The sequence below is a fragment of the Stomoxys calcitrans genome, chromosome 3 (genome assembly GCF_963082655.1).
Source record: "Stomoxys calcitrans chromosome 3, idStoCalc2.1, whole genome shotgun sequence".
In the NCBI taxonomy this organism is placed as follows: Eukaryota; Metazoa; Arthropoda; class Insecta; order Diptera; family Muscidae; genus Stomoxys; species Stomoxys calcitrans.
The window spans coordinates 109470067-109542155 of NC_081554.1; the positions used below are offsets into that span (position 1 = coordinate 109470067).

Sequence of the window (72089 nt, forward strand, 5' to 3'; positions counted from 1 at the left end):
TATGGAACATTAATTTATATTATTTTATTATCGTCCCAAAATATATTTCTATTACCAAGCAAATAAGATACATAATACCACGGCGCGTCACGGGATAGCTGTGTGGTGTTCATTGCTGTCACGAGAAGATTAGATGCGAGCAACCGGGCGCTTCCACAGGTTGTGGGTAGTGGAATGCTCCATACGAAGTAGCTGCAACAGCTGTCGCGACAATCAGCGGTATCGAGCGGAGTCTTAGTGAGAGGTCGGGCGACACAGGCTCTTATAAATATATTGAGTGCCTATGATGCTCGATATGACAAGGTGAGTTCCTTCAATGCTAAAGAATTCAGGCATTAGACTAAGCACAGAGCTATGCACTGTGAACAAATAATTTGTTTAAACAAACAGTAACTTCTTAACTCTAAAACCTTAAAAATACAACACAAGTGGATTTACTGTTTCGAACGCTATATTCAAATATTCACATTAATTACATTTTACAATTATGACTAAGTACACTTGAACTACGAAAAAGAGAAAACATGGATTCATCAATCGCTAATTGAGTAGGCTTTTCTAACAAATTTACTATGCCGCGTTATTCTACTTTCTTCCTGATCAGGGTCAGGGTCGAAATCAGCGTAATTTGTTGATTTCATAAGGGCAAAAGTTTTTAAAAAATCAATTCGAGTATAGCTCCCTGAAGTCCCAATTTTTGTATCAAAATTAGACCTTAGCTCGCTTAATGTCGCTTTCTTTGGCATAGTTGAAGATCCGCAGGACAAAGTTGATGTATTGGTAAGTGGTTCCTCTTCGTTTAATACTGCACTGGTATGTTGGTGTTCATTTAATGATTGGTCGCTTCCAAAAGTAGTCTTAGGCGAACATTGAGATGGGCTACGGGGCTGATCCAAATCTAAAACAATGTAGTTAACGACGTTTCCGCTTGAAAAAGAAATAATTCGTTGATTTGCAATATCGTGCTGTATGCTATCAGATACTTTAACATCAATATTAACATAAGCAGGATCTACAGAATCGTTAACAGAATTGGAAGACCGGTTAGCAGAATCAGGTATAGGTGAAACTAGATCAATATTTGAATATATCCTTTGTGATTCGCTTACAACCGGAGACAAAACTGGGGGACTTTCACAAGGTGGATTATCAAATGAAACTTTTTTCAACATTTTAGTTCCCGCTAATTCAACGCAATTAAAAATATGATGTACAACAGGACTAGAGCTATTGTTATTCCGTTCATTTGTCGCAGATATTGGATGATCCATATATATATTGTAGGCATTATCAGGGGAATTAACATCAGTGTATGAGGTATCTGAAGGGTTGGAGATTTCTGATGTTATAGATGGCCTCAGTAAAATATCGGGCGAACTAAAATTAGCTTCATTATGTCCAAATAACACCGGTCTCTGATCCACGCCAGCTCCAAATAGAGACGTCGATGGTTCCAAATATTGATTAGCATGCTGTTGTTGTTCATTTAAATTTAAACGATGGAATATATTTATGGGATGATTGGAGCTAATAGTACGTTCATTGTCAGTACCATGAGACATTGAATTTATATACAATTGAAATCTAGAATACAGCTGCTCCGCATTGCAGCATCGAAATGTATAAATTCCAGGGCCTGTAGCACAGCGTCTCCCAGCCTCAAAGCTAAATAAATCCTCAGTCAGTCCATACCGCCGTAAGTGTTGCAAACCCCATGCAAGTTGACCACGACTCGGTGCAATAAATATAATCTCATTAGGAGTTAATTCAAGTACGCCATCTCCGGATGGCATCACAGATTGCTCCGATTGCACACGAACGACACTCACATTAAAAACATTATCTCTTTTTAAAGAAAATATCTGTTTATTACTACTATTTATGCAGCCCATTTCAGACGACATATCAATTTTCATGTATAAGTGATCCAAAAGTCGATTTTCGACTAATCGAGAAAAAGTCGAAACCGACTCAGAGTTGACTAATGATGGTTAAGAATCTAAACCCAACGAAAGTGTCAGCGTCAAGTTGATTTATATAGAAATTTTTTAAATCTGGATTTAACTAAATCCAAAAACAAATCCTGTCCATTTACACTGCTTTTTTAAGGATTTAAGTGACTTATACAAGCGCACATGCGTACACAGAAAGAATTTTCCTTCATAAATGTAATGATCGGGTTTCATTAACTTTCGTTCATATATATTAGGAAGATTTTTTTTATTATATTAAGGCTGGTATTATATTCGTTCACTGTTGAAAACACATATTTTTCACGCTTACTTTTTTGAAACACAACAAAAATCTTAATGAAAGTATAATACTTTTAAGAAAATGTTTTCATAAGTAATGAAAAAATGTCCTACTGATTGAAATCAGCAAGTTTTTTGTTTCAAAATATAAAAAAATATATTAATGAATTAAAACGTATAAATACGATCGTTCATGAAAAAAATTCTTATATTTATGAAAATTTGTTTCGTACATGTGTTACGGATGCCTCCTATGCGACAGGAGAATAACTATCGGCTAGCACGGTATATCCCAGGAGTGGTCCCATCCCGTCATCTCCGTCCGAGGTACGTACCAATAAAAAAAAAGTAATTCCAGAACATCCATTAACGTTACTCTACTATCATTTACACGTTCCTATAGGTTGGAGACCAGATGGATTGTCCCAGTCGCCCTCCCTTCCATGGCCAACCAGTTCCCGGATCATCGATTTCGGTGGCCCCATAAACCCGCCTACATCACAACATCCATCCCGCACTTACCTGCCCCGAGGGGATCCTTTTAGCACATCATTACACTCATCGCCTTCAAATTCAAACATTAATCATATTTATTATAATTTTACTAATACTAACACCTACAACATTAATTTGTATTAAACATGCAATGATTCAAAATAACTGATCCTGCGTTAATCTTCAAATGTATAAATAAAAAAATGGTTTGTCTAATCTATAATCTCAAAACGAATGTTTCGGTGAAAAAAATGTAACACGATTGTTACAAAACAAATCAAAAGTCAGTGTATAACGAAGTAAGACCTACAAAGTTTTCCTGCCTATTATTCTGCAAGGCTTGCACAAAACAAGAAAAAAATAAATGTAAACCTAACTAAGGGAGCTCTCTTAGATTAGTTTTGGGGCAGTTTCTATTTTTCTACCTGGAACTTTTACTTTACTCTGATGGAAATTTCTTTGTAGACCCTATCACAAATTCGATATTTTGTCAAAAAAAAACTACTTTGTAAAAAAAAACGTTAGATTAAGCCTAGATAAAAAAAAACAAAAAAAATTAAATTAAATAAATAGTAATATAAATAATATAAAGTCAGATAAAAAAAAATAAAAAAAAATATCAAACGCTACTACATAAGACAAAAAAAAACAATATAAATAATATAAAACGACACAAAGGTTGATTGGTTTTGGGGCATAAATGGAATGTAGCAATCATGTGCACATCCGGCCTATGTATATTAATCTGTTCTCTTCGATATCCCACAAGGGGGCAATAGATGTATGTATGTGGGACCTGTTCGCTTCTGGTGTCCACTGCCCGTGGGCGATGTCGACTATATTGGACTGTATGCTTATTTGAACTGTATTATTTTGATGGTTACCGCACCGCCTTTTATTGTCAAAAATTCTTTGCTGGATCTACCGATCAAATAAAGAACAAAAATTTGTCCTACCTTAACCTCAGCATTTACTTTACTGGCAATCTCCGTTTATGTGTTGCTGTGATATTCGTGTCTTGCTGTGCTGCCTTTCTTTTGCAATCCCGCCTTCCTTCTGCAGGATTCTATTGTCGACGCACCAACCTGTGGACAAAATTTCTATTCCCACGAAGGTGTTGGAACCTAGTAATTATTAATACTCATATTACATCTGACATTTTTATGATTCTATACACTCTTTCTGCCACTTACTTTTCATAAAATCTTGTAGCATATATAAATACTGGGGAAGGTTAGGACACAAAAAAAAACATAGATCTTTTTCTGTTTCAAAACAAAAAAACGAATATTAAGTCATACTTTCTAAAAAAAACCAAATATAATCTATCCAACCTTTTTATTCACGTTAACTAGCACATTTGATACACTTGTTTCAAAATATATAACCGCCTTAATGAACCTTTGGTTATGCACAGCACAGCGAAATACAACACTTTGAAACGCCAAGCAGACTTCTCTCTCTTTTATAGTGACGCTATGCTCATGCATCCAATAAACTTCCAATAAACGCCATACTTTATTCGCGGAGCCATCTATGTTTCTTCATACGTCCTTTTCTCATACCTACTAGTCATCTTACTCATCCATTTCGCTTCAAAAAAAATTATTATTGTTATACAAATCTCTTTATGAATGAATTGCGCCACTATGCCTCTCCACTACTTCTACTACCGTCATCTATCCAGCCCTGAGGTAGTTGGCAACGCAAATCAGGCAATTCTGCCAACATGTCAAAAACAACAAAACATAAGTTCATTTCATTGTGGTGGACACACCACGTTCTCAAATTCCTTTCCGATTTTCCATTAAATTCCACGCTATTAATCTCTTTTCCCTTCTCTTTTCAGGCTTTTTGGGATGTTCTGACGGAATGGCTATCTGTAAGAAATAAGCATGGGGGCGACCTTACATTTTTAAATGGAAAGTTTTCTCCACAAAGAATCTCTCACAGACAGTCAATGCGCCAGAACATTTGGATCATTCATCTGGACATCACACAAAAACCTTCCTCCAAAGGAGGCTTCCCCGCCACACTGCAAGACAAAAATCAACACATGCAACCTCCCCTCCTCCAAACATCAACATACAAATGAAAGATAAACTAACAATGGGGAGGGGGGGTTAGCTTACCAATAAAAATTGCAATTCCCCCTCTTCTTCATACAAGCGGCAACATTATCAATTAAAGATGAGGGGGGTTGCTTTGCACAAAACGCATATAATTGACATGGTTGGTTCTTGTGGGCACTGACCAGCCATACGATATGTCCAAAGGTCCCTGCAGATCCTCCAGCATGCAAAGCAATCGAGAGCTGGAGAAATATCGTGGTTACGAGGCCGCCACGCAGGTGCGAAGGCCTCATCTAAAGGGCCTTCCACGCAAAATTCTTTTTTTTTTCTTTCTTTTTTTTTCTTGTCCACGGTCGGACTTAGGCGGGCGCCGCAACAAAACACCAGGGCTGTAGAGTCTACGATTACAGGGCGGGTGTGCGGTATAATCACCTAGCGATATAGTAGAAATCTCCTATCGTACGTGGGGAACACCCATGCCCTGAGATATAAAGCCGGGCCTTGGTACCTGAGTCCCGTACCGAGTATACGGATATTAGGGAAGTAAATGCCAATCTCATACAAAAAAAATGGTCACTCTGTGTGTCTCTCTCTCGTTCCAGATGCGCCTGACTCGGATACTCTCCAAAGTCCATCCAGGATCTATTCAGGTACGGCCGGCATGCATACATTTCCTAGTCGTAAACAAATCTGAACTAAAGTATACAAAATACCATAGGAGTAGTCAGTCTGAATGGGGTATAGTATCCGCAAGGTACACATTCACATACAGCGTGTCGGGGGGGGGCTGAGTACAATCAGAAAGGGTGTAAGAAGTACCAATAGTTTACATTCAAAAATAGCTCATAATGAAAAAAAATGCATAACCGGAAACGGTGTATTATTAAGAGGGGTGTATAATTAAAAAGGGTGTATAATCAAAAGGGGTGTATAATTAAAAAGCGTGTATAATCAAACAGGAATGTATAATGGAAACAAAAAAAAAACAACAAGTACTCGATATCACAGATACCAAAAAGTATTGCACCATAAATTCAGACTTAATATTAGAACGAACACAAACAAAAATGAAGTAAAATTGTATTCTTATCCTAATATTGCACTGGTATAAATCACAGACTCTAAATTTATACTGCACTAAACTTTGATATCTTTAACGTGATAAACGCCAATCTTCCTTCCCTGCATTGTCTCCAGTTCGTACATGTGGTTCCCTACAGGCTTGACTATACGGCATTTAAGAAATTTCCTACAAAATTTCGAATTTTTGTTCTTCGAAAAATCGGATAAGACCACATTCCGCCTATAAACCTCCTGCCCCGGTACAAATTTAACCACACGAGCTCTCTGATTATACCTTGCGGAACTTCTCTGATAAGCATTATGCATATTTATCTTAATCTTCTCCCTTATCGCCTCCATCTTCGCCGTTCCATCTATTCCTTGAATTTCGTGATCCGTCAATGACCGGAGCCTTCGAGCCAATCTGTAGTCCGCGCCATTCGTGTACATATGGAAACCAAATAGTGCGAAGAATGGTGTGAAGCCCGTCGCCGAATGAACTGAGGTTCTGAGGGCACATTCGATCTCCGAGAGATACATGTCCCAGTCACGGTGATCCTCGTCAAGATATGCCCTTATGGCCGAAATTACAGATTGGTTCACCCGCTCTGAGGCGTTCGACTGAGGTGAATATACCGCAGTCTTCATATGGGTTATCCCGTATGCCTGAACCATATCCTGAAAACTCCTCGAGGTAAATTGCGCACCGTTATCGCTGTGGATCACTTCAGGTACACCAAATTTATGAAATATCTCATTCGCCAAAAAGGTTACAACATTTGCGGTTGTGGCTTCTCGCATCGCCTTCAAAAATGTAAATTTGGTGAAGTGATCCACAACGATAAATATATATGCGTTGCCGTTCCTCGAGCGGGGATATTTCCCCAGAAAATCCATGTATATCTTCTGGAATGGCCTATCAGTCTGTACTTCCTGACCCATCTCAGGCATCATATGTCGATTGCTAGGCTTCGTCTCCTGGCATACTTGACAATTTTTTATGAATTGTCTGACTTGGGTAGACATCCTTGGCCAATAAAAGAATCGCTTGACCCTCTCCAAAGTCTTCGCTACGCCTCCATGAGCTGCGGTATGGGCGTTGTGTGCCTTTTCAATGATGACATGTGTCAACGCGGGCGGTATCCATAACTTCCAACATAAAACTTCATCCAACTCTTGCTCAAATACCGTCTTCTTAAATACCAGCCCATCTTTCACTTTTATATCAGGTAGTCTATCATTGTCCTTCATCACGTCCTCTATAAGTGCCAGGTACTCTTCCCCTTCAAATTCACATGTCTCAAAATCCAGGAAGTCTTCTCTAGTGAGCTCCTCTATGTTCACATCTATAGGAGACCTAGATAGCATATCAGCAACAATATTGTCAGATCCCTTACGGTGTACGATCTCAAAATCGAAGACCTGCAACTGAAGAGACCACCTAGCCAATCTACCACTCAAGTCCTTCAAACTCATAAGCCATTTTAAACTAGCGTGATCCGTAATTACCGTAAATGGCATCATCTCAACATAAGGCCGGAATTTCTTCACGGCCATCACGGCAGCCAAACATTCCTTTTCGGTCACGCTATAGTTTCGCTGACAAGAGTTAAGTTTTTGAGAGTAGAAAGCGATGGGGTGTTCTTCGTTGCTGTCATCCAATTGAAATAAAACCGCCCCGGTTCCATAATCAGATGCATCGCATTGGATGTAGAAACGCCTTGTGAAATCGGGGTGTCTCAATACCGGGGCCGACGTCAGGGCCTTTTTCAACTTTTCAAATGCCGCAATCGCCTTTTCTCCCATGGTGAACTTACAAGACTTCTTCAAGGTATCTGTAAGAGGAGCGGATATCGATGCGAAGTCCTTTATGAATCGGCGGTACCAGCCGGCCGTGCCTAAGAAGCTTCTCACCTCTCTTGGACTCTTCGGGATCCTTATCAATCTTATAGCTTGTACTTTATCAGGATCTGTCTTTAACATTCCATTTCCAATAATGAATCCTAAGTACTTTAGTTCCTTAAAACAAAAATGTGATTTCTTGAGTCCTATAGTCAGATTGGCCTGGCTGAGACACTTGGCTACTTCGCCTAATAATCGTAAGTGCTCTTGAAAATCGCTAGATATCACCAACAGGTCATCCAGATATATAAAAACATTCTCTTTTAGCCTTTGCGGAATTACACGGTCCATAAGCCTACAAAGACGTTGAGCGGCATTACATAACCCAAACGGCATTACCCTAAATTGATATAATGGCCGTCCGGGTACAGTAAACGCTGTGTAAGGCTTACTTTCCTCATCTAACTCGATCTGCCAAAAGGCATATTTAAGATCGACACTGCTAATGTAATGCGTCTCGTCTATCCGGCTTAAAATGCCATCTATATTCTGGAGCGGATATGCATCCTTAATGGTTAATTTATTTAACTTTCTTGCATCCAAACAGAACCTATTCTTGCCTGGCTTCCTGACGACAGTGGTTCTGTGGCTCCAGGGGCTCTCACTTTCTTCAATAACATTGAGCCTTAACATATTGTCTATTTCCTCATAAACTATGGACTGGACAGCTGGAGATAATGGATAATGGCGATCCTTTACAGGAACCGCACCTTCTATCAACTTTATTGAGTGTTTCTCCAAACTAGTTACACCTAAGCCCTTTTCCTCAAAGGTGTCAAAACTCTTTATTACAGCCTGCAGTTGCATTTTCTGTTCTTCGTCTAATTCATGGGGATTTAACTTATGCTCGACTTTCTCATTAGCAAATTCCTTTTGGAGTTGTTCCATATTAATTTCATTTATTTCTAACAATTCAGGGGCTATATTAAATAATTTCCAGAAATCCATTCCTAGATAAAGCGCCTGCTCCAAATCCGGGCATAAGTATAATTCTAATTCCTTAACTAGTTCCTTATATCTTATATTGACCCTAATACTTCCCAAAATACGGTGCTCATGTCCGCTGGCTGTTCTGACGTTCGAAAATATGGTTCTAATATCGCAGTTTAGGGACTCTACCAACTCTCGGCATCCTTTTCCTAGAACGCTCACCGAAGCCCCACTGTCAAGTAGCCCTCTAATTCTGACTCCTTGAAGTTCAACCTCGGCGAACATTCTAGGGTCCTCGTTTAGACCAGCTCTTCTAATCGATTCAATAACGTTTTTAATCTCCTTTCTCTTTCTAGCGAATTTCTGACGAACCTTTGGCACCTTTCTCGGATCGGGATTCTCATTAAAAATTCTGGAGCGACATTCATTATAATGGTCTTGCCTTATCTCCAATGGTAAGTAGTGACGAAGGTCAGGGTTGAAGTTATCAAAACCTCCCTCAGTCGTTAAGCATCCCCTATTCGGAATCGGCCGTTGGGCCAGTTGTGACCTTAACATTATTACTGTGCTTTGGGGTTCTCGCGCGGACGTGGCTCCCCTGCTAGATCCACGCCCTTGTTGGGGTTTCCCTGCTGACAGACGGGACATTTGGGAGTAGTAAAACCTGGTTTCCCACATTTATAACAAAATAAACTCCTCACAGTCGAATCACAATCTCTAAAGCCGTGGCCAGCTTGCCTGCAATTCCAGCAAGAAATTGCTGACTGCCTATTCGTCTGAAATGCTGCCACTTCATTATAGTCAATACTCTCATATTCTGTCTCAGATAAGTACTCTGGCGGTTCATGACATAACTCATTTATCTGTCTAATTGGGCGATTGGGTGGTGGCATGTTCCTAACATCCCTTCTAGGAAAATTCCTTTCTGCCTCATTGCACTCGATTCGCAATTGCTCCATTGATGACACTTGAATCGGATAAACTATACGACCAATACTTTCTTTGACATTCTTTTTCATTATCTTTATCATATCGTATTCAGAGACAGGCTGTATTAATTTGGCCCTCATTTGACCCATAATGTGGAAAAATACGTCGATGGACTCATTCAATTGTTGTTTTCTTTGGGCTAGATCGGTTAGAATTTCAAAATTAGACCGCGAAGACTGGTATTGGCTAAGGAGGCAATGTTTAAGTTCCTGCCAGTCGTGAAATCTATGGGTCTTCTGGAACAACCAGTACCAAGATTCGGCTGGACCTGTTACGACCAAGGGAAAGTCCCTAATAACCTCTTCCCATGGAATTGCGTACTGCCTCTGGTAATGTTCCAAACGATATACGAAATCTTCGACCCCTAAGCCTCTCGATGTACCATCGAATACTAACCCTAGTTTATCGATTCTAATCCTCATTCTATCTCTATCCAGACTTGCACCTAGATACCCATTACGTGGAACTGAACTCTCCTTTTGGACGCCACTGACATTGTCAGCCATTGGTATTTCTACTGCAGGTGGTGTCACTACTGGTCTAGCTACATCCATTTGATTCATATTCGAACTGGAATTCGGCATCATATTGCTGGTAGTATTGGCGGTTAGACTCTCAATCGCTCTGGCCAGATCCCCCAGGGTTCTTCTAATATCCCCTATTTCGTTCTGAACTACCTGAACTCTATTCTCGAGAGCCCTATGTAGTACCGTGGACCCACCTTCTGCATTCGCGGAGACGCCTGGCCCTCTTTGGACCTCCGACCTCACCTCCTCCCTAGCGTTCTGATTCAGGCCGGACGACGCGGTATTAATGGTCTGTGACATGTCCCTTACGGAATTGTTCTTCGGAGTATTCTGCTGTTCCATTTCCCTACTATCCTTTCGTTTCTTCTCGGCAATATATTGTCTGGACCTATCTAGATCAAATGTCTCAGGTCGACTACGTTTCTTAGACCGCGAGCGAGTCTCTATGCTCATAATATAATTAACACAAAACTTTAGCCTTTGTGTCAGTCTGGCCTTAATATGTCTATCAACTAAACAAGAGTTGTAATGAAAATTCGTTTTATAAAAAAAAATTATATATCGATGAATAAAAAAAATCGTTTCCTTATAGTATATCAATATTCACTTCTCTTTCAGATATATGTATGGGGCGGTATGCGAGGGATGTGATGTGTGCGGTATGTTTGTAATTCTGACTCTCATTCGAGCAACCTTCTGGAACGTGTATAATCAAATCTAAAAGCAAATCAACATGCAAAGTAAGTGCCTTATCTTGGGTCTTTCAACCGACCCCTTCAAATGTCATAATCTAACCCTTGATACTACAGTCCTCTAACATCATTATCTAGAGCGGTTATCAAATCGTTATTCCAACATTTGGTCACTTTAAATCCAAACTGAAACTATTTCCACTGCCTATCTGGCTAATGTGTGCTTGTTCCGCATCATTCATCTGATAGGTACGCCACAACATCATCCAGTTTGCATTAACCTTTTCCATTTTTCCTTTCAGTTTCGAATTTTCGAATTTTGGCACAACTACATCTGACGTCAACCAGATAGGTTGCCAAACTTCCGAAGTTCTAAACTTCAAATCCAAATTTCAAAGTCGGGCTATTTCAAAATATTAATGGTCTATTTCCTGTGTCTAGGTGTTCACACATGATGGTAATCGCCACGGCAATGAAATGCCGGGCCTCTTTCGATTGGGCGCCATATTGTTACGGATGCCTCCTATGCGACAGGAGAATAACTATCGGCTAGCACGGTATATCCCAGGAGTGGTCCCATCCCGTCATCTCCGTCCGAGGTACGTACCAATAAAAAAAAAGTAATTCCAGAACATCCATTAACGTTACTCTACTATCATTTACACGTTCCTATAGGTTGGAGACCAGATGGATTGTCCCAGTCGCCCTCCCTTCCATGGCCAACCAGTTCCCGGATCATCGATTTCGGTGGCCCCATAAACCCGCCTACATCACAACATCCATCCCGCACTTACCTGCCCCGAGGGGATCCTTTTAGCACATCATTACACTCATCGCCTTCAAATTCAAACATTAATCATATTTATTATAATTTTACTAATACTAACACCTACAACATTAATTTGTATTAAACATGCAATGATTCAAAATAACTGATCCTGCGTTAATCTTCAAATGTATAAATAAAAAAATGGTTTGTCTAATCTATAATCTCAAAACGAATGTTTCGGTGAAAAAAATGTAACACGATTGTTACAAAACAAATCAAAAGTCAGTGTATAACGAAGTAAGACCTACAAAGTTTTCCTGCCTATTATTCTGCAAGGCTTGCACAAAACAAGAAAAAAATAAATGTAAACCTAACTAAGGGAGCTCTCTTAGATTAGTTTTGGGGCAGTTTCTATTTTTCTACCTGGAACTTTTACTTTACTCTGATGGAAATTTCTTTGTAGACCCTATCACAAATTCGATATTTTGTCAAAAAAAAACTACTTTGTAAAAAAAAACGTTAGATTAAGCCTAGATAAAAAAAAACAAAAAAAATTAAATTAAATAAATAGTAATATAAATAATATAAAGTCAGATAAAAAAAAATAAAAAAAAATATCAAACGCTACTACATAAGACAAAAAAAAACAATATAAATAATATAAAACGACACAAAGGTTGATTGGTTTTGGGGCATAAATGGAATGTAGCAATCATGTGCACATCCGGCCTATGTATATTAATCTGTTCTCTTCGATATCCCACAAGGGGGCAATAGATGTATGTATGTGGGACCTGTTCGCTTCTGGTGTCCACTGCCCGTGGGCGATGTCGACTATATTGGACTGTATGCTTATTTGAACTGTATTATTTTGATGGTTACCGCACCGCCTTTTATTGTCAAAAATTCTTTGCTGGATCTACCGATCAAATAAAGAACAAAAATTTGTCCTACCTTAACCTCAGCATTTACTTTACTGGCAATCTCCGTTTATGTGTTGCTGTGATATTCGTGTCTTGCTGTGCTGCCTTTCTTTTGCAATCCCGCCTTCCTTCTGCAGGATTCTATTGTCGACGCACCAACCTGTGGACAAAATTTCTATTCCCACGAAGGTGTTGGAACCTAGTAATTATTAATACTCATATTACATCTGACATTTTTATGATTCTATACACTCTTTCTGCCACTTACTTTTCATAAAATCTTGTAGCATATATAAATACTGGGGAAGGTTAGGACACAAAAAAAAACATAGATCTTTTTCTGTTTCAAAACAAAAAAACGAATATTAAGTCATACTTTCTAAAAAAAACCAAATATAATCTATCCAACCTTTTTATTCACGTTAACTAGCACATTTGATACACTTGTTTCAAAATATATAACCGCCTTAATGAACCTTTGGTTATGCACAGCACAGCGAAATACAACACTTTGAAACGCCAAGCAGACTTCTCTCTCTTTTATAGTGACGCTATGCTCATGCATCCAATAAACTTCCAATAAACGCCATACTTTATTCGCGGAGCCATCTATGTTTCTTCATACGTCCTTTTCTCATACCTACTAGTCATCTTACTCATCCATTTCGCTTCAAAAAAAATTATTATTGTTATACAAATCTCTTTATGAATGAATTGCGCCACTATGCCTCTCCACTACTTCTACTACCGTCATCTATCCAGCCCTGAGGTAGTTGGCAACGCAAATCAGGCAATTCTGCCAACATGTCAAAAACAACAAAACATAAGTTCATTTCATTGTGGTGGACACACCACGTTCTCAAATTCCTTTCCGATTTTCCATTAAATTCCACGCTATTAATCTCTTTTCCCTTCTCTTTTCAGGCTTTTTGGGATGTTCTGACGGAATGGCTATCTGTAAGAAATAAGCATGGGGGCGACCTTACATTTTTAAATGGAAAGTTTTCTCCACAAAGAATCTCTCACAGACAGTCAATGCGCCAGAACATTTGGATCATTCATCTGGACATCACACAAAAACCTTCCTCCAAAGGAGGCTTCCCCGCCACACTGCAAGACAAAAATCAACACATGCAACCTCCCCTCCTCCAAACATCAACATACAAATGAAAGATAAACTAACAATGGGGAGGGGGGGTTAGCTTACCAATAAAAATTGCAATTCCCCCTCTTCTTCATACAAGCGGCAACATTATCAATTAAAGATGAGGGGGGTTGCTTTGCACAAAACGCATATAATTGACATGGTTGGTTCTTGTGGGCACTGACCAGCCATACGATATGTCCAAAGGTCCCTGCAGATCCTCCAGCATGCAAAGCAATCGAGAGCTGGAGAAATATCGTGGTTACGAGGCCGCCACGCAGGTGCGAAGGCCTCATCTAAAGGGCCTTCCACGCAAAATTCTTTTTTTTTTCTTTCTTTTTTTTTCTTGTCCACGGTCGGACTTAGGCGGGCGCCGCAACACATGTAAAGAATATTAATATTTTTTATCATAAATATAAAAATTATGTAATTGAAATATGTCCCCGTAGGTATACAATGAAAATTGTCTCATTTATGAAAATTTGATGGGAGAATTTTCCAATTCAATTCCAAGTAAACATCTTAATGTATACTTGGAAGAAGTTCAGCATTTTGTGATTATTTCTCCTTGTTTGTTTGTTTTCCATTATGAGTGAAAAAAAACACATGAATACCTACATGCATGTTTTAATTACAACAATGCATAACTTGCACAGTATATATTCATTTATAGGTAACGGCAGTTGCCCAACAACAAAATATTGCACTATCTGCCAAAATCAGTGATTAGTGCAACTCTGGTTTTGTGTATGTTACTAGTTCGCACTATTTTGGTTGTTTGTGTGTGTGTCACGTTCTTAACTAAAATATACACACAATCAAAACTCGTTGACAGATAGTGTAGTAATAGTGTTTTTTACTTTGCGGTGAAGCGAAAAGTGTAAAGCTGAGTATGCACTTCTAGCGAAATTTACGGTCGCAGCCAAAACATTTATGACGCCACTGAAAAACAGTTGTGTACAATACAAGATGACGAAAAATATCGATTTATAATTTTGGTCGTTTTTGGTAATAAAGTACATATGAGGTGTAATTAATAGTTTTTTTTTATTGCAATTAACTGTATCTCATGTTGTATGGAGCTATTAAAACATACATTTTCATTCGTAGTTGCAAGAAAAAATTCATGTATTGTCACCCAGTTACGCAAAGAAACTTTCATTTGAGCTTCGTACCTGCAAGCGAAATTTTCGGTAATGGTACCGGTGACGAAAATTTCGTTTAGGATATGTTACATGGTACAAAAACTTAAAGGTATGCTCATTCGAACAGCTGAGTACAATTTTTTTAATTTGACAAATTTCCTAATGTCAAACATTGATGTGTGTGCTTTCATGTGAATGTGTGTTGTTTACATATAAACAAAATACTTGAAAAACGAAATACTGAGCGTTGGTTGCATTTTTTTTATTCCGGTTTGGTTTTTGTATTCATGTTTTCATGTTTGAACCATTGAGTGGAGCGGGAGTATTGTTATTTCATTCCGCGAGAATTTTCCTGTAAAGGTTGGTACTATGTTTTTTTTGTGGACAAATTTCCAAAATCGTTCTTCCGGTGGTTTACAAGGTTACCACATTTTACTTTTTTGGTTTTTTTTGGCCAAAATGTTGCCATTTACATATAAAAATTAATATGGCATCTGTCTAAACTCAATGTTTAGACTTAACTATTTTGATTTTGAATATAACTGACTCTTAGTTCTATGGCTCACCTATCTAAACTCTAGTTTTAAAATCAATGGAAATAAAGAATTAATCTTTTGTAGCTTTGAACTAACCCTATTGTGAATTATTTGTATTTATGAATTTTATCTAAATATCTGTCATAGATTTCTTGGTGAGCCATAGAACCAAAACTACTTCACTTTTTACTTGTATCCCCAACGGTGAGCATCCAATTATTTCCCATAAAAGACATTTGAACTCCAACGAAATTCCCCACTTTGTTCTTTTCTTTGGCGCCAACTTCTACTTTCTCATATACTGAGGAATTATAATATCCACATACATTCCATACCTGCAACGTAAGTTGGGTGTTCTGTCATCTATACAAAACAACAAAATACAGTCCACAAATTCCCTCCGGGTATTGGTGACAATTGTGCACTCCACCATCTCTCTTGGACTCCACCAAATCCAGCTGCTGTCACCAACGACCCCCAGCCCCCTTTTTACATGGTCCATCGATCCTCCAACATGGTAAGCTCGAGAAGAGAGCATGCAGAACAGCGAAAATCATCACCAAACAAAAATGGAGAAAACAGAAGGTAATCGAAACAAGATCTAACTAACCTAAACCAGTTATTGTGTAATGCCGGTCATAAAAATACTAAAAGCGCATGTTTTTCGTTCGACAAAAAAGGAAACCCGAAAGCCGCATAAATTTAACATACAATTTTTCATTATCACAGTTTTATAAAAGTTCGGAAAAAACTTGTAGACTGGAAATTTCTCAAAGTCCACATTTTGTTTGTAAAATTCGTTCGCAAGTTCAAAGAAGGCCAAATTTTTAAACGTGAGAAGGAAAATTCTATTGTTAGCTTAACAAAAAAAAGGCCAAAAACTACAAAGTAAAGCCAGAAGACGTAAAAAAAAATATATGAACCAAATATTGTAAAAAATTCGTGTCTCTCTTGAAAAAGGGGTTAAAATAAATTAGAAATTGGCTAAAAATTTTCAACAAACCAAGCAAAAAAATTTTTTTAAATTGCACTAAAAAATCGCTTAAAAGAATAGCAACAACCCCATAAAAAAGGTGACAAATTGCATTAGAGAACGGCTTAGAAAATTGAAGCAAATTGTAAAAAAAAAAAAAGTTAAAAATTCAGTGGAAAAATTTTAAAATCGAAAAAAGTTGCAACAAAATCATAAAAACCGTAATATTTTCAACCAAAACGTGTATAAATTATGATTACATAAAAATCCGTTATAATATGTATATCTATATGTATATTAAAATGTACATTGTAAATCAAGGCCATGAGTTTGGTTACATATTTACATATATACATATAAATATATATGGATGAGTTTTGCGCCATCTTCAAAATTTCATATTCCATTCCCATTTCGTTTCACCTTTCGGCTTCTTTCATTACATTTTGCCATCTCACCATTTCCCATCTCATCAGTTGCCATCATATCATTTGCCATCTCAATATTTATTATCTCATCGTTTGTCATCACACCATTTCATTACGTCATATGCCATTACCCTATTTTCTATTCCAGTTGTCATTACATTATTCTTATGATCAATTTCTTTCTCTTCAAAGTCATATGTGATAAAATGAAACAATTAAGCAGAATACAAAACTAAAGGAGAAGGTAAAAAGCAAAGCAAATCCCATTGCAATTAATAAAGAAAGTGAAGCAGGTTTAAGGCGATTAAATCAAAACAAAAAATCAGATATTTCGGTTATATAAAAAAAAAAAAAAAAAAAAATCGTGATATTATTTCGAAAATTATCTCTATACAATTGTGGCAATATAATTTTTTTTTGAATCTAAAAAAAAAAAAAACAAAAAAAAAAAAAAAAAAACAAAACAAAACAAAATAGACAACCAGTTTGGTCTATAAACGGATAAGATCGGTTTTCGGTTTCAAAAATAAAAAAAGAAATAACTAAAAAATTACAAAAAAAAAAAAAACAAGCATTATATTTTTATCGGCTGGCATGCAAGTACAAAAGGTAAATTATGAATTAACCTCATAGAAATTTTTAACAAACCCTTACTACAAAATTTTAAATTTGTTCGCAACTGTGGTGAAAACAAAACAAACGAACAATCACAACGAAAGTGCCTCTCTCCCATATAAACGTCAAATGACGACTCTTATACTCGCACAGTGTTCCGACTACGGTATTGTAAAGGAAATAATAAATTCACTTGGATTATATGTTTGAGGTACTAACTATCAGAGAGGAAATATATTTAACTACCAAATAAAAAAGCAGCAGCCTTATTGAAAAACGAAATGGAAATTTGAAGAGGACAAAAATCTTAAACTGTGATACTTTATACACTCAAAATTTTTTGAAAATTTCACCACAGTACTAACTTCAAATCTTTATTACCAACATTTTGTCGAATTAAAAATCTAGAATCTTTTAAAACAGAAAACTTATAAATCTAATTACACTACCTAACCCAAAATTCTCTATACAAGACTTTTAGCAACTTTCTATAAGCATACTCGCATTTATTGAAACATTGTTTTTACACATATTATTTATTTAAATAAATTGAAATTTAAAATTACCACAAATTTTATTTGAGAAAATTGGTGCCCAAAATTTTCTTAGACTCATTTGACTGCAAAACAGATTGCAATGCTAAGAATCCTTTGATGATAGGGGAATCTATGAAATTTATGTTCTAACCTAACGTCTTCAAGACTTCTATTGTGGTATACTTTTTATTTATTGCTCACATCTTTTCGCTTCCGACGAAGGAAGCATAGACAACGCTACATTGAACGAACTATAGGGGTCTTTTCTAACCCCAAGCTATACTTTGCTAACTGAGGTATAGTAATTATAAGATTCTCCGGTTTACAAGTAACCGCAAGCTATTTCCTTTCAACTGAGGTATAGCACCGAAAGCGATAGATAACTAGCTATCGGTAAGGTCATATGGATCAAATCATAACCTAACTGTTGTGTCAATTGCCTGAGACTTTCAATTTCGTATATTTTGACACTGAAAATTGTCCGTGGCCTTCCAACTGAGGAAGTCCGACTCTGGGCATTTGGGGATTTAACGTCGAATTCAATTTCACTTAGGCTTGAGAAATTCTCTGTTTATTTTACTTCAGAACGAGATTTATTGTCTGAAATACAAGACAGAATTTCATTTGTAAGAGTTCACAAAGTTCTCTTAAATAAAGACTGGACTTAGTTTTTTAAGTCTTTTTCTCATAGGCCAAGATATGACAGAGCCAACAGATGCGCGCAGTTCTTCTGCCGCTGCTGGCAGCGGAATGGTAAAACCTTCCCCAATTCACGAGAAATTTCTTTTTGAATGCGATCATTTGGTCAGCTTTTGTCAGTCATTCGAGAAAACTGATATAACTGACCAAACAGACTCCCTTCTCGAAGTAAAATTAGACGATTTGGAGAATAGATGGAAAAAACTGCAAGTGGCCTACGAAACACTGATTCTGTCTCCCGAATCATCTAATACGAAGGATTTTAAGGCGAATGCCAAGATCAATTTTAACGTTTGTTCTGAGGCGTATTACGAAACTCGGTCCCAGATAATGGACATTCTCAGAATATCTGAGGGATCTAACCCTCGACATAGCGCAAGATATAGCCTTCCGGCTCAAAATCCGGTCAATACCCAGATTTCAGATAACTCGAATATTTACATAAAAGTACCTCCATGCGATACCGAGGTATTCAAGGGAAGCTATGAAGAATGGCCATCCTTCCGTGATATGTTCACGGCCGTTTATGTGAGTCACCCCAAACTCACCCTAGCTCAGAAGCTCTACCATTTGAGAAACAAAACAAAGGGTTGTGCAGGAGCTATTGTAAAAAGGTACTCATTGTGTGACGAGAACTTCAATCTCGCTTGGAATGCCCTAAAGTCACGTTATGAAAACAAAAGAGTACTAGTAGACAACCAACTTAAAATACTTTTTAGTATTCCTGTTGCACGTACAGAGAATAGCGAGTCCCTACAAGAAGTTCACTCTACAGTAAATGATTGTCTCTGTACTTTAAGGTCGTTAGATGTTAAAGTTGATAGCTGGGATCCCCTTTTGATATACCTAATATCTACCAAGCTACCAGAGGAAACAATCTCCCAATGGGAACAGTCCCTAAAATCCCACCGTGAACTCCCAAGTTGGTCCCAAATGGATGAGTTTCTAATAAATCGTTTTGAAGTGGTCGAGAGAATATCGAGCTTCAAGTCGGCAAAAGAACGCCATAGCTTCCCAGAATGGAAATCATCCCATGAGCCGAAAGAAATTCAGACTTATGCATCTCAAGAAAAACTCAATTCTTTTTGCCTGTTGTGCAAGAAGGATCATAGCATTCGAATCTGTCCCAAGTTCCGCGAATTCTCAGCCCAGGAACGAATAGATTTTGTGTTTAAAAACAAAATCTGCAACAATTGTCTCTCTAATAATCACATGAAGAATAAATGTAAGAGTAAGAATACTTGCCTTTCATGTAGAAAGTCTCATCATACCCTACTTCATTTAGATCAAACGACCAATCCTAAGCCCGAAGGAAAATTTTCCAACACGAGAACTTTTGGTGAGATCAGAAATACATCTGAAAGTATCCCAAAATTTACAACTGATAATTCAGCGCCTTCAACTTCGCCTAAGAACTTTTCACAAACCCAGGCTAATTTTTCTCACAACAATGAGACAATTCTTCTTCGTACCGCGTTGGTACAGATTGAGAATCAGGGCGAATTGTTTACAGTCAGAGCTCTGATTGACTCTGGTTCTCAAAGAACTTTCCTTTCCGAGAAAATCAGAAACCTTTTACGTATCCCTTATCGCAGATCTCTTTTCGAAATTGGCGGTATTGGTGCCTCTACTCAGAGGGCGGACAAAGAGTGCGATATTGTCATTTATTCAAAAAGGCATAATATAAGGTGCAATTTGACCGCTATTGTTTTGCCCAAAGTCACAAAGAAGCTACCATCTGTGTCGTTTGAGTTCCCTCTCACCCCAGAACTTCAAGAACTTGAACTAGCGGATCCGAACTTTAATAAGTCCTCAAATATTGATCTCATTCTTGGTAATGACTGCGAGCGTTTCATCAATCTAGATGGAATCAAGAAGAATATTTGTGGAATAGCTTCTGCGTATAACACTATTTTCGGATGGGTCCTAAGTGGTCCTGTGACCGTAGAAACTATTAGCTCATTCACTACTAAGGTAGTCCCCCGCGAAAGAGATGATCTTAGTGAGATCCTCAAGAAATTTTGGGAATTGGAGGAAGTTCCTTCTAGTGTCCGGGTACCACCATCAGCCAGATATTGTGAGGAATTTTACTCAAAAACAACAACTCGCGATGCAGATGGGCGATATGTTGTAAGGCTCCCCTTTAAGGAAGAATTTCCACAAGACATAAGCCTTGGCTCCTCAAGATTCCTTGCGCTTGGCCAATATACTAGAATGGATCGAAGTCTGTCTAAAGATCCCGAGTTACAGGAACAGTATAATACGGTTCTTAACGAATATGTCTCTATGAATCATATGGAAGAAACTGCTTCCGAAGAGATTTACTCTGAAGGTAAATATTACTCATTTTACCTCCCTCACCATGCAGTAGTGCGCCCTGACCACAAGACGACAAAGGTTAGGGTCGTATTCAATGCATCCCGCAAAACTAACTCTGGGTTTTCGCTTAATGATGTCCTCCACTCTGGACCCACTCTACAAACAGATCTAATAGCAACCGTTCTCAATTGGAGAAGATACAGATTCGTTTATAGTGGAGATATACAAAAAATGTATCGACAAATAAAGGTACATCCCGATGATAGACCCTACCAGAGAATTCTCTTTCAGATTGACCCTACAGGCCCAATAAAAGACTACCAATTAAACACAGTAACTTTTGGCATAAATTGTGCCCCCTTTCTGGCAATTCGCACCTTGCTGCAACTCGCCGCAGACTCCGAAAAGGAGTTCCCTCAAGTCGCTAACATTTTACGCAATGAAACGTATGTTGACGACATTCTTTTTGGTGGTTTTTCAATCGAAGAAGCTGTCGACTCAAGAAGAAAACTAATTTCAGTTCTAAAATCGGCTGGATTTCCACTAAAGAAAATCACAGCGAACGATCCCAAGCTACTCGAAGGACTCCCTCGTGATGACCTATATGATCTAGACTTGCTTAAGCTCTGCGAATCTAGTTCTACAAAAACTTTAGGTATCAAATGGAATGCTTTAACTGATAAATTTTCCTATTCCACTACTCAGACTGAAGTTCACGTGCAAATATCGAAACGCCAAGTGCTGTCTTGTATTGCGAGGTTGTTCGATCCCGCCGGTTGGATCACCCCAATTATTATCAGAGCAAAAATGCTTATGCAGCAGCTTTGGCTAGAGAATTCAGGCTGGGATGACCAAATATCCCCTGAGTCTCTTCATACTTGGAATAATTTACAATCTGATTTAATAGGCCTTAATGCAGTGGAGATACCACGATGGATTCAATACGCTCCCAATGACACACTCGAGATTCATGGCTTTTGTGACGCCTCTAAAGGTGCGTATTGTGCATGTGTTTATCTTCGGTGTCAGACAAACACATTTACTGTTTTTTCGAACTTATTCGTTGCCAAGAGTAAAGTAGCCCCACTCAAACATGTTTCCTTGCCCAGACTAGAACTTAACGGAGCTCTTCTGCTGGCATTGCTAATAAAGTTCGTATTGAACATTGTTAAAAGGGACATTGCCTCCGTTACACTTTGGACAGATGCAGCAATTGTTCTCGGGTGGTTGTCCAAACCTCCATGGTCATGGGAGCCCTATGTTGCAAATCGCACCTCCCAGATCCATGAACTCACCCATGGCGCGAAGTGGAGGTATGTGTCAACTCATGACAATCCAGCCGATCTTGGTACTCGAGGTTGCAAGCCCTCCGATCTCATGGGCAACAATCTCTGGTGGAAGGGTCCATCATGGTTGACTAATCCCGAATCAACTTGGCCTAGCAGAAACCCGATAATTCCCGACTTGTCGAAACAAGTCATTAAGGTCCATGTTACGTCAACTGAAGAAAACGACATCCTCTCCAGGTTTTCTTCGTATGCGCGAGCATTAAGGGTTATTTCCTATATTTTTCGATTTTTCTATAACACCAGTCCCAACTTAAGAAACTCTCACACGTTTAGTAAAATCGAACTTTCCCAAAGCGAAATAGAAATGACCAAAAGACGTTTAATCTTTCTCACTCAGAAACAGGCATACCCCAGTGAGTTTGATGCTCTTTTGAACTCACAACCTATATCTAGTAAGAGCACATTGTTTTCTTTAAACCCATTTTTGGACACAGACAAAATATTGCGAGTGAACGGTCGTCTTACTTATTCCTTTTTGCCATATAAAGAAAGATATCCAATCATACTGCCTGGAAACTCCGATTTTAGCCGTCTATATTTATCTCATTTGCATATCTTCCTAGCACATGCTGAATGTAACCAAATGTGCAGGTTTGTACAAACCGAATATTATATTTCACGTTTAAAACCTAGGATCAAAGGTATTATACACAAATGCAAAACCTGCACTATTTACAGGCACAGGCCAAGCTCCCAAATAATGTCACCCTTACCCCCAGATCGTTGCACACTATCGCCACCGTTTCATGTCATCGGGACTGATTTTGCCGGCCCTTTCGAACTCAAGAGTTCCACCCTAAGGAGAGCACCCATCATAAAAGGCTATGTATGTGTGTTTGTATGTTTCAGCACAAAGGCCATTCACCTCGAAGCCTGCTCTGATTTATCGGCTGCAGCCTTTGAAGCTGCATTTGCCAGATTTGTAGGGAGGCGAGGGCTCCCATGTAGAGTATATTCAGATAATGGTCGCAACTTCGTTGGGGCTAGCAGAGCTTTGCTAAGAGAGTTCTCACACTTTCTCAATTCGGCTTCCAGTAATATATCCCAAAAGTATGCAATCCATGGGTTTGAGTGGAAGTTTATCCCACCTCATGCTCCTCATATGGGTGGCCTTTGGGAGGCAGCCGTCAAGAGTTTTAAGACCCATTTTAGGAAATTAGCAGGCGCCCATAGATTCACCTTCGAGCAATTTACAACCCTTCTTGCTCGAATCGAAGGAGTTTTAAACTCTCGCCCCATCTCCGCAATAACAGAGGACCCATCGGATCTTACTGCCCTGACACCGGGTCACTTTCTTAAAGGCGCTCCTTTACTCGCATTTCCAGAGCCCACTTCTCCCAAATTATCTCTGGTGAATAAATGGTTGAAATTAAAGGCTCTTCACCATCAATTTGCTCTTAGATGGAAAGAAGATTATTTGAAGACAATGCACAAGCGCTATAAATGGCAAAGACAAAGCCCAAATTTGAATATTAACGATTTAGTTGTTGTAATCGACGATTTGCTTCCACCTCATGAATGGCGTTTAGGAAGAATTGTAAAAACGTATCCTGGACCTGATGCGAATGTCCGTATAGCCGATGTGCGTACAGAGGCTGGAATTATTAATAGACCCATATCCAAATTGTGCTACTTACCCCTTTCGGATACCTCCAACGAACCCCAATAACAAAATCTAACCCTTTGAATCACAGCGACAACATATCATACTAACAAACCCACAACATTCTATCATTAATTTCACATACACCATTTCAGATCATCCCTTACACGTCGGTCACGTTCCCCAAATGTCTACAGGTGCAAACTATGCGATAGATTCCATGCACTTAAAGTTTGCCCTACATTTTTAAGTATGAGCCCAAAACAAAGGAACATTTTCGTCCTACGTGAAACCTACTGTGCGAATTGCTTGGCACGAAGCCATAGATTTCGGGACTGCAGATCCAGAAACATGTGCCGTATTTGTGCCAGGCCCCACAATACTTTACTGCATCCTAACTACATCAATCGCAAACCGAATCAATCTAATGGGAAAACCACCAAGCACAAAACGACTGGCAGTCTTCGCAGAGCAGCCTACAATAACAGCAACACGGGTCAAACGACACCAGACAATAATGTAGCAGCGGCAAACCAGAAGATTCTGTCTGAGGCAATTCGGGCCTTGGCTTCCGTGCTTTGTTGACACCAAAATAACTTTTTGTTGCCCGGCAGCATGTCTAAACTCAATGTTTAGACTTAACTATTTTGATTTTGAATATAACTGACTCTTAGTTCTATGGCTCACCTATCTAAACTCTAGTTTTAAAATCAATGGAAATAAAGAATTAATCTTTTGTAGCTTTGAACTAACCCTATTGTGAATTATTTGTATTTATGAATTTTATCTAAATATCTGTCATAGATTTCTTGGTGAGCCATAGAACCAAAACTACTTCACTTTTTACTTGTATCCCCAACGGTGAGCATCCAATTATTTCCCATAAAAGACATTTGAACTCCAACGAAATTCCCCACTTTGTTCTTTTCTTTGGCGCCAACTTCTACTTTCTCATATACTGAGGAATTATAATATCCACATACATTCCATACCTGCAACGTAAGTTGGGTGTTCTGTCATCTATACAAAACAACAAAATACAGTCCACAAATTCCCTCCGGGTATTGGTGACAATTGTGCACTCCACCATCTCTCTTGGACTCCACCAAATCCAGCTGCTGTCACCAACGACCCCCAGCCCCCTTTTTACAGCATCAATCAATTTATCAGCTGCTTACGTGCATCTGTATACACAAATTTCACCAAAACCCACCCCTTCTTAATTAATAAATAATAAAACACAAAACAAATTAAAAACAGACAAATTCAGCTTTTATTTGTAAAAATAATTAGATTTTGTAGTATTTTCACTGCTATAAGTTAAATAAGCGCAACTTTCAAAAGCCATTGTCAGCATCTTCCACTTTTATTCAAATATTGTTGTTGTAATTGCAGACCCTAAACACACCTTTTTGTTTCGTACAGATTGCTTGTTGTGAAAGAAATTTTTATTTTTCTTTCGAGTATATTTAAAAAATACTTTCATATATATGCATCCCCAAAAACTTTATTTTTCTACCTAGAGTAAATACATGTGAGCAATATCACTTACACTAACAAACACTTTGTTACAATTAGAACATTGGCGAACGCGTTTATTTTGCGTAAGAAAATTACTTGTTGCACGGCGACTGTGGTGGTGCTCTCAATGGGCGTCCTGAAATGTAAATTTTCTCTAGATGAAAAAACAAGTTATGACGAAACGAACACATTTCGGCAAGTTTTTTCGTTTGTTTTTTTTTTAGTACCGGCCTTACCTGGTAATAGGTCATTCTTTTTGAAAGAAAATTTAAGTCACTCAAGGATAGCTGCGATAGAGGTATCCATTAGGCGGTTGATGATCTGCGTCTGTTACCAGTGGAGCGGCAGATCTAGAGCCCGGGAGTAGGCTTAGAATGGACTCCAAAGACCCAACAGCTGCGGTGGTATCAGTCCGTAGCATGTATGCTACTGAAACCTCGACTGGTGGAGCGGCTGCTCCAGGCTCCACTAGTCGGCAGATGACTGGTCAGCAGAAGATTTTGACGAAGACACCTGGTTCGAGTCTAAAGGACACGGCCGAACCTATTCCTTCTTCGCATGCCTACAGTTTGCCTAGGCCATCGACCTTCCCCGGCAATTCAACACGCTCTTTAAGTGGTTGGAAGACGCATCGCTCTCAGGTTTATTAGGAGGAGCACAGGCTACTCCAAAGAATACACGTCTAGATTCGGAAACTGCACTGCAGTCCGCCAAAAGGGTGCGGTCACCGGGAGGGCATCCCATGCCTAGAAGAACTAGGGTGAACAACGGTAAGATGGGTCCAAGAACCTTTGCTAATGTCGCTAGGAACAGTTTGGTGATGGCAGTTGTCGACAAACGAGAAGAAAAGCGCTGCATACCTAGGAATTATTGGAGTGGGATAGACAATGGACTATCATCAGTATACTCCGATGTCCTTCGGAATTTCCTGGGTCTCCTCCAGTTTGTGACGATACAGGCTAGTATCGAGGCCGATACAGACTAATTGCCTTCGGCGATCACCGCTCAATTGAAATGTATCGTTGTGCGCTAACAAAGGTGCAGCACTAGATTAAGTCAAGAAGGAAGATATTACTTCTCGGCGCATGCTTGGATAGCAAGGATTTCCTCAGATTCTGAAATGATACTTGGAAGACTAAGGGAATGTAATCCCAATCTTTCAACCACCGCCTGGAAGAAGGTCTATAGAAGCGGAGGGGTTGGGGAAGCAGGAGACGAATCAGCAGTTGTTGCTGAACACTTGCATGAGCCTTGAACTATCGACCACATCGCTGAAGTGGGTGGATCACAAGGTTGGACTGTGCTCAAAGTGCGCGCCAGCGGGGAAGCACGGAACTCAGAAAGTATTTCAACAGGAGCAGTTAGTGAAGAATCTAAGGAGAAATCGTCCACATCGCAGTGCCCAGTGTCCTGAAGAAGAGTGGTTCCACAGCTTTCTCACCTGCCCCTGGATGCGTATGGAAGCTCATCATGACAAGCTCTAACGAATCTTGTAAGGATAAACTCCTGGTGGAGTCAGAAGACTAACGCAACAGTGGTGGAAGTTCTGAATCCTGACTTTGGTCTGGTTTCTACAGATACAGTATGTCCGCCTCGGCGGAACTAAAGGTCCTACTGATGGCAGGGCGATTTGACGTGGTTCTTATCCAGGAACCATGGGTGTGTTGAGGAATGGTTCGTGGACTAAGAGTTCCGAGATTTTAACTTCTCAAGGGTATGGGTAAGGGAAGACACAAAGCCTGTATTATTGCAAAGGGAAGTCTAAATGTTTTTCTTCTTTCTTCGCTAACCACTGAACATTTAGTAGTAGTCAGCTTTAAAATAAACAACTGGCTGGCTTCCTTATATATGGTACACGATTCAGAGATGCCGCCTTCAAAACTTATGTCGCTGGTTGAAGCTGCTTCTGTAGGGAAGAAAAGACAATTTGTATGAAGTGATGCTAATGCACATCACCAGATATGGGGAAGTTCGGATGTCAACGAAAGGGGTGAGTTGCTTATTGAGTATTTAAAAGTTGCAATCTGGCAATTTGTAATAAAGGGAATAAACCTGCCTATTACCAGTAACAGGCAGGAGGTACTAGATATTACCTTTGTATCAGAAGATATAAGCGGAAAAAAGTGCGACTGGGAAGTGTTGGATGACCACAGCTACTCTGATCATCGTTATATTAGTTTTAGCCTTGGAGAAAATACTGGAGTAGTGGAATATTGCAGCTGGGTGGAATTTTGCAGCTCCGTGGAGGATGCATCTGCTTATATCAGAATGTCATATATACCTGTGGGATGGAGGGTCATTCCGAAAGCAGGAACACCCTACCACACGAAGGCGAAAGAATTTCGTCCTATTAGCCTGTCATCCTCTATGCTGAAGACTCTTGAGAATTTCATAGAAACATATCTTAGGGCAAAGATCCCTGGAGATCGCCTGTCGCGACAGCAGCATGCATATAGTAAAGGCAAATCCACTGAAACAGCTCTTCACGACCTAGTCGGCTACAAAGATGGTTTTCTCGCTGTCATAGGATATGCAATTGTAGCATTTCTTGACATTGAAGATGCTTTTAATAATGTAAAACCGACGTCAATCATGAAGAAGTTGGAGTTTCTAGGCATCAACTCTACTGTAAGAAAGCTTTTTAATAACTTACTTACTAAAAGATGCATTACGGCATCTAAAAAGATGGGTCAGCAGAGGAACACCTGAAGGAGGTGTACGGTCTCCTCTACTTTGGAATATAGCCATTAACAATATATTATTGTCTCTGGAAGAAAAGGCGTAAAAGTGGTCGCGTATGCTGATGACGTGGCAATTGCGGTTAGGGGAAAGTTTCCCAGCACTCTAAGATATATACTTCAGGAAGCTCTACGTGCAACAGTGGGCTATCGAAAGTGGTCTGGGCATAAATCCATGCTAGACAGAAGCCGTTCTTTTCAGCAGGAGATACAAATTGCCCAAAGTGGGACCTGTCTCATTAAGTGGAGAGAATGCTTCATTTATAGAAAGCGCAAAATACCTGGGTGTTTTGCTGGACAGGAAATTGAGCTTCAAATCCAATATTTCGGATAGGGCAAGAAAGGCAACTCTTGCCATATACACCTGCAAAAGAGCCATTGGCAAAAGTTGGGGATTAAGACCGCGCGACATGCATTGGGATATACTGAAGTTGTCAGACTTATTATGCTATATGGTGTTGTGGTCTGGTGGACGGCGCTTCAAAAATCCACCTACTGCTCAATACTTTACCAGATCCAAAGGATGTTTTTTTTGTGCATCACAGCCGCTACCCAAATTGCAGCGACCACTGCCGTGAGGTTAATAGTGTTTTCTCATTGGTCATGTGGCGGCCACGGACAATGTTTTGTACTTGATACAATATCCTATGTCTCAGGCAGTGTGAATTACACCCTACCTGAGCTGCTTTTTGATAGAAATTACTGTAACACTATTACTGATACAACCGATTGGACCTACGATATCCCTAGTAACAGAAGTTACATAGATTTCTATATGGATGGTTCCAAACTAAACGACCAGGTGGGCTTTGAGGTGTACTCTAAAGATCTAGAACTGGTCATATGGAAGAAATTACCCGACCACGGCAGTATGTATCAAGCAGAGATTCTTGCAATTAAGGAAGTGGTGGAATGACTAAGATGTAATGTGATTACGACGATTGGCATAAATATCTTCTCAGACAGCCAGGCAGCCATTAAATCCCTGGAGAACGTATTTCTCAACACAAAAATCGCCCTCGACTGTCGCAGATCTCTCAACGAGATGGCTGAACAGTTCAAACTTCACCTGTTTTGGGTGCCGGGCCACAGAGATATCCCAGGGAATTCTAAAGCAGACGAGTATGCGAGACTAGGAACTACTTTACACACTCCAGGGATACTGGAATCTGTGGGTATGCCTCTAGCGACTTCATGTAAGCTAAGTTTTCAGGACCAGGCCCGAAGGACAACGAATGATAGATGATCAAAAAGAGGGAGGTTGGAGCATTTGGCCTAATCTAGACTTGAAGAGGTCTATTGCTTTGCTGTCATTGGCTGGAAAAGACGTCAAGACAGGTCACTGTCTAATCGAAAAACATGCTGACAGACTGAAGGTTGCCAGCAACGACTTTAGCAGAAGCTGTGAGGACATCGAAGAAGAAGAGACTATAGAACACCTTCTGTGTGTGTGTCCCGCACTAGGAGTTAGAAGGAGTTCCAGTTTAGGTTCTCACTTCTTTGAGAACATGTCTGATTTAGCGGATGTGAACATTCGCAAGTTATTGGGCTTTTTAAAGCGATCTGGATGGTTCAACGGTAGAAACTAGAAGGCATCTTCCTTCTTCTGTTCCTGTGGTATCACATGGACGAAAACGTCTAAGTGAGTCTGATGGCAGACTGCCACTTAAACCTAATCTAACCGTGGTTTTTGCAAATTACAAAAGTTTCGAGAAATTGAAAAAATGAAAAATGCATCATAGTTTTACGGCTCTTTGTGGTTGTTTTTGTGGCAAATAACAAAAAACAAATAATCTGCATTAAAGATTTGATATTTTCACCATCGCAATTTCCCATGCATATTTTATTGTTTTCATAATTGATTCGTCTTCTATTTTTTGATGTGGTGTCTCGTTTATAAAAGGAAATGTTGGTATACGCTTTTCACCGAACATTGAATTTGACTCTCATCGGAGGGTGAATAAAACAATTACTTATGAAATTCTCTGGGCCAGAAAAATGATTAAACTTTTTTGTTCTTCTAACCTCGGCAGACATACTGCTGCCCAGCCGGAATTTGGCTTTACGAAGTGCAAACAATCCGCTAAGGTTGCACAGGAAAATGTTGTTGGGCAAATGCAACATGTATTCATTTGCAGGTAGTAGCTGTCGCCCAATAACAAAATATTTAGTGCACTATGTGTCAAAATCAGTGATTATTGCAACTCTGATTTTGTGTTCGCGCCATTTCTCGTTGTTTGTGTGTGATATGGTTCTTAACTATAATACACACACACAACCAAAACGCGTTGAAAATTAGTGCACTTCGCGAGAAAAAATTTTATTCAACATTATAAAATGTTTTTTATTTAAATTTTGTGAAATCAAGATCGACAAAATGTTTCCATTATAAAAAAAAAATAAAACCAATAGCTTTGAGATTTAGTTAAATTTATTGATATAAAATTTGTACATAAATCTAGGTACTTTGATGTTGCTGTTGTTGTCACACTTGCATGTGGAAGGACGCTGTAAACGACGCTGTACAAGAACACAAGTGTTCCACAGTTGAAAAATATATGTGTTACGGGTACCTTTTTGTGTAAATTTTGGTGATCTAGGCTTCAATTCCTCTTTCAAGTGATAGTCGGCTCGAGATAAGATGAGTTTTTAAATTATCAAATTCCAATGAAATATCACATATCCTCAGGTTTAGTTCATGTTGGAAAACTTTTTTTTTGGCAAAAAAAAACTATATTAACCACAGTACTTACTTTTTAAGCGCAGTATGCACCTCTGGCGAAATTTTCTTTACCAAAAGAAATGCATTGACATATCCATGGTACTTGGAAGGTAATGTCACTTGCCCATTATATAATTAACAAGTAGTGTACCGTAAACAGCTGAATAAAATATTTTCTCGCGAAGTACACTATCAACGAGTTTTGGTTATGTGTGTGTATTGTGTAAGAACCATACCGCATACAAACAACGAAAAATGATGGGAACTAGTAACATAAACAAACTCAGAGCTGCACTAATCACTGAATTTGAAACATAGTACACTAATTTTTTTGTTGTTGGTCGACTGCTACTACATATAAATTAATATATCTTGCATTTGCCCAACAACATATTTCTGTGCAACCCTGGTGGGCAGGGCAGCAATATGTCTGCCGAGGTTAAAAAAAGAAAAAAGTATAATCATTTTCCTGGCCCAGATAATTTAATAAGTAATTGTTTTGTTCATCCACCGATCAGAGCCAAATTCAGTGTTCGGTAAAAGGCGTATACCAGCATTTCCTTTCATAAACGGGACACCACATCAAGAAATAGGAGACGAATCAATTATGGAAACAATAAAATATGCATGGGAAAATTGCGATGGTGAATATATAAAATCTTCAAAGCAGATGATTTGTTATTACCACAAAGAACCATAAAACTATGATGCATTTTTAATTTTATTTTTTAATAAATAATAAAAAATTAATAAATAAAAATCAACCAACGTTCAGAATTTCGTTTTAAGTTTACATTTATTTTGTATTTTGTTTAGAAGCACATACATCAATGTATGACATTAGGAAATTTGTCAAATTAAAAAAATTGTACTCAGCTGTTCAAATGAGCATACCTTTAATTTCTTGTACCATGTAACATATCCTAAACGAAATTTTCATCGCCGGTACCATTACCGAAAATTTCGCTTGCAGGTACGAAGCTCAAATGAAATTTTCTTTGCGTAACTGGGTGACACAATACATAAATTTTTTTTTTGCAACTACGAATGAAAATATATGTTTTAATAGCTCCATGCAACATGCAATACAGTTAATTGTAAAAAAAAACTATTAATTACAGCACATATGTACTTTATTTACCAAAAACGACCAAAATTATAAATGGATATTTTTCGTTATCTTGTATTGTACACAACTGTTTTTCAGTGGCGTCATAAATGTTTTGGCTGCAACGGAAAATTTCGCATACTCAGCTTTACAGTTTTCATTTGACTCCAGAGTTAAAAACATCCAATAGCTTAAAGACATCGCAAAGTTTCGATAACACAAAAAATTTTTAAAATTATATGGTGACAAACACAAAAAGCATAAAGTGCGGAAATTACCAACCGTTTTTGGTTTCGTTCGCCAGAAAATTAAGCTATAAGTTATCTACTTCCAGCCTGGAGGCCAGAAAGCGACTTCGTCTACCTTTATATATATCACAGTTACCGCAGAACTGTTTTTTGTTGAACAAATCTTTCGGATTTTTCTTTTAAGCTGAAAGGCAGGACACAAAATCCAGTCTGGAAGACATACCAAACCAAAGGGGAGATCAACACCTTTAATTTCATTTGCCATAAATATCCCACAACGGTTTTTCGTAGAACAATCCTTCCAGATTGCTTTTTTGAAACTGGGTTGCAGGACACAAAACTTAGTCTGTGGGCCATTAATGGACTTCGTTCAAAAAGCCCGCATACCAAGTCAAAGGCGATAGCAACACCATTAGTTTGGTGTACCACACATATCCCAGAACTGTTTTTCGTAGAACAATCCTTCCAGATTTCTATTTTGAAACAGGAGGGCAGGAAACTAAATCCAGTCTGGAAGAGATAAATAGAATTCGTTCAAAAAAGCGCGTATACCAAGTCAAAGAGGAGAACAACTCCTTTAATTTGGTGTGCCACACATATCCCAGAACTTTTTTCGTAGAACAATTCTTCAAGATTTATATTTTGAAATCAAACAAGCTGTCATAGAGAATAGACGTGTTCTATTAAAGCTCGCATTAAAAACGTAAGTATTCATAGTTTCAGTTGTGATTACTACAAATAACAATAAAAATACGATGTTGAGTCGATCTGTTGACACATTTCCTGCGTTGAATATATCGAAAAGTGCATTAAAAGACATTACAAATCAAAAACAAAAGTGCATATAAAGTATTTGCAAAGTTAGAAAAATAAGACTACAAACAAAACAATAACACCAATAAAAGAGTGTCTAATGAAACTGCTGAAATTCTCTCACAAATAAATAGAGAGTTTCCTTGTTGTAATTTTAATGAGTAGAACTATCCAGTAAACATTTATTCCGACCCAAAACAATTGCGACTAAATTAACCATCTATCCCTAAAACTATACTTCACTTATTAACATTAATTGCAGAAAATAAATTTTCTGCAATGACCCATCGATTCAATGCGTTTAAGAAAAAAAAAACATTGAATCCTAATATAAACACAGTCGCCGATTACACTAGACTTAATACTCTGCCGCCTTCTGGCCTAATAACACCATCGAATTTGCTGCTGAAACTATATGTATATATATATATATATATATATATATATATATATATATATATATATATAACATCAAAGATTGACATTGACGTCGAATTGAGTGCATCCCAATAGTATCATCATCAGTAAAACAGTTTTTGAAAATGCATCATGCTGCCTGGAGAATTTTCTGCAATCACCCGTTTAAGAAAAAAAACATTGAATCCTAATATAAACGCAGTTCCATCTAATATTGAAATTCGAATGAATCAGCAACCATCAACCAGTTTAGTCGCCGATTACACTAGACTTAATACTCTGCCGCCTTCTGGCCTAATAAGACCATCGGTGGAAGTTTCAGCAGCCAAATTTGCTGCTGAAACTTCCACCGATGACATCTAAATATATATATATATATATATATATATATATATATATATATATATATATATATATATATATATATATATATATATATATATATATACATATATATAAATATATATATATATATATATATATATATATATATATATATATATATATATATATACATAAATATATATATACATATATATAAATATATATATATATATATATATATATATATATATATATATATATATATATACATATATAACATCAAAGATTGACATTGATGTCGAATTGAGTGTTTACAAATTTAAGTACCATGAAAGGCGTAGCAAAGCTTCTTTTCGTTTCATTGTTCCAGAAGAATTTTTTAAGTCGTTATAAAACCTGATTTTTGGCCCGCTAAGGCATTTATCCGAGAGTATATCTTCAAGGATACGCATCGATCTGATGTTGTTTACCTCCCAACTATTTCTAACTCTGAAATTATACCAAAAAACTGAATTTGTCATTAGCTGTTGATCACATGTCTCTAGTATATCAAAATCTTACAGGGTTTAATACCAAAACTTTCGTCTCTTTACTCAGATAGCTTCATTCGATTCGATTATCATATTATCGCTTTTACTGAAACTTGGCTTCAGAATAAGGTATACGATTATATTATTACAATTCAAATATATAGGCGTGATCGAAACGATAAAATGAAAAAAATCTGGCGGTGGTATGCTAGAAGCGGTCTCCACTGAATTTCCTTCAAAAGATATAATAGTGGAATCTTCCTTGGATATTGCATTGAAGCAACACAACACCACGCACACTGATGGCGCAAAACACAATCTGTCAAAGTCAGAGCTGCTCTAATCTGTCAAAAACATTTTTTTGTTGTTTTACAACTGTCGCTACCTGTAAATGATTATATATAGGGTACTATGACATGTAAAACTTGTTTCCAAAGAGGTGTCGCATAGGTAAAATTTTTTCATAAGTAATGAGGGAATGTCCTACTGAATGAAATTAGCAAATTTTTTGCTTGCTAATTTGATTCATTAAGTAACTAAATTAAGTAATCACGAAAAAATGTTGCGAAAAACGAGTATAGTACCAGTCATAAGGGAATGTAACACTGAACGAAATCAGCAAGTACTTTGCTTCAAAATCAATTATCTAAAAAATTTAATCATAAAAATTTCGCTTAAAGCGAATATTGTACCACTTTTAACTAGTGATCTTCCGTAAATTTGTAATGAAACGACATTTCAGTTTGGAATGAAAATTGGCGGGTACACATTGAAGATTTATTTCGTCTTCATTGAATAAATATTCAAAGTTTTCACGTTTTTTGCACCACATAATAATTTTGTTTATACATAAGCGATTTATGTTATGTTAACTGCAAAATTTATCATCCAACAACAAGTGTGGCAGATTGGTCAAACAAATGTATCGTACTTTGTCTATTTGCAAGCGAAAATTTGACTAGAGCTGCGTACAGGGCTTAAACTAGAAACTTGTTTACAATATTATGTCACCCTGTATAGTTATCACCAATGTTACCATCAACCGTATCTGTGCCGCCCTCAAGTTTGTAAATAAAAATCCGGAAAGATTGTTGTACGAAACGAAATTCCTAAGACTTGGTGTCCTGCTCTCTAGTTTCAAAATAGAAATCTCGAAGGATTATTCTACAAAAACGATACTGGGATATGCATGGAACACTAATTTATAGGTATTGATGTCCTCTTTGACATGGTGTACGCAGTTTTTGAACGAAGTCCTTTAATGGCTTCCAGACTGGATTTAATGTCCTGCCTCCAGTTTCAAAATAGAAATCTAGAAGGATTGTTCTACGAAAAACAGTTCTGTGATATTTGTGGTGCACCAAATTAAAGGAGTTGATCTCCTCTTTGAATTGGTATACGCACTTTTTGAACGAAGTCCATTTATGGCTTCCAGACTGGATTTGGTGTCATGCGCACCAGTGTATTTTTTTTATTTAAGTCGATAGATAATAAATAACCTTACAGACTAATTACAATATATTTTAAAATGTATTAACCTAAGTATTTAAAAATAATATAATTTTCCTTTTTAAACTTTCTCGATTCTCAGATAGATCTATTATATCTTTCAGTTGATTAAATCGATAACATAGGTGCCGAAAAGGATCATTATTGGCATAGTTGCTTTTATAATACGAAATTTTCAAAAGATCAAAATATCTGGTTGGTCTGATAGGAACGTTAAAGAAAATTCGACTCAAATGAAAGCAGGAATCTATTTGACCATGAATTAATTTAGTCAAAAGCGTAATGTTTAGCATTTTAATGTAGGATTAAAATCTTTATAAGATTTAATCGGTACTCATACGAAGTTAATGAACTTCTGTTCCACCCATTTCGACGGAGACAAAATAATAGAAATTGTTTTTGAGCCGATTCTATCAAATCAGAATGAATATTGTAGTACGGATCCCATACCACTGAACCATACTCGAAATAACTTCTGACTAGCGTCACAGAGAAATCACTAAGTTCTTTACTCTAGCGTTTCATGAAGCCAAGAGCACCACGTGCTTTGTTCATAACCATTGAGATGTGTTAACGGAAGTTTAAGCGTTGGTCTAGAAGAAATCCAAGGTCTTTAAAGCTATAGACTACTTCAATTTGATCGGAACCCAAAAAATATGCTAGTTTTAAGAGAGGTTATTCTTGACAATGATATGTGTTTACATTTGGAAATATTAAGTTTCATAAAGTTCTGGTTGAACCATTCGTAAAGAGTATCAAGGTCATACTGAAGACAAAACTGTTCATCAGAGTCTCGCGTTGATCTTTACATCATCTGCATACATTAAAATATTCGAGTGCATTAAAGTAAAAGGAAGATCGTTTATGAACAAACAAAACAGCACAGAGCTAAGTTGATTACCCTGTGGAACACCTGAAGAGACAACAATTGATTTGGAAACTGCATTACCAAATTTAGCTGTTTGAGTACGTCCAGTCAGATATGACCTGCTCCACTTTAGTAAAGATGGACTGAAACCAATAAGTTATATTTTTCTTAGACCGTGTAGTTGACTTTATCAAATGCTTTACTAAAGTCGGTATATATAGTCTCCGTTTGGTAGCGTTCCCTAAAGCCATCGTTGATCAAACAACTAAATTCTAAAATATTTGTTATCGTCGATTTCGGTTTCCGGAACCCATGTTGGTAGGGAGACAATATTGAAGAGACTTGATGTGAAATAGTGTCAGTCAGAATTTTTTTTAATATCTTCGGAATAGCATTCAAAAATGAAACGCCCCTGTAATTAGAAACCTCATTGCGATATCCGGCTTTAAATAACGGTCTTATATAATATTGCTTCCACAATTCCGGCAGACATCCATGCTTTAATGAACTGTTGAAAAATGTACAAAGGGGATTCGAAAGTTCGAGAGCGCAATGCTTTAAAATGTTCGATGGAATTCCATCTGGGCCGGGATTAAAAGTTATCTTCAGTGACCTTAAATCCCAGACACGTCTATAAAAGCTGAATTGTTGATTGTGTATGGATATGTTCCACATAAATCATAATAATTATCTGAGTAAGTAGTGCTAAAAAAGTCAGCAAAGATGTCGGCAATGCCTGAATCGTTATCAGCTACTTTAGCTTTATAGGATTTAGGATTTGATTTCAATTGATTTCTAATTTTATACACATAACTACCATATGCCAATTCGTTTTTTTTATTATATTTGCATCTTGTTAAAGAATACATCGAAAAGTCAGACGTTGACCCTGAGCGTTTAAACCTTTTATATAATTTGTTCTTCTTGTTCTTCAGCCTAGAAAGATCGGTTGTATTCCATGGAGGACCAGATGCGTTGCAAAAAGTAGTTTTAGGGACAGATTGAGAAATAAAGTCAAGTAGCACAGTATAAAAAGTCGAAATAATTTCATCGATATCTTTAGATCTGAAAATTTCATTCCAATGAACAGATGAGATCAGTTTTAGCAAAAGAGTACATTTTTTCATTTCCTACATCTTTTTTAACTTTAAGAGAGGGATAGGGTATACGTAATTTGAGTGTCGGATGATGTCTATCCTCAGGACTTACAACCGGATCATTAGAACTTAAACTTAACTCAGATGGTTGATTAACGAAAACAAGATCGAGTAATTTAAAAAATGATTTTTTTATGTAATTAATTTGAGAAAGACCAAAATTTAACAATATCCCAATGTATTAATTAGAAATGCCATTTGGTATCACGTGTGTTATATCATTTGACTCGGACGAATGAATCCAGTTAATTTGAGGAAGATTAAAATCGCCATGGGCAATCAATGTGTCTTTTGGTTAAGATGACTAAAATGCTGATTGGATTGCAGATACGTGTTTTCAATAAATAAGAAGAGGGTAGGACGTAAGAACATGAAATAAATATTGAAACAATTTTCAAAAATATCTTTACGGCTACAAATTCAATATCCAAGGAAGATTCCACTATTATATCTTTTGAAGGAAATTCAGTGGAGACCGCTTCTAGCATACCACCGCCAGTTTTTTTTCATTTTATCGTTTCGATCACGCCTATATATTTGAATTGTAATAATATAATCGTATACCTTATTCTGAAGCCAAGTTTCAGTAAAAGCGATAATATGATAATCGAATCGAATGAAGCTATCTGAGTAAAGAGACGAAAGTTTTGGTATTAAACCCTGTAAGATTTTGATATACTAGAGACATGTGATCAACAGCTAATGACAAATTCAGTTTTTTGGTATAATTTCAGAGTTAGAAATAGTTGGGAGGTAAACAACATCAGATCGATGCGTATCCTTGAAGATATACTCTCGGATAAATGCCTTAGCGGGCCAAAAATCAGGTTTTATAACGACTTAAAAAATTCTTCTGGAACAATGAAACGAAAAGAAGCTTTGCTACGCCTTTCATGGTACTTAAATTTGTAAACACTCAATTCGACATCAATGTCAATCTTTGATGTTATATATGTATATATATATATATATGTATATATATATATATATATATATATATATATATATATATATATATATATATATATATATATATATATATATATATATATATATATATATATATATATATATATATATATATATATATATATATATATATATATATATATATATATATATATATATATATATATATATATATATATATATATATATATATATATATATATATATATATATATATATATATATATATATGTATATATATATATATATATATATATATATATATATATATATATATATATATATATATATATATATATATATATATATATATATATATATATACATATATATATATATATATATACATATATAACATCAAAGATTGACATTGATGTCGAATTGAGTGTTTACAAATTTAAGTACCATGAAAGGCGGTTCCAGAAGAATTTTTTAAGTCGTTATAAAACCTGATTTTTGGCCCGCTAAGGCATTTATCCGAGAGTATATCTTCAAGGATACGCATCGATCTGATGTTGTTTACCTCCCAACTATTTCTAACTCTGAAATTATACCAAAAAACTGAATTTGTCATTAGCTGTTGATCACATGTCTCTAGTATATCAAAATCTTACAGGGTTTAATACCAAAACTTTCGTCTCTTTACTCAGATAGCTTCATTCGATTCGATTATCATATTATCGCTTTTACTGAAACTTGGCTTCAGAATAAGGTATACGATTCTGAAATATTACAATTCAAATATATAGGCGTGATCGAAACGATAAAATGAAAAAATCTGGCGGTGGTATGCTAGAAGCGGTCTCCACTGAATTTCCTTCAAAAGATATAATAGTGGAATCTTCCTTGGATATTGAATTTGTAGCCGTAAAGATATTTTTGAAAATTGTTTCAATATTTATTTCATGTTCTTACGTCCTACCCTCTTCTTATTTATTGAAAACACGTATCTGCAATCCAATCAGCATTTTAGTCATCTTAACCAAAAGACACATTGATTGCCCTTGGCGATTTTAATCTTCCTCAAATTAACTGGATTCATTCGTCCGAGTCAAATGATATAACACACGAGATACCAAATGGCATTTCTAATTAATACATTGGGATATTGTTAAATTTTGGTCTTTCTCAAATTAATTACATAAACAAATCATTTTTTAAATTACTCGATCTTGTTTTCGTTAATCAACCATCTGAGTTAAGTTTAAGTTCTAATGATCCGGTTGTAAGTCCTGAGAATAGACATCATCCGACACTCAAATTACGTATACCCTATCCCTCTCTTAAAGTTAAAAAAGATGTAGGAAATGAAAAAATGTACTCTTTTGCTAAAACTGATCTCATCTGTTCATTGGAATGAAATTTTCATCTAAAGATATCGATGAAATTATTTCGACTTTTTATACTGTGCTACTTGACTTTATTTCTCAATCTGTCCCTAAAACTACTTTTTGCAACGCATCTGGTCCTCCATGGAATACAACCGATCTTTCTAGGCTGAAGAACAAGAAGAACAAATTATATAAAAGGTTTAAACGCTCAGGGTCAACGTCTGACTTTTCGATGTATTCTTTAACAAGATGCAAATATAATAAAAAAAAACGAATTGGCATATGGTAGTTATGTGTATAAAATTAGAAATCAATTGAAATCAAATCCTAAATCCTATAAAGCTAAAGTAGCTGATAACGATTCAGGCATTGCCGACATCTTTGCTGACTTTTTTAGCACTACTTACTCAGATAATTATTATGATTTATGTGGAACATATCCATACACAATCAACAATTCAGCTTTTATAGACGTGTCTGGGATTTAAGGTCACTGAAGATAACTTTTAATCCCGGCCCAGATGGAATTCCATCGAACATTTTAAAGCATTGCGCTCTCGAACTTTCGAATCCCCTTTGTACATTTTTCAACAGTTCATTAAAGCATGGATGTCTGCCGGAATTGTGGAAGCAATATTATATAAGACCGTTATTTAAAGCCGGATATCGCAATGAGGTTTCTAATTACAGGGGCGTTTCATTTTTGAATGCTATTCCGAAGATATTAAAAAAAATTCTGACTGACACTATTTCACATCAAGTCTCTTCAATATTGTCTCCCTACCAACATGGGTTCCGGAAACCGAAATCGACGATAACAAATATTTTAGAATTTAGTTGTTTGATCAACGATGGCTTTAGGGAACGCTACCAAACGGAGACTATATATACCGACTTTAGTAAAGCATTTGATAAAGTCAACTACACGGTCTAAGAAAAATATAACTTATTGGTTTCAGTCCATCTTTACTAAAGTGGATCAGGTCATATCTGACTGGACGTACTCAAACAGCTAAATTTGGTAATGCAGTTTCCAAATCAATTGTTGTCTCTTCAGGTGTTCCACAGGGTAATCAACTTAGCTCTGTGCTGTTTTGTTTGTTCATAAACGATCTTCCTTTTACTTTAATGCACTCGAATATTTTAATGTATGCAGATGATGTAAAGATCAACGCGAGACTCTGATGAACAGTTTTGTCTTCAGTATGACCTTGATACTCTTTACGAATGGTCCAACCAGAACTTTATGAAACTTAATATTTCCAAATGTAAACACATATCATTGTCAAGAATAACCTCTCTTAAAACTAGCATATTTTTTGGGTTCCAATCAAATTGAAGTAGTCTATAGCTTTAAAGACCTTGGATTTCTTCTAGACCAACGCTTAAACTTCCGTTAACACATCTCAATGGTTATAAACAAAGCACGTGGTGCTCTTGGCTTCATGAAACGCTAGAGTAAAGAACTTAGTGATTTCTCTGTGACGCTAGTCAGAAGTTATTTCGAGTATGGTTCAGTGGTATGGGATCCGTACTACAATATTCATTCTGATTTGATAGAATCGGCTCAAAAACAATTTCTATTATTTTGTCTCCGTCGAAATGGGTGGAACAGAAGTTCATTAACTTCGTATGAGTACCGATTAAATCTTATAAAGATTTTAATCCTACATTAAAATGCTAAACATTACGCTTTTGACTAAATTAATTCATGGTCAAATAGATTCCTGCTTTCATTTGAGTCGAATTTTCTTTAACGTTCCTATCAGACCAACCAGATATTTTGATCTTTTGAAAATTTCGTATTATAAAAGCAACTATGCCAATAATGATCCTTTTCGGCACCTATGTTATCGATTTAATCAACTGAAAGATATAATAGATCTATCTGAGAATCGAGAAAGTTTAAAAAGGAAAATTATATTATTTTTAAATGCTTAGGTTAATACATTTTAAAATATATTGTAATTAGTCTGTAAGGTTATTTATTATCTATCGACTTAAATAAAAAAAATACACTGGTGCGCATGACACCAAATCCAGTCTGGAAGCCATAAATGGACTTCGTTCAAAAAGTGCGTATACCAATTCAAAGAGGAGATCAACTCCTTTAATTTGGTGCACCACAAATATCACAGAACTGTTTTTCGTAGAACAATCCTTCTAGATTTCTATTTTGAAACTGGAGGCAGGACATTAAATCCAGTCTGGAAGCCATTAAAGGACTTCGTTCAAAAACTGCGTACACCATGTCAAAGAGAACATCAATACCTATAAATTAGTGTTCCATGCATATCCCAGTATCGTTTTTGTAGAATAATCCTTCGAGATTTCTATTTTGAAACTAGAGAGCAGGACACCAAATTCAGTCTTTAGGAATTTCGTTTCGTACAACAATCTTTCCGGATTTTTATTTACAAACTTGAGGGCGGCACAGATACGGTTGATGGTAACATTGGTGATAACTATACAGGGTGACATAATATTGTAAACAAGTTTCTACTTTAAGCCCTGTACGCAGCTCTAGTCAAATTTTCGCTTGCAAATAGACAAAGTACGATACATTTGTTTGACCAATCTGCCACACTTGTTGTTGGATGATAAATTTTGCAGTTAATATAACATAAATCGCTTATGTATAAACAAAATTATTATGTGGTGCAAAAAACGTGAAAACTTTGAATATTTATTCAATGAAGACGAAATAAATCTTCAATGTGTACCCGCCAATTTTCATTCCAAACTGAAATGTCGTTTCATTACAAATTTACGGAAGATCACTAGTTAAAAGTGGTACAATATTCGCTTTAAGCGAAATTTTTATGATTAAATTTTTTAGATAATTGATTTTGAAGCAAAGTACTTGCTGATTTCGTTCAGTGTTACATTCCCTTATGACTGGTACTATACTCGTTTTTCGCAACATTTTTTCGTGATTACTTAATTTAGTTACTTAATGAATCAAATTAGCAAGCAAAAAATTTGCTAATTTCATTCAGTAGGACATTCCCTCATTACTTATGAAAAAATTTTACCTATGCGACACCTCTTTGGAAACAAGTTTTACATGTCATAGTACCCTATATATAATCATTTACAGGTAGCGACAGTTGTAAAACAACAAAAAAATGTTTTTGACAGATTAGAGCAGCTCTGACTTTGACAGATTGTGTTTTGCGCCATCAGTGTGCGTGGTGTTGTGTTGCTTCAATGCAGAAATTTGAAAAGCATAATGCATATTTATTAAACAAAAAATCAATTATTAAACATTGCGGTATTTTTTATAATTGTGTGTATTGGACTCTCCACAAAGGAACCTTGTTGACCACGTACAAACCAATTGGCCGGTCTGTGGTAAGTTATGCAGCCCCAGTGTGGTCTCGTCAGCTTTGTGACACGCCATGGAAAAATATTCAGATCTGTCAGAATGCCGCCCTCCGGACTGCGATAGGCTATCTCCTCAGTTCTCATGTGGACCATCTTCATCAGGAAACAAAGATCCTACCAGTGCGACGACAAGAAGGATCTTCAGCAAAAATGTAACGCACTGCAACCACCATATAAAAAGAACGGAATCTATTGCAATGTAATACCACTTTCCTAATGTAAAATAATTTTAATTTTATTCGTATCATAATATCTATCATATAAATTGTTACATCAAACAAATCATATATTAAACATGTTATGAATGCTTTTGAAATATTGTTGGGCGTGGCAGTGGTGACTGCATGTGGGAGCATCATAAAAGCAAGTTCTTAGAAACTCATATCTACATAAAAAATAAAAATTAGGAAAAGGAAAGAGATTTAACATAACGTACTCTATTCGTTATCTCTATTATTGTTCTTCTTCTTTTTGGGGTTCCTCATCTGCACCGTTTTCAGCGGCCGCAACTTATCCAGCACCATTCTCATTAGATTGTGTTGTCTCACCATTGCCATTTGCCGCTTCTGATTCTTTAAGCATACGCTTCTTTTTCTTGTTTTTCTTCTTTTGGTGATGACGCCTCACGTGGATGTGGCTTGGTGACTTCTATATTTTTGCTAGGAACTTCACCCGATTCATAGAATTTCAAACGCTCTTCTACTTGCTGCTTCAAAGCATCGCCAAACACCTGAGTAGTTTGCTCAAAGAAACAATCAATGCGCGATGCAATGGATCGTATATTGGCTAGAAAACGTGAAATACGACCTTTGTTCTTCAAACCAGCAGGCCCAATAAAGGAGGAATTATGGAGGAGGCCATATTTAGGTTTAGGGCTTAAGCTACCAGCATGAGATATCAGACGGGTACCAACTTGATCACCAATCAACGATTTGTTATGTAAATATGTTGATAGTTCCTTAAGGCATTCTGACAGCTTAACCGCGCGAAAAGTTTAGTATTCATTAGATCAACAATAGATATATCCACGCCAATGGACATCTTGGCGGCATCAATGATAGCCTGTGCCTTGGCCGAATCCATCACAATTTCTTTCAATTCATCTAGCTTATCGTGTGTTAGTGTTTTACGATCTTTAATGAATTTAGCGGCCTTTGCAAAAATAAAGTTGTCAAGTACAATCTTAACCAACTCTGGGAAGTGATAGGAATACCATTCTCGTATGCAAATTGCAAATTTTTGCATTTCACTAAGGAACACGGGCAAAATTCTCACATATCCTTTTTATAGCCGAGTCCGAACGGCGTGCCGCAGTACGACACCTCTTTGGATAACAGTTTTACATGGCATATACCTCCCAAATGTTGCCAGCATTAGGAGGAAAAAACCACTGCTGAAATTTTTTTTCCGATGGTCTAGCCAGGATTCGAAACCAGGCGTCCAGCGTTATAGGCCGACATGCTAACCTCTGCGCTACGGAGGGTCGGAAACGAATATTTCGATGTGTTGCAAGTGGAATGACAAAATGAATATACCCCTATCCTTCGGTGGTGGGTATAACAAGCCCATAGTAGAAGTACGTACACATAGCCCATAAAGTCTGCGTTCACCTGACAAACTTTTATGATTGGTTAAAGAACACAAAATAAAATTATAAATCAAATCAACTCTTACATATATTTTTTCTTCATATTCCTAACATTAAAAAACAAAAACATTGTTTGGTTAAGCACTTTCACTCTAGAGCGATTTAAATATGATAACAATTAAATCAAAGCACCACAAATAAACAAAGAGTTACTTAAGCACAGAATAAAAACATATTAACACATTCCTAATATTTGGTAGGATAGCCACGTTGTTTTAAGACTACACTTAGTCTATTTGGCATGGAGTTTACCAACTTCTCTGTTTCCTCAGATGTTATTTTCGCCCATTCTGCCTGCATGACACTTGGTAACATCCCCTTGCTGGTTATAACGTGCTGACGAATTTTTTTTTCTCCAATAGATCTCAAAGATGCACAGCGGGCTTGAGATCTGATGATTGGGGTGGTGTTTTAAGCTGCTTTGGAGTGTTATATAGAAGCCAAAGCCTAACAACCTCCGATGTATGCTTTGGATCGTTATCTTGTTGGAACCAAAATGTCGTTGCTAACCCTAGTTTAGCAGCATTTGGTTTCAAATTTATTCAAAATATTGAGATAACCCCACTTATTCATTTTGGACTCAATAAATTCTAATTGACCAGTGCAGTGGGTCAAGTGCAGTCATACACCCCTACACCATAACACCCCCACCACCGTGCTTCACCGTTCCAACTAAATTTTGTTTTTCCAGCTCAGTCCCGGACTTGCGCCACACTATTTGCCGACCTTTAATTCCAAATATATAGAATTTGCTCTCGTCAAGAGAAAATAATTTGTTTCCAAAATCCAGGAGGCTTATTGATGAAAGTATTAGCGAATGCAATCCGCTTTTGTCTGTTTATGACTGAAATATACGGCTTTCTTCGAGCAACTCTTCCATGAAATCCAGATCTATGTAATATTTTCAGCACAGATGCTTTTTTTAAACATTGTTTAATATTTTCAACAATTTTGGTTGATGTTATACGAGGGTTGTTACTTGCCATATTAATCACTTTGCGCTCTTCTCTAACGGATAATTTTTTTGGAGCCCAGGCCGAGGCTTTGAATTTATAATGTCGGTTTCTTTGTAATTATTAATTACGCGGTGGACAGAAGAATACGTTCTTCCAACTGTTCCACCAATATTTCCTTCTTTCCACAATTTAATAATTATGTTTCTTTCAGATATGCATATTTCCTTTCCTTTAGTTTCCATGTTTCCAAATTTATTAATTTAAAAAAAAAAAACACGTGTAACTATCACTTGTTATGGTAATGAACTGAAACTTATCAAAAATAAGAACATGCATCATAAAAAGTAACGGTACTTTCGAAGTAAACAAAGTGAACGCTGACTTTTTGGCTGTCATAATTTCTTGTTATGAGACAAAAGTACCGTTAAAACAAAAAAGCAAAAGCAAACTTATTGGGTTGCCCAAAAAGTAATTGCGGATTTTTTAAAAGAAAGTAAATGCATTTTTAATAAAACTTAGAATGAACTTAATCAAATATACTTTTTTTACACTTTTTTCTAAAGCAAGCTAAAAGTAACAGCTGATAACTGACATAAGAAAGAACGCAATTACAGAGTCACAAGCTGTGAAAAAATTTGTCAACGCCGACTATATGAAAAATCCGCAATTACTTTTTGGGCAACCCAATATATTTTGGTTTTTATTTCTAATTTAAGAAATATAAAGAAACAACATATACAACAAAACTTAACTTTATTTATTTTTTTATGTTGTTTTTTAATCATTAAAAAATAAATTGTCACATGAACGCAGATTTTATGGACTATGTGTATATCATACAAATGAGAATAAGAATTGTGCCTATGTGCTCATAAAGTCAAATTAAAAATAATCGGTTTACATGCCAGTTTATAGACAAATTAGTACCATACATCGCATGGATGTTACCATGTAACAGAATATACCATATGTCAGCCATATGGTAAACATTATTCTCCAATATTTTCCCTGAATATTTAGTATTTAAGGGTTTTATGCCAGAATTTGGTGTTGCACCGAAGAAAGTATGCCCCTTTTTTATTGTGAAATATTATACAAAGAAAACAATACGTGGGTAGTACAAACTAACAATTTAGTTCGTTTATCGCGTTCACCAGGTTTTCGAATAAACAAAAATTTGCAAATTTGCCTATGAACATTCACTAAAGAACAGGGGTAAGCTTCTCACATACCAATGAGTGCTATCCGATTCAAGTTTATGCTCAATGAAAAGGGGCCTCAATGATAAGGGCATCACCTTACAAATGTTGCCAACATTACTAAGGGGAGAAGCTACTTAATTCAAATGAACATTCCATTAAGGAACAGGAGATACTTATCTCATATCAAAGAGTGCAGTCCTTTTCAAGTATTAGCTCAATGATATGGGCTTCCTTTTTTTATACCGAGTCCGAACGGCCTGCCGTTTATCGACATTTGAGAGAAGATTTAACATAGCGTGATACCTCACAAATGAAACCAGTATTAATAAGGGAATGACAACCTCTGAAAAATTTTTTGATGTTCACGCCGGGATTCGAACCCTGACATTCGGCTTCATAGGCGTAGATGCTAACCTCCAACGAGATAATATTTATGATGTTTTCGCCAAAATTCAAACCATGGCAATCCCATGACAGCCGGATCTATGTACCGAATTGTACCGATTAAGTCTTTAATCGACCTAAGGCTACCGCCGCAATGTACGAGTTTACCAGTCGGAAAGATTAAATACCACACTGCTACAACAACAATCACCTCTTGAAACATATGAAATTCAACTTCTGCGGAATGACACCTAGATTGGGTTTCTTTAATCAAAAATCTTGTAACAGGGTGGCGGTAATAGAAGGCTTAATTACGTTGTCTTCTAATTTGTGACGATAATTAACTGAAAAAGTAAAAAGAGTATTAACATTGTATAACAAGATACTTTTCTCACAAACATTTGCCTGTAATACTTGGCTAAAATTGCTTTTAATTTGAATTGCTTTTCCCCTTAATAAAATACACTCACCAAGACAAATGCAAGATAACACGTGCTGAATGAAAAACATGAAAATGTAAACATGCAGCAATTTTGACATTTTGACAGATAGTGTATTTCATGAGAAAAAATTGTATTCAGCTTTTTGCGGTACACTACTTGGTAGTTATGGCATGATAGTACCTCAAAAATGTTGCCAGTATTAGGAGGGTTAGGTTTTTTGGTATTTTAACTAGTTGATTAAGTCTTTAAATAATTTGACAGCTAGTTTATGTGTTTTAATATTTTAATTTATAATTATTTAAAGGTTTTAAATTTTTTTAGCATTTGTTCTTTATCTTACAGACTCTTATCTCTTTCTTTTCTTTTTCTGATATTAAATATTTTAATTATTTCCTTTTTTTAGATCCTTACGTATGTTGTTCACTGTTTATAATTCATTAATAAGAAGTGCCTATAGAAAATTTATATTTCAAAAATGTGTTATCTTTTTAACTTTTAATTGTTTCGTTATATTTTCTTTTTAAAACTGGTAAACTTTTTGTGTCTTGACACGCATAATTTTTATTGACATATAGAAGAGGATGACGAACATTTATTTTTTTATTAACAAAGTCAGCTTCCACGTTCCTTCATTCAATTTCCTGTTTTACATTTTCATTAGCAAAATTCATACACATTGTGGCTTTTTTCGTTCATTTCTTTGAGTCCTTTTTCTTATCATATATATTTTTGAAGTCATTTTGTCCAAATTTAATAAATCACAAAAATCTTTCCTTACCCTAGGTAGTTTACAAATACTTGTCTAATCACTTTTTTCTTTCTTTTGGGATTCAATTAACTGTTCACGATGCTGCCAAGACTCAAAAAGAACCCCCGCTTCCTTAGGATCACTTAGAAACGCCACATTGACATATACGCCGTCAATTCCAGGATAGCCATATACCCATATAATATATGCTCAGTAGGAATGTCCACATGTCAAATCATCTGACGATTATCCTTATATGCAAACGCAACTGAGCTGTGTGAATAATGTATCGTGCAACAAACCCGTCCCTGTCATATAGGTTTCCAGATCAACATGGAATCATCCACGAATATATTGAAATTTGTGAGTGCTTTTAATTCTGAATTACCTTACAATTATCATATGTCAAATGTTGCATGTCACTTTGCAACATATAAATCTCCCCTACGGCAAAACCTGTTACAACATTGCCGTGTGAATGACAATTTTCTCAATAAGAGGAAGCATAAAAGACAACACGGGCGCACACAAAAATAAATTTAAGAAAATAATAAATTTTAACTTGCGTTCGTCATGATGGTTTGGAATTAACATACTTTTTTAAAACACTACAAGAATCTCAATGAAAACACAATACTTTTAAGAAAATTTTTTTATAAGTTAAGGTTGGTACTAAATTCATTTTTTGCGGTGAAACTCCATATAAAAAAAATTAGAGGAAAATATTGATGACAAGTATTCATTTCGCTATAACTTGTTTCATCTAGAGGAAATTTACGTTCCACGACGCCCAAAAAGAGAACGTCGTTGCGCAACAAGTCGTTTTCTTACGTAAAATAAAAGCGATCGCCAAACTTCTAATTGCAACAAAATGTTTGTTAAGTTAGGATCTTGGTACGAAAAACAGTTCTTGGGTATGCCTTGTAAACCAAATTAAAGGTGTTGATCTCTGTTTTGACGGCTTCCGGGCTGGAATTAATGTCCTGCCCTCTAGTTTCAAAATAGAAATCTGGAAGGATTGTTTTACGAAAACAGTTCTGGGATATGTGTGCCACGCCAAATTTAAGGTATTGATCTCCCCTTTAATTTGGTGTACGCATTTTTTTGAACGAAATCCATTTATGGCTTCCAGGCTGGATTTAATGTTCTACCTTACAGATTCAAAATCTCCCCTTTAATTTGGTGTACGCACTTGATGGCCTATAGACTGAATTTGTGTCCTGCCTTCCAGTTTCAAAACAGAAATCTGGAAGGATTGTTTTACAAAACAGTTCTGGGATATACGTAGCCCATCAAATTTAAGGTATTGATCCCTTTGTATTGGCATAGCACTTTTTTGAATGAAGTCCATTTATGGCTTCCAAGCTGGATTCAATGTTCTGCCTTACAGTTTCAAAATAGAAATCTAGAAGGATTGTTCTACGAAAATTGGAGGTATTGATCTCCCCTTTGACTTGGTATACGCACTTTTTTGAACGAAGTCCATTTATGGCTTTGTGAAACAATTTTATTAAATTACTACTAAATTTTATAATTTCAATAAAAAATTACCAGATGCTACGGAAAATTTGCTGCCCAAAAATCCCAACAATAACCGGTATTCAATGCAAACGCAGTGTTGCATTTCAATTTAGAAGGAGACTTGCTTCCAATCTCCCTAAACAAGTAGATTTGCACACATTGAAAATGTATGGAAAACCTCTTTGCAAAACACCAGATTTCCGAAATCTCGTCGCAAATCTAGTTTTGCTCCAAGTGGAAACATGGGATAACAGACTTATTAAATAACTTGACTAGAGATTCACAATACAACATAAAAGATGGGATAGAATTCAAATCAAAAATTAATGACAAGGAAATCAGAGACAATGAGGTAGTTATATCTTTCGACATTGTGTCTATTTCCAAGCATACCGGTTAATTTAGCTTTAAATACTATAACCGAAAATAGATTTATTTGTAGTATTGTTAACATTATGCATAAAGGATTCTAGATATTTTACATATGATGAAAAATTGTATGAGCAATAGAAAGGCATGCCAATGGGTTCGCCCATCTCGCCGATAATCGTCAATATTGTGGTGCAAACCTTATTAAACGCATCAATTGAGAAAATGAAAAAAAAAACTAGGATTTCTGACCAAATACGTGGACGACATATTTTGTGTATAGGAAAGAACGGAAGTAGAAAATACTCTACAAGTTCTAAATTCCTTCCACCAAGTTCAGTTCCAAATGGAATGTGAAACAGGCAACAAATTGCCATATCTTGACACCATGTCCAATCAATATCAAAATAAGCTAAAATTAAATTGGTATCAAAAAGATAAAACATCTGGGAGACTAATAAATTATCATTCAAATCGTTAATAATTTCATCGGCAGAGTACTTAAAATCAGTGACAAAAGATATCAACAAGAAAACGAAAGGAGAATTCAACAAATACCCAGGTTAAATGACTTCCCAAACAACACTATTAAGGACCTTATAAAATTCGTCAAGAAAGAACGGAGAACAACCAAAGGGAACTAACACCAAAAATCTTCAAGAAAACGACATATATTCCAGAGTTTTCGAATAGGATTATCTGTTCAAATATGTACAACAGGGAAAAATACCAGCTTGCCTTAAAAAGCCACAACACATTAAGTAGTCTCTTTAACAGGACTAAATCCAAGATGAAAAAGCAAAACAAATCAAATGTAGTTTATAAGTCTTAATGTAACGGGGATGACATATGTGAGAACAACTAAAACGAAATTAAAGACACAAATCTGACCAGAAAATGAGAGACAAACCTTTAGAACAAAACACTGCACTGCATATTGCACTTTAACAGGGCATACACCTCATTTTAAAGACGTTGACGTACAAGCACGAGAATCCAATCAGAAAAAACGATTTACTTTAGAAATGTACATACTATTGATACACCTAAAAACAAACGCAAGAAACAGAATTGTGCACAAGAATTACAAGAATTTGGTACAAAAATACGGACAAAGATGAGAGAGCTTTAGTCGAATTTGTGCGCTGTAAAGGAAAAGTCGATTGTTTTGTTTCAAAATGTAATTATTTTCAAATGTATAAATGTTTTTATTTTTTTTTATTTTGTGCAAAATTACTAGCTTGTTAAATTTCTAGTTCAAACCCTTTTGAAGATCACCGGTGGTGGTCGAAATATTGGTAAAAAATACGAATAAAACACCTGTTGCTTCCCTTTTTGTGCACCATGAATAAACTTCCCACACCCGGATGGCCTTCAAAAATAACAAGATGATGGATGGTTTGTGTTTCAAATTATGGAAAAAACTGCTGGTTTTATTGATGTATTTATTTCGAGTGATTTGTGTTTAAATTAAGATTTTACATTTGGTTTATGTGTGTGCTGATGTTATTTTGAATTGATGTGAGACATTTATATGCGTTTATTCACAAGAACAATAAAGTTAAACATTTTCAAAATTTACAATTTAACACTTTAACAAATATCAATAAAAACGCTATAATAATATACAAGACACAACTCACATGTTTTTTTAGTTACACAAAGAGAAATAACCCGTAAGTGCCCGAAGGGTCTATTTATACAAGAAATTGTCTTAAAATACAAACCAAATTAAGAAATTTGGCAAGAGCTTGGGAATTTTTGGCTATTTTCGATTTAGCTGACATTTGAACCAGAATTTTACAAAAGCGAGGTTGCCGTCTCTGTAGGGTTGCCGTAAACAACATCGCCACCCCCGTGAACTGACCCAGAGGGGGAGGCTTCCCTTCCAACAGCAGAGGCTTCATCATTTAGTCTGACCAAATCGAGAATTGGCCGGCGTTAGGTACCCACATCACGACAAAGCATATACAATTAAGTATTTGACAGCACTTAATTTCCTCCATTGAACACTGTATTATGGATGTTCCCAAACACCAAGCTATAATCCGTTACGGTCTTCTGAAAATGAAAAATCTATCAACATTTAAAAGGCACTAACAAAACCTTTCAGCCAGCCTTAAGCCAATTTCATCCTTCTTAATACCCGGTTGCACCTCATTCTGGAAATATGAATCCGCCTTCTCTTGCACTTGTACACACTTTATGGCTGCCTGCCGTTCTAGTTGTGGAGCTTTTTCGCTGTTTCGGGGCACAGCTTGTCTTGCCTATTGCAAAAATTATTTTTACACCACTCACATTCTCCACTCTCCAATATGGTACCATTGCCATAGCCTCCTGGCTTGTATCCACAATGAAATACGGGTCCACTTTGCTGCTACATAAACCAACAGAATAACATATTGGATTCGCAGTTTCCATCAACCTCAACAGTTTTTCCAACCAGTACTTCCACTGGTTATAACCTTTTGCCGACAATTCCACCTCACAACTTACCCCATATTTCAAGGCCTTCTCCATAAGCAGTTTCCTCGTGATCATTAAGACGCACCAAAGCCCATACGGCGTGTATACATTGTAGGTACATATCATAGTGGGCATCTTTTTACAATTGAAAACATGATTGTTAAATTTACCCAATTGCAAACAAGAACAAAAAACTTCTGTTGCTAGAAATTAATGAATACCAAGTATTCGTTCCAATCTGTCACTACGAAAAATGTTGCCATAGTTATTGTCATTGTCAGATGGGTTACCATTGATAACTGCCATATTGCGGAGATAACAGCTTTCTGATTTATGGGTCCTTATCATTTGACTGACAATTTTGAGTAAAGTAATCAATATGATGGTATTCTCTAGTACAAGGAACAGTTTCTGCCAAATTCGAAATGAATAACTTTAATTTGTCCATGTATTCATCCATGGTTGGCAAAATATTGGCTCCAAATTTTTCGTCTTTCTTGGGCTCGTATTGTAGCCGTTGAGTGAAACGGACGTGTTTTTATTTCGCTTCTCAAAGAAAAAATAATATTCCGAGATACGGATATATAATCCGTACTATCTATTACGAAAAAAATTTAAAGCTTTTTGGAGTAAGCTAGAAATGGACTCCAAAGACTCAACATCTACGGTGTTGGAGTCAGACCGTAGCGTGTTGTCCTCTCCTCCTATAGGTATGGGTGCCTTGGCACCTGTAGTTGAGAGTAATGCTTCAAGCGCACAACTAATCGTCAGACTAATTAATAAACCAGAGGGATGTACAGTTCGTTCCCAGCTTTTAAGTAAAGGTGGTGTTTCGGACTCGGATTCAGACAGCGACTGTGTCAATGAAACAGTCATCGCAGCCGAATCGAGAGATGAGGGCATCGGGATGACAGCAGAAGTGAGCGTTGGCTTTGCTAAGCTCACAAGCAGACCGAGAAAGCGATCCGGTGCACGACGACGGAAACAGAGGAGTATACCGGCAGCGTAATCGGTGCAGGATACTGGAAGGGTTAGAACTGACATTTCAAGCACTTCTACGGAAACTGGAAAAAAAATCAGACCTCCCGAAGAGCATAACACTGCTAACATACTGAAGAAGAAAAAGAGCTCCCCGCTTTCAAGTACTCTGCGAAAACCAAGCCAGCCATCCCCCAATGGAGACTACAGACAGTGTCCTGCGGAGGTAGACAAAGTTGGAACAGGAACGAAGGAAGCGCGCACGGTCCCTGAACCTTCATGGAGGACTGTAACTTCCAATATGAGGCCACAGCCATCACGGCTTAGCGACCATCTGCTAAGCCAGAGTGGCAAGGAAGCACAACAGAGATGAGCTGACTTATGCAGTCATCAATATCGGCTGTGCATCCGGTAGGATTCCACCAGATCATCGGTCCCAAGAGGAACATGGAACTCTGTAGAGGGTCCACCCATACAAATGATGAGCTGCGAGTTTAGAGGGGACATCTTTACGCTGCGTTTTGCGTCGGCGGAATGTATTGATACCGTCAAACAGCTCGTCAGAGGCCAGCTCACAAAGGCTACAGTCTTCATCAATGGATGGGGCAGTAAATTTGCGATGGAACGCATGTTGGGATTCTTGAGTAAGCAAAACGAATGTTTGGTCGCAGAGAAGTGGGAGGTCAGGGAGGAAAAGGAGGAAGGAACTCTCTTTGTGGTTGGCATTGATCAAATATTGATGACAAGTTTGGCTTAAACTAAAGACATGGCGCACTACGGGAGCAAAGCTGTCTTTTTCGAGATAGGGAAGACTAGGATAGGCAGAAATTTTCATTCTGCGACATCAGGCCGTGCAGTGGCAGGTGACTCAACACCGCCCAACAAACAGGGGCCCGATAACGAGACAATCTCAATATTGGAAAGACTAGGAGAAGCAAAAAAAAAATTGCAAGGACCATACAAAAGGTTCAGAGAACATGTTGTCTTAGCATAGGAGGAGCGATGAGGATGACGCCCACTAGGGCACTGGAGACTATTCTAGATATCCGACCCAATGACATACAGATTAAGTGTGAGGCAGCCATTGCGGTTATCAGACTTAAGGCGATGGGAGAATGGATTGAGGATGGGAGCAGCTCATACCATAGCGGTATAATCGAGGCGACGATATGAAACATGGAAGGAAGGGAAGAGGTTTCCGATCGGATGCCTGAGGTGAACCTTGAAGTCGAATGTGAGGCACTGCTGCCATCGGCACAGTCTTGGATTGATGGAACCCTAGTTTTGCCATCTGGAAGATCATATTGAATGGATGGATCAAAGCTAGAGGACAGAGTGTGAGGTCCCATAAGTCTTGTTTCTGTAAAATGGTTAGTATTCCACTGTGTCAGGAAATACTGTAATTTTTTGGTAGTTCACATTATTTCAAATATTTTATTTGTTTTTGACTGTTTGTGTAGTTGCTTTTGAAAACATTTCATTCTAAGAACATTTTTTAGTACGACAGAACGAATAGTCGTAAATTTTTATTTATTAAAAAAGAAAATAGTTAATAGGCTACAACATTTTTGATTTTGTTTTCGTGTGACTCAATCGTTTCGGAGTGGCGTTTTTCCTCGTAGCTGTTAATAGATTATTTATCATGAAAACCATCGATTGCAAAAGGAGATACAAGGACTCATTGACTGTGAGAGAAAATCCCATAATGACATTATCTTACCCTTGTGTTACCACTAATTATTTGACTTAATATGCAGAAATTGCACAACGGATGCTGCTTTTATTATAAGTGACATGCATCGTTTCTAAGGACTTCCATTCAAATTAAGGCATAATTGCAAGATATCCCTGTATAAATGAAAACCACCAATGCAACGCTTAGGAAGACCCTATATTTTAGAGATTAAATGACATTTTCGAATTCTGAGCTGTGCAAAAATCTAAGCTGATTGATGTAAAATTACATTTAAGCCAAAATCATCAACATTGCAGCATCGACCAAAGGTCTTTCAGAATATTTTCATCACTAAAGGTCTTTCAGAATATTTCTCAAAGGGATTTTTTTTGCATCTTATAAACTGATTTAGCCCTTTAATGTTATTACATACATTAACTTTACCAACTACATCGTTTTGTTATATGTCACATCTACATATTTCAAGAAAAGGTTTTGGACCCCTCATCAATATTCACAAGCGCTTGTCAATGTTTGGAGGTAAAACCCGTGAGTATACCTATATTTTTGTACAATTCACTGAGACAAATGTTAACATATAATTAATTTCGCTTTTGCTATCTAAAATTTTTAACACTAATTAATTATTAATATTTTTAACTTATCATATACTTACATACAATATATCACTTAAAAGAATTTTGTTAGAAAACATATTTTTCCCACCATTTTATTATTTTTTTTTTGTTCACTAATGTATGTGATATATTTGCTAATTAAACTTGAATTAGTAGATATGAATTGCTAAGCAGTTTTAAATAATTTCCGCGTAAATGAAATAGTCTGGTCAAAGATTATGTTTGCTGACAGATTTAAATGATAGTCGGCAAGGTAGGGCGGACAACGGCTATTGATGAAGAAAGAATTTCACCTTAATTTCTTCATCCATACCTAACTACATTTCGGTGTTATAAAATGGTCATCATTAACTCTTTTTTTATTGACCGAGGTTTGTCTCTTTTAGCAAGAACACCCCCAATGGCCTGAGCATGGCCGAGACAATAGGTAGCAAACGCGGGAAAGAGACAGAATCTGTTTGATGAGGGTCGTTACAAGATGAGCCTGGGGGTTTACATTGAGAACCCAGGGACTGAGATCTGTTTAGATTGCCTGACCATAATACGGTCCTGCAGGTGGAGATCCGGGCGATCATGGAATGCGTGAAGTGGTGTGTTGCTAACGCGAGGACGTCGAGTGTGAACATTTTTAGTGACAGTAAAATTGCCATAAGGGCAATAACAACCAGTGCTTCGCTGAGGATGGAATAATCCGCATCGTTTGGGTGCCGGATTATTACGCAGTAAGAGGAAATTAAAGGGCAGACGATTTGGCGGTGAAGGCCAGAGGACTGCCGTCAATAAACTTGGTTAACCCGAAGCAACATGCAACATTGTAGAACAACGAAAAATTCGGTAGGACGGCAAAATGAGGAAATTCCTAACTAAAAGTTTTCTTTATAGAGATTATTTTATAATTTTTAGAGCGCACAACAAGCCGATTACTGGCTTAGATGTTTGTCCATAGTGTCATGGGGCGTATTAATATCTGCACTCTCTTTTCAACCTAACCTAACCCACATATTAAAATCCAATGAAATAAAAAGTTTTTTATTAGTGTGAAAAATACCAATTATTTATTTTTATTAAAACAGTAAAAACATTTTTAAAAGAAATGGAAAATATCAAATGAATGGTTTATTGAGTTTATAAGCAATTTAAATGGATTTTTGAGCTTATCATAAATCGAAATTGCAAACTTGTTAAACAATAATAAAATTTCCGTTAAATTCTGATTTCAGGAAAAATTTTTGATTGAATGTAAAACATTATTGCAATTACAACATTATTTTGATACAAGTGGAAGGTGCTCGCAAAGGCTTTTGGAAAGCTGTGATTCCTTTACTTATACCAATGAAAATACTACAAAATGTAATTATTTTTGGAAATAAAAGCTGCGTTTATTACATTTACATTTGGAAGGGGTGGGTTGTGGTTGAAATTACACAACATATAAGAATTTGAGTACGGTCCACACACTCACATTTGTTTGTAAACATGCACGCAGCTGTTAAATTGATTGGTATAATATTTTTATATGTAAATGGCAACATTTTGACCAAAGAAACCCAAAAAAATTATAGGTGGTAACCTTGTCAAAGAAAAGAAAGATTTTCGGAAATATTTCCCAAAAAAAATTGCACCAGCCTTAAGTCACTGGTAATTTATCCAGAACTTCGTTGTCACACAAATTTCATTGCACTGCACTATATAGTACTATAAACAAAACACAGCTAATATGAAATTACAATTCAATTCGTACAATTAGAAATTTGTTCGATTTATGCCTTGTTTACAAATCACTTCCAATGATGCAAAAGAAAATCGAATTTCTATATCAAAAATTATCAAAGAATTAACACCAATTTTAAAAATTTTTTTATGAGTCAATGCTATATCTAATCAGCGAGAGCAGTTGCCGTTGTCTAGCAGTCGAAACCATCAATAAAATTTCCAAAGGTACACAGAATCATGGATATGCCAAGGGAGTTGTCCTGTCCTGGTCCAATGATTTCCATGTATTTTCTAACCACTTGTTGTGCTGGCATGTTGGCGTATGCGCGGCTAGTGCTCGCCGGATGGGGTGGTTCTTGTGCAAGCGTATCACTATCGGGAACAAAAGTTTTACATGTCAGACTTATTAAAAAAAAATATGTTTGGCGCGAAAAAGAAAATTACTTATCTAATAGGGCTAACTAAAAGGAGGAAGCACCACCCCTACTTGTTGGAATGCCTTCTCGCCTCATCTTATGGCGAGGAATAGCCCTCCCTCTGGAGCAAGAGCTGTACCATGGCAACTGTCCAATCTGTTGCCCTGTGCCTACCTTTTCATCTTATCATATTTCTACCCCATTCTACTGTAAGATCTACATGATCTCAATCAGAGACATCATCTTCATTAAACGTTATAAACATTTCAAGATCGTTTTTATTTATTTCCAATTTATTTTTATTTTTTATTTTTTTATTTATTTCATTCTCAAGGCATATGGAAAACAAATCAAAAATTCAATTAAACAAAATATCTGTGAAATTTATTTGCATTTTTGTTATTCGCAGTTATTTTTAAATAACTGCATAATTAAAAGTAAATTCTAATAAAAAGACTAATAATAAAAAGTTCAAATTCTAATGAATAAAAAAAATAAAAATTATTTCTTTTGTCTTTCTCTTTTATTTATTTTTTTTTTTTTTTGCAGATATATTAGTCCGTCTGTCCAAGGTATGTGTCCTATTAACCATATTGCGTCGTAAGCAATCACCTGGGACACTGCGGGTTGCAAGTTCCTTCTGAAGAATCCCACGCTGGTGCCGAGGAGGTGAGCCTTTGGGTTACCGATCAGCCGATTTAATTTATTTATGTTTAATTTACTTTTAGTTCCCTTTAGGATTAGTCCGCGATGTAGTTTAGTTTGTAATTCAGTTTTGTATTTTGTAATCCACTTTTATAGTTCAGCTTTAAGTTTCGCGTGAAATTCAGTCTTTAAACTTGGATTGTAACTGCGATCTTTAAGATTAAGTTGTATTTCAATTCTCAGATTAGCTCGTAATTTAGCTTTAAGATTGGGGTGTAATTGAGTTCATTAAAATTAGTTGGGAATTTAGCTTTAGTTTTTTTCTTTTCTCTCGTTCAGACTCAATCCTGCTCTCGCTTGATCACCTCCGGCTTGGTTCTCATTCAAAAGGAAAAAAACGTTTTTCCTTCTTGGGTCAGTTGCCTGCGTTGTCATTGTTATCAGACAGAACTTCCTCTGATGGGCCAAATGACAAAAAACAACTATCATACCAAGATATATTTATTAACAAATAGTGGCAGTTGCCCAACAACAAAATATAGAGTGCACTATTTGTTAAAAACAGTGGTTAGTGCAACTCTGATTTTGTGTAAGTTACTAGTCGCGCCATTTTTCGTAGTTTGTGTGTGTTATGGTTTTCAACTATAATACACACATATAACCAAAACTCGTTGGCAGATAGTGCACTTCGCGAGAAAAAATTGTACTCAGCTGTTTACGGTACACTCGGTATGTTATGTGTCCTACTATCATTCAGACAGGGTTCGTGATTCATTCCTAAGGGTTGGTATTCTATTCTGCTTTCGAAATAGCCGGTGAAATTTTTAATAATTTCGCGAGCGGCATTTGACCGCTATCAAATGTGTTTGGTCCCATACCAATACACGTTTCTTTATCTGCACTTATTGTTTTCTCTATTTTATATATTTTTTCTCAATATAATCTAATCCCAAAGGGAACCACTGAAATCTATAAAACAAACTAAAATGATGCCGACAATAGTTTCAAGTGTTGCCACTATAATAGTTTTTTGCATTTTGCTCACTTTAAACAGAGTACTACTTTTCCACCCGTTTTCAGTCAATGTTTCGCCGACGTTTTTTATTGAATTTGACAGCATTCCGCTCGAAATACTGAACAGAATACTCTGCTGAAACAGATTACTTCGTTCGGCAATTGTCCGGTGCACGCAGAGTAGTGTAATTGTGTAGACAAGAAATCTGCGCAAGGGTATACGCAACGTTTTTCTGTTTTTGTTTTAAAAACAATGATTTTTGTTGATTAAACCCTAAGAAGATGTACAAAAGTAATTTATTTTTTTTTTTTTATTTTTACTTTTGCAAAACACTAATCATTCAGTCCATAGAAATTATTTTTTACGTTATGAGAGAATTAAAAATAATTAAAGAGAGTATTCACACATACTGTCACATTTACATTTAGGACATCGCTGTATTAATTTCACAATAAATACGATATAAGTACAACATACCAACGTAGGGCCCTAGAAGCCTTCAAACCTAATATGGCCAATGAGTTATTCTAACCAAATTACGAAACGCGTCCCATAGTGGTTGGTGTTTGTGGTGATCTTTGGTTTTCCTTTTCCATAGCAAAAAAAAAATCCGATTATTGAGCTCGTCTTAAAAGAGATACAACGAAAATTGTAAAAAATATAATTATTTTTAAGCTATATATTTCATCCACAATCAATCCACAAATTTCTTAATTGAACCTAGTTTTTAATTGTTTCTGTACAGAACAAAGCTATATATGTTCTTAATCTAATAATACCTTTTACTGACGTATTTTGTAGTAAAAGGTTATCAGCTGTTTATTTTCCTTTGTTTTCGTCTTATTAGTATGTCATCCTTTGTGCCGAAGACTCTTGAGAGGTTGATAGAAACATATCTTAGGGCAAAGAATATACAATGGTAGCATTTCCTGACATTGAAGGTACCAAAGTCATTCATGAAGGAGTTGGAGTTTCTACACAAAAAAATTAAAAACATGGTTCAATAAACAAATTTTTTCATTTAATTAAAAAATTCACTGAAATCGGACCTATAAAGGAATTTATATTATTGATTAAAGATTTTATAATTTGAATTTATGACATGTTCAAAAATCTAATTAAAGCAGTTATTTTGCGCACAATACCACGAAATCTAGATCAACATGAAGGAATACTGCATTTGTTATCTTCCTTCATCAGCGTCGTTTTCCAAGCTAATGTAGTCTCTTTAGGGATAATAACATATTCAAATAAAATAATATTTATAAGTATCCGTCTACCTCAAAATCCGTCCTCAAATTTTTTTCGTTTATTTTTTTTTTTTTTCGTTTAAAATGTACTTATTTCATTTGTTCACATCCTATTTTTTTCTGCTATATACTTTTTCAGGATAACACTTTTAAAAATATATTGTCTAACCACGCCATTATGTGTCTGCCTATAATAGAAACTAGACATGTATTTGGCGCATTCGTACTTCTTCGTATTACATATGTGAAAAAGAGGACACAACAAAACGCAGAAATAGATACTCACAAATCCGTCCTCCTTCTTCCATGTCCTCAAATTTGTTTCGTTTGAAATGTACTTATTTCATTTGTTCATATTTTTTCTGTTTTACACTATTTTAGGATAACACTTTTAAAAATATATTGTCTAATCACGCCATTATGTGTCTGCCTATTTGCCTATTTATTTATCTTGGAAAAATTCAATAATTCATAAATTTTTCGGAAAAGCACTAATTTAACAGGCATCTAAAGTGCAAATTTTTGCAAATAAGATGTCTGGCTTGTTACCATTGGACATGGACTTTGATGTAGCGGAGGAGGAGACTTCAACATCTCAAGACATTTCAAAAGGTGAGAAAATACAAACAACCTGAGCGCGCAAATAAATGCAACCAAGAGGCAGCATAAGGAGATTGCAGCGAATCAAAGCGACATTGAAATCCCCGATCTTCGGGAAAGATTAAAGAGACATAAGCAGACGGACGACAACCCATTTGGCATTCTAAGTGTACTTTCCCAAGTGGATTTTGCATCGACATCTACTGCAGCAAATGAAGACACCCAGGCCAACGATGGCAATAAAAACAACAACAACAACGACGCTGAAACCAAACCAAAATGGTGTCCACCAATTTTAATTTTCAACGTTAACATCAAGGCGCTTGGTATGGTATGGCTTCCCTTAAGGAGTCAATTAAGGGAAACCATACCTAAATTCAAATTCAAGGTAAAGAATATGAATAAGAATAAAAGTAAGATATTTTTCGCTGATCCGTCCGTTCACTCATCAATGATGGCCCTTTTGAGGGAAAAGGGCATTCATTCTTACTCATTCACACCAAAGGAATTGAAACAGCCTTCCTTTATTTTAGCGGGGTCTCTCAGCTAGTACTGAAATAAAGGATATAAAGGAAGAATTGGATGAAATTGTCCCGAACACTGAGACAAATGTTACAATCTATAAAACTCAAAGAAACAATAATACTGGCCTTTTCTTGGTATCCTTATTTCCTGATAAGGGCCTGTCCGATATCTCTGGTATTAGGGGCCTACAAAGTCAAATAGTCTCCTGGGAAAAGCCGAGGAGAAAAGATTCTGAAATACAATGCCGGCGCGGGGAACATTGCAAAGAACTGTAATTCGAAGTACAAGTGCATCAAATGCGATAAGACTCACGATCCTGGGGAGTGTCAACGCACTAAGGAGGATTCGTCAGATCCATATTGTACCAATTGTGGTGAGGTGGGACACCCGGTGAACTGGCGGGGATGTCCAGCGTATCAGAAACATGTTGCTGCCCGTCAGCAAAGAATAGCCAAGGCAATTGAGGAGAAATCTCTTGCTAGGAACAATGTCACTAGGGCGGTAGGCTTGTCTGCGATAACTCCTGGCCACACATTTCCAACCTTTTTAATTCACGTCCTGCACAGAACACTGTTCAGCAACAGAGACCACCTGTCATCGACCAATTCTTGAAATTAGCTTCTCTATTTCTGGAACCTGAAGAGTTGACTCTGGAGCAAGAGATCAACATATTTTTATCTGAGTATTCAAATATGCCGAAAACAGAGGCCAAAATCGAATTTTTGCGCCTATTAAATCGACCTTAAAAACTGACTGCATCGGAATAAAATAGACTTTGGCTTCATTCAGGAATGTCACCTGAAAGGAAATAGAAAAGCAAAATTAGATGGATACAATTTCATTTATAATAACTGTTCAGTCGGCGTTGGTATTGCTATTAGAAATACGATACAATATAATCGAATATTTTTGAATGACGTCGGGATAATAACTGCGCTGGCACAAATAGAGTTGGCAAATGATGACACCCGTGGTAGATTTTTAATTGGATCAATTTATGTGCCTTGCAATTACACTCCGCAAAGACTCGAGGCTGATCTAAACAAGTTATTGCAACTGTATGGAAATTGTTGTAGTTTTCAATTCAAATACTTAGTACTGTTTTTTTGTTTTACCATAGTAGGCTTTGCATTCTTATGTTTGTTATTACTATGTTAATGTTTTCATCACAATAGGCTTTGCATTCTTTTTACTATTAAGAAGTTTATATTTTCATCATAGCTGGCTTTGCATTTTCTGGAAATGTGTTTTCAGTATTTTGGTTTGTTCAACATTACTTTCTTGTCAGTCGTTTTTGTTACCCCTTTCAATATAGTCGCTTAGATTTTAAATAAACGTTTTATGTATAAAATTCAACACCACGGGTTTTTATTTGAAGGCTGTCGAACTTACGTTACTTCTACTGCGTGGATAAGAATACATCGTATCTAATCCATAACTAACAAAGGTTATGGGCCCAGATTTCGCGGTTTTCAAATTGTGTTTTGTTAATTCTGTTAATTGGGCAAAACGGACAAAATGGCAAATTCTCTTGCTAGTATTAAAAAACTTAATGGCGAAAACTATGGAACGTGGTGTATCCAAATAAAGAGCTTATTGATAACCATGGATTTATGGAATACTATTGAGAATGAGCGTCCTGTGGAAGAGGCTGCCAAGGCGATTTGGATAAATAATGACAGGAAAGCGTTAGCGACAATAACTCTCTCCTTGAAGGCGAGTGAATTAATTCACATTAAAAATTGTACAACTGGAAAGGAAGCCTGGAACGTCCTAAACTCACTCTACAAGGTTGATACTGCATCCAGAAAAGTGAAATTGTTCAAGAAATTGGTTCGATTCAAGTTCAGAAGTGGTGAGAAATTTTCAGTGCAGATAAATGAATTTTGTTCTACGATGATGACTTGTTAACAATTTTGTTGCTGTGTAGTCTTCCGTATGAAATGGAAGGATTTGTAATTGCTATTGAAAGTAGAGACAACTTGCCTACGTATGAAAATTTGATTTCCAAGATATTGGAGGAAGAGAATCGACAAGGTGATAAGAATGTGGACCATGGTGAAACTGTTTTTACTGCAAGGAACGGTAACAAAAAGCATTTCAAGCATTCTAGTCATGGTAGCAATCAAAACTCTGGTAAGAATGTGCAACGCTCAAAACCCAACTATAATGAAAAGAAAACTAACGTCGGGAGTATGAAATGTTTCCGTTGCGGTAAAATGGGTCATATCCGATCCCAGTGCAAAAGTGGAGACATTGAGAAGAAAAGGAATGATTTTGCATTTTCGATGAATGATAATGGAACCGACATTGCCACATCATGGATTCTGGATAGTGGTGCAACATCGCATATGTGCCGAAGCAAGGATTTATTCGTTTCATTGAAACAGTCAAGACAGCAAATAATGTTGGCATCTGGCGAAAGCATATTTGCTGAAGGAATTGGAGACATAAAGTTGCAGACGTCAAAATCAACAATTACGTTACATAATGTATGGTATGTACCACAACTTCATTCAAATTTTCTATCCATCACCAAAATCATCAAGGCCGGTAATACCGTAATGTTTAACGGAAATGGAGCATTAATAAGGAGCAAAGATAACCTGCAAATTATGACAGCCGAATTGGTAGAAGACATGTTTATAGCCAAGGTAAACATAAATAATGCTGTTCAGAGTGTGAATGTAGCTATCGATAAGGACGCAGTGCAAAAGTGGCATAATAGATTTGGTCACCTAAATATGCATGACATGGGAAAATTGGTATCAAAAAACATGGTGAAAGGATTGGACTTAAAAGTTCCAAATAGCATTGATTGTGTCACATGTGGAATGTGTAAAATTGCTGCGAAACCATTTAAAGCTTACCCGACTATACAAACAAAAGATGTCTTGGAATTATTGCATATGGATATATGCGGGCCTATGGATATTCACTCTGTAGGCGGATCCTTATATTTCATGACCGTTATAGATGATTTTTCCCGTAAAATTTCTGTATTTTCTTGAAAAAGAAATCTGAAGCTTTCGAAGTTTTCGAAAATTTTGCGGCAACTGTGGAAAAGCAGACGGACCGCCAGATCAAAGTTGTTCGGAGCGACAACGGAAAAGAATTTGTGAATGCCAAATTTCAGGAGTATTTTGCTAAGAAAGGTATTGTTCATCAGACCACTGTGCCTTATACCCCTCAGCAAAATGGTGTTGCTGAGAGAGCAAATAGGACCCTTGTGGAGATGGCCAGGTGCATGCTGGAAACGTCTAGTTTACCTCAAAGTTTGTGGGGTGAAGCAGTCAATACCGCGGTTTATATAAGAAACAGAGCTCCGACTAAAGTTCTTGGTGACGTTACTCCGTATGAGCTATGGAATGGTAGAAAACCATCGGTGTCTCATTGGAAAACTTTTGGCTGTGATGCTATTGTTTTAGGCAAAGGACCCCAATCGAAGGGAAGAAAGTTTATGCCGAAAGGAGTTAAACTGAAGTTTGTTGGCTACGCAGATTCGACCAAGGGATTTCGTTTATATGATCCAAAATCAAGAAAAATTCAAATTGCAAGAGACGTCATATTTTTCGAAGAATGTTTCGAAAAAATACCAGATAAGTCGAACAAACCTGAAATGTTTTGTACTGAAATTTTGAAGCAATCCAATTTTGAACTTGGACAAGAAACTGACAACGCTCAATCAGAAGCATCTTCATCCAATCTTCCTTCCTCTAGTAATGTTTCAAGAAGAGATTTCGCAGATAATATCAACTTAGAGGCAAGTACCCCAAATGAAATGGACGATGACACGGATATGGACGAATTTTCGGTCGTAAATAAGGAAAAAAATCATAAACGTGTTATACCAAAGTCGGACCGAGTGCTTAGATCGAAAAGAGATGTTGAAAATGTGGAAATGCTTAATAAGATTGTAGAAAACCCTCAAACCATCTCCGAAGCACTGAATTCTGAGAACTCTGAGAAGTGGAAAGAAGCCATGTGTAAAGAATATGAATCTTTAATAAAAAATCAGACTTGGGAACTAATAAATCGGCCCGAAGGTAAGAACATTATTGGATGCAAATGGGTGTTTACCCTGAAACGTAAACCTGATGGTTCAATTGAAAAATACAAGCAAGACTTGTGGCGCATGGGTGTTCTCAGAAGTTCAACGTGGATTATAAGGAAACTTTTGCTCCAGTCGTTCGACATTCCGTGATAAGGTTATTCTTATCTTTAGCTGCTCAACACAAGTTGCTGGTAAATCACATCGACATAGTCGCGGCTTACTTAAATGGAGACTTAGATGAAGAAGTCTACATGCTGCAACCTCCTTTGTTTGACAATAACACACGTCAGGTATGTAAATTAAAGAAATCATTATACGGCTTAAAACAAGCAGGGCGTGAATGGAATAAAAAAGTCAATGACATTTTGTTGAAAATGGGCTTCAAGAGATGCAAGTCCGACACTTGTGTATATGTCAAAAGGGAAGGAAAGAAGGTTAGCTTAATTGCCTTATATGTCGATGATATGTTAATAGCATGCGCAACTGAGATGGAAATGAAGCAAATTGTGCGAAATTTAAATAAATTCGTTGAAGCTATAGATCGTGGTCCTGTGAAATTCTACTTGGCTATGGAAATGGAGCGCGATGGTACCAACGGTGACATAACAATTCATCAGCGGAAGTATTGTGAAGAAGTGTTGAAGCGATGGGGAATGGAAAACTGTAAGCCAGCTGGTACACCTTGGCCCAGCGGTGCAGTTTTGGTTAAATGTGACAAGCAATGTGAAAATTTGGACACTCATACGTATCACTTTACTGACTGGTGCTTTAATGTATTTGGCTGTAATTTCAAGACCAGATTTGATGCGTGTTGTCTCAAAGCTGTGTCAGTTCAATTCCCATCCCCACAAGGAACATTTTCAAGTGGCAAAACATGTATTGAGATACCTAAAGAATAAACCAGATGTAAAAATTACTTTTAAAGCAAATGCTGGAAATCTGAATTGTTTTGCAGATGCTGACTGGGGATGCGATGTGAATGAACGCAGGTCCTATTCGGGGTTTGTTTTGTTTATGGCAGATGGTCCAATAGCCTGGGAATCTCGCAAGCAATCGGTAGTAGCTTTAAGCACGATGGAAGCAGAATATATCGCACTATGTCAAGCAACAAAAGAAGTTTGTTTCCATCGAGAGTTACTCAACGAATTGGATTTTAAGAACTATATTGAAAATCCAACTACAATTATGTGCGATAATCAAGGCGCTCAATTTTTGGTGAAGAATCCTACAGTCCAAAAGAAAAGCAAACATATTGACATTCGCTACCACTATGTTCGTGAGAAATATGATGACCATGTGATTGACGTTAAATATGTACCCACTGATGACAACGCTGCAGACATTCTAACCAAGGCATTGGGAAAGCAACGTCATTATCAAAATTGTAAACTTTTAAATATTGCTATGTAAAAATTATAATTTTTAGAATTAAGGAAGTATTTGATTTGAGAGGGCGATTGTTGTAGTTTTCAATTCAAATACTTAGTACTGTTTTTTTGTTTTACCATAGTAGGCTTTGCATTCTTATGTTTGTTATTACTATGTTAATGTTTTCATCACAATAGGCTTTGCATTCTTTTTACTATTAAGAAGTTCATATTTTCATCATAGCAGGCTTTGCATTTTCTGGAAATGTGTTTTCAGTATTTTGGTTGGTTCAACATTACTTTCTTGTCAGTCGTTTTTGTTAACCCTTTCAATATAGTCGCTTAGATTTTAAATAAACGTTTTTTGTATAAAATTCAACACCACGGGTTTTTATTTGAAGGCTGTCGAACTCACGTTACTTCTACTGCGTGGATAAGAATACATCGTATCTAATCCATAACTAACAGAAATTTTGATGGTTATATATTGGGTGGCGATTTGAACTCGAAAAGTCCTGTATGGGGTGATTTACTTGAAAACTTGAATGGCAAGCTATTACGAAAGTGGCTTGAAGATAACAGCCTGGACGTTTATCGGCTATGTGACTCCTCACCTTCATACCCAAATGGCTCTTCGTTTCTGGACCACTTTCTGATTAGCCTACATCTGCTGAATAGGACTATGCCAAATTTTGAGATTACCACTTTACCCTCTTTTTCAGACCATTTCCCAATTAGACTATCTCTCCGTGTAAATCAGCCGGAACTCCTCTTGATGGCTCCACGAACATGTACGTCATATAAAGACACAAATTGGCCCAATTTTATCTAAGATATGGACTCTGCATCCTCCCTCATTATGTCTCTTTTTACTTCCAATCTTGAAAATCACAAGATTGATACTTTAATTGGTGATTCCAAAGTGTCTTTTAATTCAATGCATAATGCCCATACTAAACAAAGCCTTTTCCAAGGATATAAATGCCCACTTTGGAAAAAGCGAGAAAATTGTATAAAATTAAACATCTATGGCAGAAAGAATTAAAAAAAATATTTCACCGGACGGGGAACCGTTTAAGCACTGAGTATTCCGTATTATCGAAACAAATACAATTAATCAAAACTATTATCAAGGAAACTGTCAACATGGAACAGGCTGATCATTTCAACAAGAGATTGCAGAATATTAAACCAAGTCCATCCGCTTTCAAACAAATTTATCAACTTACTGGGAAAAATAAATCACCATTTTGCTAGAAAATTGTCCGTAAACGATAGCATACTCACCAACAGCTACGATATTGCACACCAATTCCAAGAATTTTATTCAGAAACTTTCCGAAAAAGACTGCCTTTGCACCCAGTTAGAGATTTACATTCGAGAATATCAGATTGTATAAATGTCATTCCTCGCCATATTTATACCTTTAACGATGAATTCAACGCAGTCCACAACCAAGATAATTTCCACTTCACGAATGCTGAAAGAGTGAAGGACATTATTCAATGTATGAATAATAAGAAATCTAGCGGTTTAGACGGAATTTCCAACTTTGTACTGAGAAAATTCCCGGACTCAACCATAAAACTACTCACATTGATTTTCAATCACTGTATAAACAATGGCTACATTCCGTCGGATTGGAAAGTTGCAAAGATAATTCCAATCAAAAAGAAAACTGATTGTATGATTCCGTCCGATTATCGTCCGATCTCCCTCTTATCCAACATTGGGAAAGTATTTGAGCTCGTCCTAAAAGAAAATATTGAAAACGGTTATGTTATTGAACCCTTATCTCAGTTCCAGTTCGGCTTCAGGAAAGCACATTCTAACCAGCAACTGCTTAAATTTCATCATGACATCTCTATCAATCTACGCAATCAATCATGCACTTTTGCTATATCACTTGATATAGAAAAAGCATTTGACTCAGTCTGTTATTTGGGCATTTTATATAAACTTATTCAGTTGGAGACTGATCCCCATATTGTGAAGATTTTGGCCAATTACTTCACGAACAGACGATTTTGTGTCGATATACAAGGTACAATATCTGCCTTAGGAGCCGTCGAAAGTGGAGTACCACAAGGAAGTGTGTTGGCTCCACTTTTTTTCAATATATTTCTTCATGACTTTCCTCATGCAGCACAAGATTCGCAGGCCATTTTATATGCGGATGACTGCCTTATCTATGCCCATGATATATCTCCAGAAATCGCCCTTGAAAAAGCATCTGCACACCTGAGACTCATCAACGAGTATTATGACAAGTGGAGCATTAGAATAAACGCTGCCAAATCTCTTGCGATTTGTATCAGTAACGCCTCTGGCAAATGTCCAAGATTCGTGGTACCCCAGAGTAAAACACTTAACCTCTCTCTGAATGGCGTCATAATTCCTGTTGAATCCAAAATCAAATATCTTGGCATTACATTTAAAAAGATGTTAAAGTTCAACATGCATGCCAGACAAGTACTGCAAAAGACGAGAAGAATTTTGGGGTCATTTTCATATATACTAAATAGTTAATACTTGCCGCAGTCCACTAAACTACTGCTCTATAAGGTGGCTATTAGACCGGTGCTAATCTACGGCTTTCCAATTTTGTTCACCATCTCCCCCACTGTGGCCAAAGAATTGGAAATCTGTGAAAGAAAAGTCCTGAGAAAATGTGTGAACAAACATTATCAAAATCGCACAAAAAGATATGCAAATACTTACATCTACAAACCTCTATGCTCCTATGGGTTAAGGCTCCAAAAAACTTTCATTGAAAAGCTAGCCACGCATGAAAATGACCTAATGAAAGAAATTTATGAATAAGAGAAAAATTCAACATGGGCTGATTCAGCTTACCTGTCCCCAGTGGCCATAATAAATGAAAACATTGACAACAATTCAGCCCACCTCAGCATAACAGAATTTTTCAACAAGACATCTGTAGGAACACATCGTGGATGAGAAATGATTAAACGATATGTTAATATTTTATAATATAATAATAATATATAATAGTAAATAATACTATACGATAGTATATAATAACATATAATTTATAATATTTTTATATGTATTCTAAATACTCATAATAAGCCTAGCTCAATTCGTTTAACGTACTTAACTCCAAAAACCAAATAGTATATAACATGTTCAAATGTTCTGTCCATTGCATATGAACATTCCTTTTAAATATATACATACAAGCCTGTGATATTTACATTAACATTTATAAACTGGTTATCCATGTCGCTCTGTAAGCTATTGTTATCAACAGAATATTGTTATCTCGTTATAGTTCTTGTCTAGTTATAAGTAAATCTTTGTATTAACAGACACTCTTTGCTCTGTAAGCCGCAAAGGGCTCTCTTTGCCGAGAGCAAGCCTTTTTGATTTTTCACTTTGTTTTGATATCCACATTCATATCTATTCAATTCATTGTAAAGCACGTAGCGAAGTATTCATATCTTCGTGTATTGGAACGAGACAATAATAGTTCCGAATATAATTTTTTTTATTGTTATCGATAAGTAATACATACAAATGTAATCGAAAAAGAAGAAGACTCAAATAAACACACACTTAATCACTTGGCGCATTTGCACTTCTTCGCATTACATATGTGAAAAAGAGGACACAACAAAACGCAGAAATAGATACTTACAAATTGTATTATTAAATAACAATTTAATTTGTACAATTAAAAATATTTTCAACGAATGTCTTCTTTACCAGCCATGATACAAAAAAAATCGGATTTGAATGTCAAAAATACTTATAGGTGTAAAAGTGGTCGCGTATGCTAATGACGTGGCAATTGCAGTTAGGGGAAACTTTCCCAGCGCTCTATGAGATATACTTCAAGATGCTCTACG

General features: G+C 36.6%; 3 protein-coding genes, 4 long non-coding RNA genes and 1 pseudogene across 8 annotated transcripts; 5 read left to right on the forward strand and 3 right to left on the reverse strand.

Annotated features, from left to right (window-relative positions):
- Positions 1–433: 433 nt before the first annotated feature.
- Positions 434–1931, reverse strand: LOC106091126 (uncharacterized). The gene has a single exon (XM_013257552.1). It carries the CDS (start codon positions 1914–1916, stop codon positions 534–536), a length of 1383 nt encoding a protein of 460 aa, XP_013113006.1. The 5' UTR covers positions 1917–1931; the 3' UTR covers positions 434–533.
- Positions 1932–10978: 9047 nt separating this feature from the next.
- Positions 10979–11820, forward strand: LOC131995923 (uncharacterized). The gene is made up of 3 exons (XR_009397692.1): positions 10979–11171; positions 11364–11521; positions 11598–11820. It is a non-coding gene; the product is annotated as an uncharacterized LOC131995923 (long non-coding RNA).
- Positions 11821–13955: 2135 nt separating this feature from the next.
- LOC131996091 (uncharacterized) lies at positions 13956–23284 on the forward strand. The gene is made up of 5 exons (XM_059365540.1): positions 13956–14039; positions 14125–14203; positions 18683–22003; positions 22185–22322; positions 23208–23284. Exons 1-5 carry the CDS (start codon positions 13956–13958, stop codon positions 23282–23284), a joined length of 3699 nt encoding a protein of 1232 aa, XP_059221523.1.
- An 18827-nt stretch (positions 23285–42111) lies between these two features.
- Positions 42112–43890, forward strand: LOC131995863 (uncharacterized). The gene is made up of 2 exons (XR_009397657.1): positions 42112–42770; positions 43317–43890. It is a non-coding gene; the product is annotated as an uncharacterized LOC131995863 (long non-coding RNA).
- Positions 43891–43916: 26 nt separating this feature from the next.
- LOC106091124 (nucleolar protein 56-like) lies at positions 43917–46624 on the reverse strand (annotated as a pseudogene).
- A 5649-nt stretch (positions 46625–52273) lies between these two features.
- On the reverse strand, positions 52274–53606 carry LOC106091131 (uncharacterized). Its single transcript, XR_001221958.2, has 2 exons — positions 53371–53606; positions 52274–53251 (listed from the first exon to the last, which is right to left on the reverse strand). It is a non-coding gene; the product is annotated as an uncharacterized LOC106091131 (long non-coding RNA).
- Positions 53607–55887: 2281 nt separating this feature from the next.
- LOC106091128 (uncharacterized) lies at positions 55888–62091 on the forward strand. 2 transcript variants are annotated; one of them, XR_009397603.1, is made up of 2 exons: positions 55888–56542; positions 59310–62091. It is a non-coding gene; the product is annotated as an uncharacterized LOC106091128 (long non-coding RNA). The 2 variants fall into 2 exon arrangements; XR_009397604.1 differs by lacking the exon at positions 55888–56542 and adding an exon at positions 58216–58269.
- A 197-nt stretch (positions 62092–62288) lies between these two features.
- Positions 62289–64015, forward strand: LOC131995754 (uncharacterized). Its single transcript, XM_059364743.1, has 2 exons — positions 62289–62658; positions 62804–64015. The coding sequence occupies exons 1-2, from the start codon at positions 62599–62601 to the stop codon at positions 63068–63070; spliced, it is 327 nt and encodes a 108-aa protein (XP_059220726.1). The 5' UTR covers positions 62289–62598; the 3' UTR covers positions 63071–64015.
- Positions 64016–72089: the final 8074 nt, after the last annotated feature.

Bases quoted from the DNA above. Each gene is read 5' to 3' on its own strand.
- LOC106091126 (XM_013257552.1), bottom strand. From the start codon at position 1,916: ATGAAAATTGATATGTCGTCTGAAATGGGCTGCATAAATAGTAGTAAT.
- LOC131996091 (XM_059365540.1), top strand. From the start codon at position 13,956: ATGTCCAAAGGTCCCTGCAGATCCTCCAGCATGCAAAGCAATCGAGAG. The intron at 14,040-14,124 runs GTGCGAAGGCCT...GGTCGGACTTAG, and splicing joins GTTACGAGGCCGCCACGCAG to GCGGGCGCCGCAACACATGT. The intron at 22,323-23,207 runs GTATGTGTCAAC...TGTATGTTTCAG, and splicing joins ACCCATGGCGCGAAGTGGAG to CACAAAGGCCATTCACCTCG.
- LOC131995754 (XM_059364743.1), top strand. From the start codon at position 62,599: ATGGTATGGCTTCCCTTAAGGAGTCAATTAAGGGAAACCATACCTAAA. The intron at 62,659-62,803 runs GTAAAGAATATG...CCTTTATTTTAG, and splicing joins TACCTAAATTCAAATTCAAG to CGGGGTCTCTCAGCTAGTAC.